Source organism: Salvelinus namaycush, chromosome 5 (assembly GCF_016432855.1).
Source record: "Salvelinus namaycush isolate Seneca chromosome 5, SaNama_1.0, whole genome shotgun sequence".
Classification (NCBI taxonomy): Eukaryota; Metazoa; Chordata; class Actinopteri; order Salmoniformes; family Salmonidae; genus Salvelinus; species Salvelinus namaycush.
In genome coordinates this window covers 3,063,162-3,135,250 of record NC_052311.1, presented here as the reverse complement: position 1 = coordinate 3,135,250, position 72,089 = coordinate 3,063,162, and positions in this window count along the sequence as shown.

Here is a 72,089-nt window from a genome sequence, read left to right as displayed (position 1 = left end):
AACCATGTATACTGTCTATATTAACCATGTTGTCTATATTAACCATGTATACTGTCTATATTAACCATGGTGTCTATATTAACCATGTATACTGTCTATATTAACCATGGTGTCTATATTAACCATGTATACTGTCTATATTAACCATGTTGTCTATATTAACCATGTTGTCTATATTAACCATGTATACTGTCTATATTAACCATGGTGTCTATATTAACCATGTATACTGTCTATATTAACCATGTTGTCTATATTAACCATGTATACTGTCTATATTAACCATGGTGTCTATATTAACCATGTATACTGTCTATATTAACCATGTTGTCTATATTAACCATGTTGTCTATATTAACCATGTATACCGTCTATATTAACCATGTTGTCTATATTAACCATGTTGTCTATATTAACCATGTTGTCTATATTAACCATGTATACTGTCTATATTAACCATGTATACCGTCTATATTAACCATGTATGCTGTCTGTATTAACCACTGTCTGTATTAACCATGTATACCGTCTATATTAACCATGTATACTGTCTATATTAACCATGTTGTCTATATTAACCATGTATACTGTCTATATTAACCATGTATACTGTCTATATTAACCATGTATACTGTCTATATTAACCATGTATACTGTCTATATTAACCATGTTGTCTATATTAACCATGTATACTGTCTATATTAACAATGTATACCGTCTATATTAACCATGTATACTGTCTATATTAACCATGTTGTCTATATTAACCATGTATACTGTCTATATTAACCATGCTGTCTATATTAACCATGTTGTCTATATTAACCATGTATACTGTCTATATTAACCATGCTGTCTATATTAACCATGTATACTGTCTATATTAACCATGTTGTCTATATTAACCATGTATACCGTCTATATTAACCATGTATACCGTCTATATTAACCATGTATGCTGTCTGTATTAACCACTGTCTGTATTAACCATGTATACCGTCTATATTAACCATGTATACTGTCTATATTAACCATGTTGTCTATATTAACCATGTATACTGTCTATATTAACCATGCTGTCTATATTAACCATGTATGCTGTCTATATTAACCATGTATACTGTATGCTGTCTATATTAACCATGTATACGGTCTATATTAACCATGTATGCTGTCTGTATTAACCATGTATACTGTCTATATTAACCATGTATACTGTCTATATTAACCATGTATACTGTCTATATTAACCATGTATACCGTCTATATTAACCATGTATACTGTCTATATTAACCATGCTGTCTGTATTAACCATGTATGCTGTCTGTATTAACCATGTATGCTGTCTGTATTAACCATGTATGCTGTCTGTATTAACCATGTATACCGTCTATATTAACCATGTTGTCTATATTAACCATGTATACTGTCTGTATTAACCATGTATACTGTCTATATTAAGCATGTTGTCTATATTAACCATGTATACCGTCTATATTAACCATGCTGTCTATATTAACCATGTATACTGTCTATATTAACCATGTATACTGTCTATATTAACCATGTATACTGTCTATATTAACCATGTATACCGTCTATATTAACCATGTATGCTGTCTATATTAACCATGTATGCTGTCTATATTAACCATGTATACTGTCTATATTAACCATGTATGCTGTCTGTATTAAACATGTATACTGTCTATATTAACCATGTATGCTGTCTATATTAACCATGTTGTCTATATTAACCACTGTCTGTATTAACCATGTATACCGTCTATATTAACCATGTATACTGTCTATATTAACCATGTTGTCTATATTAACCATGTATACTGTCTATATTAACCATGCTGTCTATATTAACCATGTATGCTGTCTATATTAACCATGTATACTGTATGCTGTCTATATTAACCATGTATACGGTCTATATTAACCATGTATGCTGTCTGTATTAACCATGTATACTGTCTATATTAACCATGTATACTGTCTATATTAACCATGTATACTGTCTATATTAACCATGTATACCGTCTATATTAACCATGTATACTGTCTATATTAACCATGCTGTCTGTATTAACCATGTATGCTGTCTGTATTAACCATGTATGCTGTCTGTATTAACCATGTATGCTGTCTGTATTAACCATGTATACCGTCTATATTAACCATGTTGTCTATATTAACCATGTATACTGTCTGTATTAACCATGTATACTGTCTATATTAAGCATGTTGTCTATATTAACCATGTATACCGTCTATATTAACCATGCTGTCTATATTAACCATGTATACTGTCTATATTAACCATGTATACTGTCTATATTAACCATGTATACTGTCTATATTAACCATGTATACCGTCTATATTAACCATGTATGCTGTCTATATTAACCATGTATGCTGTCTATATTAACCATGTATACTGTCTATATTAACCATGTATGCTGTCTGTATTAAACATGTATACTGTCTATATTAACCATGTATGCTGTCTATATTAACCATGTTGTCTATATTAACCACTGTCTGTATTAACCATGTATACCGTCTATATTAACCATGTATACTGTCTATATTAACCATGTTGTCTATATTAACCATGTTTACTGTCTATATTAACCATGCTGTCTATATTAACCATGTATGCTGTCTATATTAACCATGTTGTCTATATTAACCACTGTCTGTATTAACCATGTATGCTGTCTATATTAACCATGTATACTGTCTATATTAACCATGTTGTCTATATTAACCATGTATACTGTCTATATTAACCATTTATACCGTCTATATTAACCATGTATACCGTCTATATTAACCATGTATACCGTCTATATTAACCATGTATACCGTCTATATTAACCATGTATACCGTCTATATTAACCATGTATACTGTCTATATTAACCATGTATACTGTCTATATTAACTATGTATGCTGTCTATATTAACCATGTATACTGTCTATATTAACCATGTATACTGTCTATATTAACCATGTATGCTGTCTATATTAACCATGTATACTGTCTATATTAACCATGCTGTCTGTATTAACCATGTATGCTGTCTATATTAACCATGTATACTGTCTATATTAACCATGTATACTGTCTATATTAACCATGTATACTGTCTATATTAACCATGTATGCTGTCTATATTAACCATGTATACTGTCTATATTAACCATGCTGTCTGTATTAACCATGTATACCGTCTATATTAACCATGTATACTGTCTATATTAACCATGTATACTGTCTATATTAACCATGTATGCTGTCTATATTAACCATGTATGCTGTCTATATTAACCATGTATACTGTCTATATTAACCATGTATACTGTCTATATTAACCATGTATACTGTCTATATTAACCATGTATGCTGTCTATATTAACCATGTATACTGTCTATATTAACCATGTATACTGTCTATATTAACCATGTATGCTGTCTATATTAACCATGTATACTGTCTATATTAACCATGCTGTCTGTATTAACCATGTATACTGTCTATATTAACCATGTATGCTGTCTATATTAACCATGTATGCTGTCTATATTAACCATGTTGTCTATATTAACCACTGTCTGTATTAACCATGTATACCGTCTATATTAACCATGTATACTGTCTATTTTAACCATGTTGTCTATATTAACCATGTATACTGTCTATATTAACCATGCTGTCTATATTAACCATGTATACTGTCTATATTAACCATGTATACTGTCTATATTAACCATGTTGTCTATATTAACCATGTATACTGTCTATATTAACCATTTATACCGTCTATATTAACCATGTATACCGTCTATATTAACCATGTATACCGTCTATATTAACCATGTATACCGTCTATATTAACCATGTATACCGTCTATATTAACCATGTATACCGTCTATATTAACCATGTATACTGTCTATATTAACCATGTATACTGTCTATATTAACCATGTATACTGTCTGTATTAACCATGTATACTGTCTATATTAACCATGTATGCTGTCTATATTAACCATGTATACTGTCTATATTAACCATCTATACTGTCTATATTAACCATGTATACTGTCTGTATTAACCATGTATACCGTCTATATTAACCATGTATACCGTCTATATTAACCATGTATACCGTCTATATTAACCATGTATACTGTCTATATTAACCATGTATACTGTCTATATTAACCATGTATACTGTCTGTATTAACCATGTATGCTGTCTGTATTAACCATGTATGCTGTCTGTATTAACCATGTATGCTGTCTGTATTAACCATGTATGCTGTCTGTATTAACCATGTATGCTGTCTATATTGCTTGTAATTGATATAAGTCAACATCTAAGTATTAAGTATGTTTACGTAAATTGTTATGGCTGTATTGTTTTAAAAACCCTATAATGTTGTGGGTCCAGCCGACCCGTGAACATTGGGTGATTAACAAGCCCATGAACACCACACCAGGATTAAAGGTCTGTTTTGGAACAGGTACATGTTCCCAGAGGGTTAAACAGATACACAGCACCAATAATCCATTCAGCCAAGTGATATCCAGTTGCAAACAGGAATAGATCAAACTCATGTAGCACACTGTCCCTAGGAGCTCAGTACACCATCATGCAAAGATTTGAGTTCCTGAGGGGAATCAAATGGAGCAAACCATGGACATTTCTTCTGATTATACTATTTCTTACATGAGAGGGGGAGAGAGCGAGGGAGAGAGGGGGAGAGAGAGGGGGAGAGAGAGAGAGAGAGAGAGAAGGTGAGAGAGAGAGAGAGAGAGAGAGAGAGAGAGAAATTGAGAGAGAGAGATTTACATGTACATGGTTTCAATCTCTGCTAGTGGAATTATGTGTAATATTTGCCAGAGAAATTCTATCATCATCCACCAGAAAATAAATCCAGCTCTCTAAAACCAATTTTCACCTGAAAACACAAACTGCCTTTCAAACAGCTGCAAACGACGATGCACTGACAGGCTTGTGTATGTATGTGTGTATGTAATTTGGTTCATAACAAGCATGACATCACTTCAAAATAGAGAGAAAAAGGAGAGAAAGATGAAGGAAAAGCTCTATGGAAGCATATGATTCCTTACTAGTCTCAGAACTGGCTGGAACCAGCATGCTACACTGCTCAGAGGCAAAACAAGATGAGCCATGGTTTGGAACCCAAGGCAAACAAATAGACTCTTCTTTGCATATTCAGTCTTCTCTGCCACACGCACACACACACGCACACACGCACACACACACACACACACACACACACACACACACACACACACACACACACACACACACACACACACACACACACACACACACACACACACTAAAAGAGGGAGAGATAGAAGGCCTTGAGGCCAGGCAGCTACAACCTACATGCCATTCTGAACTGCAACTTGTTTTGTGCTTTGGCTTTGAAATGTAGAACATCCAGGTCAGACGCAGGGAGAAGTAGATCTATCTTCCAGGTGTCAGGGCCCAACATTGATGGATGACCCTTGGTTCCTGAGTTGTGGTGGCTCCTGCGACAGACAGTCATTAATAAACTGATTGTGACAACCCTCTCCTTTGTGTTGTGTGCTGCCTGCCTGTCTGTGTGCAGCAGCCTCCGCTTCTTGATTATTTCCATGCCACTGATAATAAATACTCATAAAGCTAATGATCCCTGATTACTGCTGCAATCTTTGCCTCATTAGTCTGATTAGCTGCAACGGTGTAACTCGGAGGACGCCTGTGCCTGTTTAAAAATACCGCCAAGCTCGTATGTCGTTCTGTTAAGACACCTCTCAGAATTAAAACCTAAACACCTTCTAACCTTATCAAACTAAGCTGCTGTCTCAACAGAAACGGAACGACACAATTTTAATGAATATAATGTAATCATCCTAACACCATTAATGTCTTTAAACCTTAGACGTGTTTATTACTGTCGTGCTTTGCATCAGTGAGGATTCTGTAGTAAAACCCAGTGTTGTCATGGGGTGTGTCACGTTCCTGACCTATTTCTGTTAGTTTGTTATGTGTGTTAGTTGGTCAGGACGTGAGGTTGGGTGGGCATTCTATGTTTTCTGTTTCTATGTTGGTTTATGGGTTGCCTGGTATGGCTCTTAATTAGAGGCAGGTGTTTGGCGTTCCTCTAATTAAGAGTCATATTTAGGTAGGCGTTTTCACAGTGTTCGTTGTGGGTGATTGTCTCCTGTGTCAGTGTTTGTCGCACCATACGGGACTGTTCGGTTTGTTTGTTCATCGTCATTTATGTGTAGGCTATTTTCCCTGTTCGTGCGTTCTCGTGTTTAATGTAAGTTCGTCGTTCAGGTCTGTCTACTCCGTTTGTTGTTTTGTTAGTTTATAGTGAAGTTCGTGTTTTCGTCTTGTCTTTAATAAATATTATGTGTTCACAACCCGCTGCGCCTTGGTTCCCTCAATACTCCTCCTTTTCGATTGAAGAGGAGGAGGACCGCCGTTACAGAACCACCCACCAATCCAGAATCAAGCAGCGAGGAAATCGGAGGAAGGGACAGCGCAATAAGGAGGAATGGACATGGGACGATGTATTGGACGGTAAAGGTTGTTACACATGGGAGGAGATCCTGGCTGGAAGGGATCGCCTCCCATGGGAACAGCTGGAGGCACTGAGGAGAGCAGAGGCAACCGGAGAAGGGAACCGGCGTTATGAGGGGACGCGTCTTGCACGGAAGCCCGAAAAGCCCGTGAGTAACACCCAAAAATGTCTTGGGGGGGGGCTAAGAGGTAGTGGGCCAAGGGCAGGTAGGAGACCTGCGCCCACTTCTCAGGCTAACCGTGGAGAGCGGGAGTACGGGCAGACACCGTGTTACGCAGTAGAGCGCACGGTGTCTCCTGTACGTGTGCATAGCCCGGTGCGGGTTATTCCACCTCCCCGCACTGGTAGGGCTAGATTGGGCATTGAGCCAGGTGTCATGAGGCCGGCTCAACGAGTCTGGTCTCCAGTGCGTCTCCTCGGGCCGGCATACATGGCACCTGCCTTACGCATGGTTTCCCCGGTTCGCCTACATAGCCCGGTGCGGGTTATTCCACCTCCCCGCACTGGTCGGGCGACCGGGAGCATTCAACCAGGTAAGGTTGGGAAGGCTCAATGTTCAAGAGAGCCAGTACGCCTGCACGGTCAGGTATTTCCAGCGCCACCTCCCCGCCCCAGCCTAGTACCTACAGTGCCTACACTACGCACTAGGCTACCAGTGCGTTTCCAGAGCCCTGTTCCTCCTCCACGCACTCTCCCTGTAGTGCGTGTATCCAGTTCGGTGCCTCCAGTTCCGGCACCACGCACTAAGCCACCTGTGCGTCTCCAGAGCCCTGTACACACTGTTTCTTCTCCCCGTACTAATCCTGATGTGCTTGCCCTCAGCCCGGTGCCACCAGTGCCGGTACCACGCACCAGGTGTAGAGTACGCTTTGAGAGTCCAGTGTGCCCTGTCCCTGCTCCCCGCACTAGCATGAAGGTGCGTGTCCTTAGCCCGGTGCCTCCAGTTCCGGCACCACGCACCAGGTCTACAGTGCGCCTTATCCGGCCAGAGCCATCCGTCTCCCCAGCGCCATCTGAGCCATCCGTCTCCCCAGCGCCATCTGAGCCATCCGTCTCCCCAGCGCCATCTGAGCCATCCGTCTCCCCAGCGCCATCTGAGCCATCCGTTTCCCCAGTGCCGTCTGAGCCATCCGTCTGCAATGAGCCTGCAAAGCCGCCCGTCTGCCATGAGCCTGCAAAGCCGCCCGTCTGCCATGAGCCTACAGAGCCGTCCGCCAGACAGGAGCCGCTAGAGCCGTCCGCCAGACAGGAGCCGCTAGAGCCGCCCGCCAGACAGGAGCCGCTAGAGCCGTCCGTCAGACAGGATCTGCCAGAGCCGCCAACCAGACAGGATCTGCCAGAGCCGCCAACCAGACAGGATCTGCCAGAGCCGCCAACCAGACAGGATCTGCCAGAGCCGTCAGTGAGCCATGAGCGTCCAGAGCCTTCAGCCAGCCATGAGCGTCGAGAGCCGTCAGCCAGCCATGAGCGTCGAGAGCCGTCAGCCAGCCATGAGCGTCGAGAGCCGTCAGCCAGCCATGAGCGTCGAGAGCTGTCAGCCAGCCATGAGCGTCGAGAGCCGTCAGTGAGCCATGAGCGTCGAGAGCCGTCAGTGAGCCATGAGCGTCCAGAGCCTTCAGCCAGCCATGAGCGTCGAGAGCCTTCAGCCAGCCATGAGCGTCGAGAGCCGTCAGCCAGCCATGAGCGTCGAGAGCCGTCAGCCTGCCATGAGCGTCCAGATCCGTCAGTCAGCCATGAGCTGCCCTTCAGCCAGAAACGGCTATATACCCAGAACTGCCCCTCAGTCCAGAGCTGTCTCTCTGTCCGGAGCTGCCTTTCAGTCCGGAGTTGCCCCTCTATCCTGATCTCCCTCTCTATCCTAAGCTACCTCTATATTCTGATCTATCCCTCTGTCTTGTGCTATCCCTCTGTCTTGATCTATCCCTCTGTCCTGGTGCTGTCCCTGTCATTTATGTTACCAAGAGGTTTTTGTGGGGGTAAAATGAGGGTGGACATTCTTAGGGGGAGATGGAGGCTGGGATTGATTATGGTGGGGTGGGGACCTCGCCCGGAGCCTGAGCCACCACCGTGGTCAGATGCCCACCCAGACCCTCCCCTAGACTTTGTGCTGGTGCGCCCGGAGTTCGCACCTTATGGGGGGGGTTATGTCACGTTCCTGACCTATTTCTGTTAGTTTGTTATGTGTGTTAGTTGGTCAGGACGTGAGGTTGGGTGGGCATTCTATGTTTTCTGTTTCTATGTTGGTTTATGGGTTGCCTGGTATGGCTCTTAATTAGAGGCAGGTGTTTGGCGTTCCTCTAATTAAGAGTCATATTTAGGTAGGCGTTTTCACAGTGTTCGTTGTGGGTGATTGTCTCCTGTGTCAGTGTTTGTCGCACCATACGGGACTGTTCGGTTTGTTTGTTCATCGTCATTTATGTGTAGGCTATTTTCCCTGTTCGTGCGTTCTCGTGTTTAATGTAAGTTCGTCGTTCAGGTCTGTCTACTCCGTTTGTTGTTTTGTTAGTTTATAGTGAAGTTCGTGTTTTCGTCTTGTCTTTAATAAATATTATGTGTTCACAACCCGCTGCGCCTTGGTTCCCTCAATACTCCTCCTTTTCGATTGAAGAGGAGGAGGACCTCCGTTACAGGGTGCCTCCCAAATGGCACCCTATGCCCTATTTAGTGCCCTAGTTTTGACTAGGGTCCTGGTCAAATGTAATGCACTATGTAGGGAATAGGGTGCCATTTGTGTCGCAATCGTGCAATGCAAGCTGCTCTGGCTCTTGGAGTCGGTTAGATGTTGATAATTTACAGTCCTTGTGCTAGAAAGATGTCCTTCAATGTCAAAGGAACTCTTGTTTGTCCACAGACAAATCAAGCGAGCAGGTGGAGTCAGTGACCCCAATAATTTAGCACATTGCTCTGGACGTTTCCAGACGCTGTTGAAAGTGGGCATTTTTCCCAAATAGTGCCGTGCCCTGTCTGTTTATTACATGTTGGTGACCCACCACCGGGGAAGGCTGATCACAGGGAGCTTTATAGCAGGCAGGGGTCGGACCAATGACACAACCATCATCTCCTCTCTCCCTCACTCCATCTGAAACAACAAGTTGAAAGGCACACAGAGTGAAACAGAGACAAACAGAGACAAACAGAGACAAACAGAGACAAACAGAGACAAACAGAGACAAACAGAGACAAACAGAGACAAACAGAGACAAACAGAGACAAACAGAGACAGAACAGAGACAGAACAGAGACAGAACAGAGACAGAGACAAACAGAGAGAAACTAAGGCACAAGGCTAGTCTGAGTTGTCAGAACCTCAGTTGATTTTTTAATTGGATAATACGAGTTTTGGGAATGCAACTGACTGGTTCATTATCCATATTTACTGTGGCAGTAAAACAGTCTGCCCACATCAGAACAGAGAATGTTCCACACGTGTTCCCATGAGCATGTAATAATAATGTTTCTGGACGATGCTGAGGATGTGAGAGAGATAGATGGTTGTATTGCTGAATAAACTGATAATGCATTAATCAGTTTTCAATCGACATGAAACCATACCGCAATACAACCATACCGCATTGCAACTATACCGCAATGCAATTGGTATGACTGCGACATAGCAACAAAGAGGGGTGCAAGCAAGTCATTATCCATACATGTGATCGTCCACCTCGATTCGGGTCTTACGTTGCAAAATTTGAAATGGTGTTTTTTACATTGGATAAAAGTAGATGGCTGTAATCACCTCCCAGCCACATCTAGCTAAGTGGATGGGTCACTATTGTATAGACATGTTCATGAAATACAATAGATGGCCGTAATCACCCCCAGACACACATGGCTAACTTGATGGGTTATGTAATAATCTGGCAAAGTGGAGTTGTTTGTTTAGACATGTAGCTAGCTAGCTAAACAATGAACCATAATCCCAACCCAAACTACTAGCAATACGAACAGATTGTCATAGCTAAGCACCTTGCATGAAATGCTGTTGTGTGAATCTGCAGGTATCTAAATCAAGCCAACTAGGTTCAATGTTAGCTAGCTAACATTAGGCTGTAACTAGCAATGAAAATGGCTTTCTGAGATACAAATTAAATGAATACACAGATCATACATGTAACATTAGATAACGAGCCAGCAAGCTAATATTCGCTAACTAGTTTGCTTTAACTTGCAATGCAAAGGACTTTCTGACACAATTAGAAACTCATATTGTCTGAAAGTATAGTTAGACTCTTACCCGTATACATGGATGAAAGCTTCACGGCAGACTGGAACCCATTTGATTCCGTTTTGTTTGGACCGATTGTTTGGACCACATTGTGTCAAGTCAATCCAGTTCACACTGACCGTGTACAGAAAATAGTCCATCACAATTTTTCCCCACTCATCTTTGTCGATAGTGCTAAATTCAGGGCAGCCATGTTGTTGGTCACTATAGAAACATTTTTTCAATTCTCCATGGCTAACGTTATATATATATATTTAAAGCAGCGTTAGAAAGGAGTACCTACTCATACTGAGCCGCTCATGTTATATACAGAAGCGTGCTACACGGCAGACCAATCTGATCTCATCTCTCGGCATTTCCAGCTCATCCATTATCTTAGTCAAGGTATCTGTCTTTTTCTGTGGCTAAAACAACTAGGCTCGTAATTAAACATATTTATTTGTATTTACAGATGGCATACACGTTTGTTATTAGGGTATATGAAAGTTCACATGTTCCAGAAGGCATTTCTGCCTGAAAAAAAACGGGTCACACATATGCAGTACTACAAAATATCTCTTACAGTCCCTTACACAAATCAATGATATCACAATTACTCCCCATTGTAATGAAACCATGTTTGGGTTCCAAAAGGTTTCTTTGGCTGTCCCATAGGAAAATCCTTTTTGGTTCAAGGTAGAACCCTTTTTGATTCCAAATAACACATTTTGGTTCCATGTAGAACCCTCTGTGGAAAGGAACCAAAAAGGGTTCTTCAAAGGGTTCTACTATGGGGACAGCTAAAAAAAAAGTGTAAGTTCTTTATTTCTTTATTTCTGAGAGTGTAACAATGATCCCCTTTGTCTTCCATTGTATCTATACTGAACCAAAATAGAAACACAACTTGCGACAATTTTCAAAGGTTTTACTGAGTTACAGTTCATATAAGGAAATCAGACAATTGAAATAAATTCATTAGGCCCTAATCTATGGATTTCACATGACTGGGAATACAAATATGCATCCGTTGGTCACAGATACCTTCAAAGCGGCTTGGATCAGAAAACCAGTCAGTACCTTGTGTGACCACCATTTGCCTAATGCAGCTCGACACGTTTCCTTTGAAAAGAGTTGATCAGGCTGTTGATTGTGGCCTGTGGAATGTTCTCCCACTCCTCTTCAATGGCTGTGCGAAGTTGCTGGATATTGGCGGGAACTGGAACACGCTGTCGTAAACTTCGATTCAGAGCATCCCGAACATGCTCTATGGATGACATGTCTGGTGAGTATGCAGGCCATGGAAGAACTGGGACAATTTCAGCTTCCAGGAATTGTGTACAGATCCTTGCAACATGGGACCACTCAGGCTCAGAGTGGTGCAGTGGTCTAAGACATTGCATCTCAGTGCTAGAGGTGTCACTGCAGTACCTGGTTCGAATCCAGGCTGCATCACATCCAGCCGTGATTGGGTGGCGCACAATTGGCCCAGCGTTGTTGGGGTTTGGCTGGGGTAGGCCGTCATTGTAAATAAGAATTTGTTCTTAACTGATTTGCCTGGTTAAATAAAAAAAAATATATAATGATGAAACATAAGGTGATGTAGCAGATGAATGGCACGACAGTGGGTCTCAGGACATTCCTGCAGTCAGCATGCTAATTGCACACTCTCTCAAAACTTGTGGCATTGTATTGTGTGACAAAACTGCACATTTTAGAGTGGCCTTTGATTGTCCCCAGCACAAGGTGTGTAATGATCATGCTGTTTAATCAGCTTCTTGACATGCCAGACCTGTCCTGTCAGGTGGATGGATTATTTTGACAAAGGATAAAATCTCACTAACAGGGATGTAAACACATAGGTGCACAAAATGTGAGAGAAATAAGCTTTTTGTGAGTGCGGAACATTTCTGGGATCTTTTATATCAGCTCATGAAACGTGCAACATTACATGTTGCATTTATATTTTGTTCAGTATAGCTGTTATTGGCAGAGAGGTTTGGAATTCTCTTTGTTATTGTTCTATTAACCAATCTACTGCCTGGTGATGTCACCAAGCCGAAACTCCCACCCATACAAACCTGCTGATTAGAAGGTCCTGTGTAGATTGTATTTTAAACCAGCAACTTGTATTTTAAACCAGCAACTTGTATTTTAAACCAGAAACTATCAATAAATAACACTGATCAAATTTCTATCACACAATATTAGTTTTAATCAGCTGTTGTACAATACGGTACATTTGGGAAGTATTCGGACCCATTTACTTTTTTTCCCACATTTTGTCACGTTACAACACTTTGCAGGTTGCGTTTCAATTTTTTTTTGTTCAGTGTATCGTTGTATCTTTGATTTCTATGATGGGAGAGGGACGCAGGGAATGAATTAACAAGGCAGTGCAACATTGATCCAGGAAACCCCTAGGCTTCCAATTTCTCCACAGAGACAACATGGCTAATTAGGTTAGCATGTTGCCTGTTCCAGCACAGCTGCATTTAGAGATTATACAGACAGAGAATGCCAGCTGTTAGTCAGCTGAATAATTGAGACCAGCATAAAATTCACAGAGCAAAGCCTCACTAACTATGTACAGCTTAAATGTGGCCTAAATACATGGTCCAGAGAATACGGTTAATCAAGGGGAACCAATGCAGCACAAGAGACAAATGAGAACATGATTCAAATGTAAACATCTATTGACCAAATTTAAGTACTGAAATTCTGATATCCCTGAGAGAGTGGCGGTCTTGTGCAGTATGACGATCACGCCTCATGTCTGCCTCACGTCTGCCTCACGTCACAACCACCATGTTGACTGACAAGTGATTGTTAATGGCTTGGCTGGCTGTGCCTGATGTTATACACTAGGTATATTTACTATAACAACATTAGGGGAGGGCAGATCTGATAGACTAGATTTGATGTAGGGCATAACATAACATTGTCTGCATCCCAAACTGCACTCCATTCCCTATATAGAGTAATACTTTTGACCAGAGCCCTATGATAATATGTCAAGGTGTTAACATATCAAGTTGTTAATATATCAAGGTGTTAATATATCAAGGTGTTAATATATCAAGGTGTTAATATATCAAGGTGTTATTATATCAATGTGTTAATATATCAAGGTGTTAATATATCAAGGTGTTAATCAAGGTGTTAATATATCAAGGTGTTAATATATCAATGTGTTAATATATCAAGGTGTTATTATATCAATGTGTTAATATATCAAGGTGTTAATATATCAAGGTGTTATTATATCAATGTGTTAATATATCAAGGTGTTAATATATCAAGGTGTTAATCAAGGTGTTAATATATCAAGTTGTTAATATATCAAGGTGTTAATATATCAAGGTGTTAATATATCAAGTTGTTAATATATCAAGGTGTTAATATATCAAGGTGTTAATATATCAAGGTGTTAATATATCAAGGTGTTAATATATCAAGGTGTTAATATATCAAGGTGTTAATATATCAAGGTGTTAACATATCAAGGTGTTAATATATCAAGGTGTTAACATATCAAGGTGTTAATATATCAATGTGTTAATATATCAAGGTGTTAATATATCAAGGTGTTAATATATCAAGGTGTTAACATATCAAGTTGTTAATATATCAAGGTGTTAATATATCAAGGTGTTAATATATCAAGGTGTTATTTTATCAAGGTGTTAATATATCAAGGTGTTAATATATCAAGGTGTCAATATATCAAGGTGTTAATATATCAAGGTGTTAATATATCAAGGTGTTATTATATCAATGTGTTAATATATCAAGGTGTTAATATATCAAGGTGTTAATATATCAAGGTGTTATTATATCAAGGTGTTAATATATCAAGGTGTTATTTTATCAATGTGTTAATATATCAAGGTGTTAATATATCAAGGTGTTAACATATCAAGTTGTTAATATATCAAGGTGTTAATATATCAAGGTGTTAATATATCAAGGTGTTAATATATCAAGGTGTTATTATATCAAGGTGTTAATATATCAAGTTGTTAATATATCAAGGTGTTAATATATCAAGGTGTTATTTTATCAAGGTGTTACTTTATCAAGGTGTTATTATATCAAGGTGTTAATATAGCAAGGTGTTAATATTTTCAAGTTGTTAATACCTCTAAGGTTTTAATATATCATTTTGGTAATATATCAAGGTGTTAACCCATAAGATCTGAGCCCAGTCTAAGCCCTGTTTAAGAACGTCATACCAAGGATCATTTTGCTATTTGATTCAGCATTTTAAGACCCCTTGAAGTATCAACAAAAATACAAAAATGTAAATTAATAGTTATTTTGGGCATTACTGCTATTAGCCCACACAAATGCATTGAGTAACAGAATCATTCCATGGAACAACAGATCGTCCCCCCCCCAAATAATCTAAAGTAAGTTTGTTCTATAGTATCTGTTCTATATCTGAGAGATAAAAGAAAGATCAGGAAATATATATATATATATTTTACATGCATTTAAACACTTGTTTTTGGAACTAAACTTAATTTTCATATATACAGTGCATTCGGAAAATATAAAGACCCTTTGACTTTTTCCAAATTGTATTACTTTAGAGCATTATTCTAAAATGGATTAAATCATTTCCCCCCCTCATTAATCTACACACAATACCCCATAATGACAAAGCATAAACAGTACATTTACATATAAAAATAACATAAAACATTTAATTTCAAGTATTCAGACCCTTTACTCAGTACTTTGGCAGCTATTACAGACTCAAGTTATCTTGGGTATGACACTACAAGCTTGGCACACCTGTATTTTGGGAGTTTCTCCCATTCTTCTCTGCAAATCATCTCAAGCTCTGTCAGGTTGGATGGGGAGCGTCGCTGCAGTGCTATTTTCAGGTTCCTCCAGAGATGTTCGATCAGGTTCAAGTCCAGGCTCTGCCTGGGCCACTCAAGGACATTCAGAGACTTGTCCCGAAGCCACTCCTGCGTTGTCTTGGCAGTGTGCTTAGGGTCGTTGTCCTGTTGGAAGGTGAACCTTCGCCTCAGTCTGAGGTCCTGAGTGCTCTGGAGCAGGTTTTCATCAATGATCTCTCTGTACTTTCCTCCGTTCATCTTTTCCTCAATCCTGAATAGTCTCCCAGTCCCTGCCAATGAAAAATATCCCCACACCATGACGCTGTCACCACCATGCGTCACCGTAGGGATGGTGTCAGGTTTCCTCCAGACGTGATGCTTGGCATTCATGCCAAAGAGTTCAATCTTGGTTTCATTAGACCCGAGAATCTTGTTTCTCGTGGTCTGAGAGTCCTTTAGATGCCTTTTGGCAAACTCCAAGCGGGCTGTCTTGTGCCTTTTACTGAGGAGTGGCTTCCGTCTGGCCACTCTACAATAAAGGCCTGATTGTTGGAGTGCTGCAGAGATGGTTGTCCTTCTGGAAGGTTCTCCCATCTCCACAGAGGAACTCTGAACCATAGGGTTCTTGGTCACCTCCTTGACCAAGGCCCTTCTTCCCCGGTTGCTTAGTTTGTCCAGGTGGCCAGCTCTAGGAAGAGTGTTGGTGGTTCCAAACATCTTCCATTTAAGAATGATGGAGGCCACTCTGTTCTTAGGAACCTTCAATGCCGCAGACCTTCTTTGGTATCATTCCCCAGATCTGTGCCTCGACACAATCCTGCCTCGGAGCTCTACGGACAATTCCTTCGACTGTCAACTGTGGGACCTTATATAGACAGGTGTGTGCCTTCATGTCCAATCACTGTAATTTACCACAGCTGGACTCCAATCAAGTTGTAGAAACATCTCAAGAATGCTCAATGGAAACAGGATGCACCTGAGCTCAATTTCGAGTCTCATCGCAAAGGGTCTGATATTTATGTAAATAATGCATTTCTGTTATATTAGGTAAATTCATTTTTTTTGTAAACATTTGTAAAAACTTGTTTTCACTTTGTCATTATGGGGTATTGTGTGTAGATTGAGGAATATTTTTTTTTTATGTAATCAATTTTTTGAATAAGGCTGTAATATAATAACATTATATTACAATAATAACATATAAATCAAAGGGTCTGAATACTGATACTTCCATTCATTTTTTTCTACTGGGGACCTTCAGACGAGTCCTGTGAGGCCCGTGGTTATCCTAGAGCAAACCCGACATGTACGTGTTCGTGAGAGTCTCAGCTTCCCACAGAGGGGTCATAATAGTGTTTAGCCAAAACTATTCGGACGCTTACAGACAGAAGCTGGTAGATCGCCTGTATCGGATTCAGACGAGTATCAACACGGTTGTGAGGGTCGTAGAGCAAAACGGAGAACACCGTAGTGTTCCTTGAGAGTCTCATCTTTCAATAGAGGTCATAGTAGCTTCTTGTCCAAACCGTTCGGACGCTACAGACGATTTTGTGAGAAGACCGATTTTCGGGATTGTCTCATGGTCTGACAAATACCGCTCTAGCTCTGTCACCTTTCTCTACAGATGCGGAAGTGTGACATCGGCGGATGAGGTGGCTTGAGATGCACACAATGCAGAAAAACAGATATCTTTAGCTTAATGATGCTAATTAGATTTTTGTGGGTGGGCAGACATTGACCTTAAGTGGTTTATATCAAGTTGTTAATATACCAACTAAGTGCTTGCTAGCTTCTCTTTTGAACCAAGTGTCTAATTGTAGTGCGAGTATGAGAGTCTGTGGAGATTTCTGTCAGGCGATGTCTGTCCTATCACTGCAAAACGGATTGACAGGATGATTAAGTATACAGCAGTGGTGTGGTTAGTCTCTGTAGGATAGGATGGATGGATCATCCCTACACACTATGTATTCCAGCTACAACAGATAACACTCTCCACAAACCCACCTGTGCTTCACTTTCCTTTCCCTCACTGACAAAACCATCACTACGGCACTGTATATAATGCTGTCAAATGCAGCCAAAATAATCTCTTTTTCCTACAGAATTTAACTCAAAACCTTCTACTAGCACAGGGATGCAATTTAATGCCTCCGCTGATAACTAACAGGAGAAACTCTTAAAACTTCACAGTTTATAATAAGCTTGTCAGCTTTATCATATTATGCTTGTGAGCTTATAATATTAGCATTTAAAGGTTCTTTGCTAGATGAATGTGAAGTCATGGCGCTAGCTGCCATTTTGACTTGGCCATTGAAGGGAAAACAGTTAGTGATGCTCCTGAGCAGGTGTTTATCTAAATTGTTTGTGACACCGGATTTATTGTTAATAGTCAGTCGGACGGGTTTGAAATGATCACATGATTTACCATATGATATTATTTAACCTGTGGTCCCGTTGCTTAGAAGCCTTAGCCTGGTGGAAACAGCCTGATTTCCAAGGAAGCTTGGCCCAAGTGACGTACTGGGACGTACACGCCACCTTCTGTAGCGTCTTATGGTCGGATGCCGAGCAGTTGTCAAACCAGGCGGCGATGCAACCGGGCAGGGTACTCTCGATGGTGCAGCTGTAGAACTTTTTGAGGATTTGGGGACCCATGCCAAATCTTTTCAGTCTCCTGGGGGGGAAAAGGCGTTGTCGTGCCCTCTTCAAGACTGTCTTGGTGTGTTTGGACAAAGAGAGTTTGTTGGTGATGTGGACACCAAGAAACTTGAAACTCTTGACCCGCTGGTAATAACCCGGAATATCTGGTAATAGCTGGATAAGCTCCTCACCAGAGAGGAATGTCTACTTGACCAATGTTAGGTTTTGACCTTATGTTGACCAGTGTTGGTTGTGGTTATGTTAGGTTTTGACCTTATGTTGACCAGTGTTGGTTGTGGTTATGTTAGGTTTTGACCTTATGTTGACCAGTGTTTGTTGTGGTTATGTTAGGTTTTGACCTTATGTTGACCAGTGTTGGTTATGGTTATGTTAGGTTTTGACCTTATGTTGACCAGTGTTGGTTGTGGTTATGTTAGGTTTTGACCTTATGTTGACCAGTGTTGGTTATGGTTATGTTAGGTTTTGACCTTATGTTGACCAGTGTTGGTTGTGGTTATGTTAGGTTTTGACCTTATGTTGACCAGTGTTGGTTGTGGTTTTGTTAGGTTTTGACCTTATGTTGACCAGTGTTGGTTGTGGTTATGTTAGGTTTTGACCTTATGTTGACCAGTGTTGGTTGTGGTTTTGTTAGGTTTTGACCTTATGTTGAGCAGTGCCACTATTAGTGATACAGTAACATACAGGGTTGAACCCCTCATTGACTTCCCCTGTGGCCACAACTGGTTGATCCCTCTATGAAAAGCCTTACAAGTCCTAAGTATGGAGAAATATATGCACGTTAGAATATGTTTGCCGAACTATACAGACACTAGATTCCATGGTAACATAACTTGTCATTTAAATCTACTCGCTATTTCCCCTCACATAACATATGGTACTTTAGTTAACCTTACTTTATTTCATTAAAAACATTTTTTCCCCCTTTTTTACCCAACCAAGATAACAAAGATGTGTAACTAATGAACCTTCTCAGCGAGACACAGCACTAAGCAAGTGAGCATTTTCAGGATTGACAGAGATTATTAAACAGAAGTAATCATAGTCATCGGTATAGAACAATAATTTCCTGGATACTAAAGTATTAATGTGGGAGATTAAAATAGGCCTATCCATTAAAACACTGATCTTTCATTCCATCTTAACAGGGACTATATAATATTCATAAGCCTTTGATTTGGTAGGAAATTGAGATCAACTCCTCATCAGAGAGGAATGTCTGGTAATAACTGGATCAACTCCCTGTCTGAGAGGAATGTCTGGTAATACCTGGATCAACTCCCCTTCAGAGAGGAATGTCTGGTAATAACTGGATCAACTCCCTGTCAGAGAGGAATGTCTGGTAATAACTGGATCAACTCCCTGTCAAAGAGGAATGTCTGGTAATACCTGGATCAACTCCCCATCAGAAAGGAATGTCTGGTAATAACTGGATCAACTCCCTGTCAGAGAGGAATGTCTGGTAAGAACTGGATCAACTCCCCTTCAAAGAGGAATGTCTGGTAATACCTGGATCAACTCCCCATCAGAGAGGAATGTCTGGTAATAACTGGATCAACTCCACATCAGAGAGGAATGTCTGGAAATAACTGGATCAACTCCCCATCAGAGAGGAATGTCTGGTAATAACTGGATCAACTTCCCATCAGAGAGGATTGTCTGGAAATAACTGGATCAACTCCCTGTCAGAAAGGAATGTCTGGTAATAACTGGATCAACTCCTTATCAGAGAGGATTGTCTGGTAATAACTGGATCAACTCCCCATCAGAGAGGATTGTCTGGTAATAACTGGATCAACTCCCCATCAGAGATGAATGTCTGGTAATAACTGGATCAACTCCCCTTCAGAGAGGAATGTCTGGTAATAACTGGATCAACTCCCCATCAGAGAGGAATGTCTGGTAATAACTGGATCAACTCCCTGTCAGAGAGGAATGTCTGGTAATACCTGGATCAACTCCCCTTCAGAGAGGAATGTCTGGTAATAACTGGATCAACTCCCCATCAGAGATGAATGTCTGGTAATACCTGGATCAACTCCCCTTCAGAGAGGAATGTCTGGTAATACCTGGATCAACTCCACATCAGAGAGGAATGTCTGGTAATAACTGGATCAACTCCTCATCAGAGAGGAATGTCTGGTAATAACTGGATCAACTCCCTGTCTGAGAGGAATGTCTGGTAATACCTGGATCAACTCCCCTTCAGAGAGGAATGTCTGGTAATAACTGGATCAACTCCCTGTCAGAGAGGAATGTCTGGTAATAACTGGATCAACTCCCTGTCAAAGAGGAATGTCTGGTAATACCTGGATCAACTCCCCATCAGAAAGGAATGTCTGGTAATAACTGGATCAACTCCCTGTCAGAGAGGAATGTCTGGTAATAACTGGATCAACTCCCCTTCAAAGAGGAATGTCTGGTAATACCTGGATCAACTCCCCATCAGAGAGGAATGTCTGGTAATAACTGGATCAACTCCACATCAGAGAGGAATGTCTGGAAATAACTGGATCAACTCCCCATCAGAGAGGAATGTCTGGTAATAACTGGATCAACTTCCCATCAGAGAGGATTGTCTGGTAATAACTGGATCAACTCCCCATCAGAGAGGAATGTCTGGTAATAACTGGATCAACTCCTTATCAGAGCGGAATGTCTGGTAATAACTGGATCAACTCCTCATCAGAGCGGAATGTCTGGTAATAACTGGATCAACTCCACATCAGAGAGGAATGTCTGGTAATAACTGGATCAACTCCCCATCAGAGATGAATGTCTGGTAATAACTGGATCAACTCCCTGTCAAAGAGGAATGTCTGGTAATAACTGTATCAACTCCTTATCAGAGAGGAATGTCTGGTAATAACTGGATCAACTCCTTATCAGAGAGGAATGTCTGGTAATAACTGGATCAACTCCTTATCAGAGCGGAATGTCTGGTAATAACTGGATCAACTCCTCATCAGAGAGGAATGTCTGGAAATAACTGGATCAACTCCACATCAGAGAGGAATGTCTGGTAATAACTGGATCAACTCCCCATCAGAGAGGAATGTCTGGTAATAACTGGATCAACTCCTTATCAGAGAGGAATGTCTGGTAATAACTGGATCAACTCCTCATCAGAGAGGAATGTCTGGTAATAACTGGATCAACTCCTCATCAGAGAGGAATGTCTGGAAATAACTGGATCAACTCCCCATCAGAGAGGAATGTCTGGTAATAACTGGATCAACTCCCCATCAGAGAGGAATGTCTGGTAATAACTGGATCAACTCAACATCAGATATCTAGCTTTAAACTGCTGTATAGTAACTTAATCTGCTCCATAGGTCATTCATCATGATCATAAAATAACCTTAGTCTGTATAGGTCATTCATCATTATCATAAAATAACTGTAATCTGTATAGGTAATTCATCATAAAAAAAAAATCCCAAGATGGCGTAGCAGTCAGACGTCCTTTGTCCTCGTCTTGTCCCGTGTATATATATTTTATATATTTTTATATTTTTCTTCGCATATCTTTTTATATATTTTTTTCTAAAAACTCAACTTCAAAACACTCTCCTGCAACCCGCCTCACCAAATGTGGCGCGGATCTATTTTTTTTCAAAATAATTATTCACCTTGTATCCGAAATCCACAACAGAAGCTAGCCAGAAGTTAGCCAGCCCACTAGCTAACGTTAGTATTCAGCTAACCACGGCTAGCGGTCGTCAGCTATCCGTTAGCTCGGAAAGCTATCGCCAGTTTTGTACAACGTGACTCAGACCAGAGCATACCTGACCTATTTTCTGTCCATATCCCCGGATTTGTACCGCAAGCTCTGGACATTTACAGCGGGATCTTGCAGCTAACTAGCTGCTATCCGAGTGACTATTGGCTAACGTCGATTCCGGAGCAAACACCAATTATCCCGGAGCTAGCCAGCTGAAGAGTTCCATCAGCCACTCCTGGGCTACAATCACCTGTCCGGAGCCGTTTTACTGCGGATGCAGAGCCCCACCGGGCCTCCTAGACTGGAAAACCGACGTTATCTGCCCGAGGGAGTTATTCAACTGGCCCCTCCATCGCGACGTAACCTGAGCGCCCATCTGCTAACTGCGGCCCGCTAATCGTTAGCTGTCTTGAGCATATCGGCTGCTATCTGAACAGGTCTATCGAACAATCTTTTTGGGCCACTATAACTATAACTATTTTGACAAATGGATTGGACCCCTCTACCACACGGAACCCCACTAATCTACCGACGGAAACGCACGGGGTGGCTAAAAACAGCCCTCCTACTTCTGCTAGCTTGCTACCCATGGCTCGGCTAGCTGTCTGAATCGCCGTGACCCCAACCAACCTCACTACTCACTGGACCCTTATGATCACTTGACTAAGTATGCCTCTCCTTAATGTCAATATGCCTTGTCCATTGCTGTTCTGGTTAGTGTTTATTGGCTTATTTCACTGTAGAGCACAGGTGTCAAACTCATTCCATGGAGGGCCGAGTGTCTGCGGGTTTTCGCTCCTCCCTTGTACTTGATTGATGAATTAACATCACTAATTAGTTAGGAACTCCCCACACCTGGTTGTCTAGGGCTTTATTGAAAGGAAAAACCAAAAACCTGCAGACACTAGGCCCTCCGTGGAATGAGTTTGACACCCCTGCTGTAGAGCCTCTAGCCCTGCTCATTATACCTTATCCAACCCTTCAGTTCGACCACCCACACATGCGATGACATCACCTGGTTTCAATGATGTTTCTAGAGACATTATCTCTTTCATCATCACTCAATGCCTAGGTTTACCTCCACTGTATTCACATCCTACCATACCTTTGTCTGTACATTATACCTTGAATCTATTTTATCGCCCCCAGAAACCTGATCCTTTTACTCTCTGTTCCGGACGTCCTAGACGTCCAATTCCCATGGTTTTTAGCCATACCCTTATCCTACTCCTCCTCTGTTCCTCTGGTGATGTAGAGGTGAATCCAGGCCCTGCAGTGCCTAGCTCCACTCCTATTCCCCAGGCGCTCTCTTTTGATGACTTCTGTAACCGTAAAAGCCTTGGTTTCATGCATGTTAACATTAGAAGATTCCTCCCTAAGTTTGTTTTATTCACTGCTTTAGCACACTCTGCCAACCCGGATGTCTTAGCCGTGTCTGAATCCTGGCTTAGGAAGACCACCAATAACTCTGAAATCTCCATCCCTAACTACAACATTTTCAGACAAGATAGAACGGCCAAAGGGGGCGGTGTTGCAATCTACTGCAGAGATAACCTGCAGAGTTCTGTCCTACTATTCAGGTCTGTACCCAAACAATTTGAACTTCTACTTCTAAAAACAAGTCTCTCACCTTTGCCGCCTGCTATAGACCACCCTCTGCCCCCAGCTGTGCTCTGGATACCATATGTGAACTGATTGCCACCCATCTATCTGCAGAGCTTGTGCTGCTAGGTGACCTAAACTGTGACATGCTTAACACCCCGGCCATCCTACAATCTAAGCTTGATGCCCTCAATCTCACACAAATTATCAATGAACCTACCAGGTACAACCCCAAAGCCGTAAACACGGGCACCCTCATAGATATCATCCTAACCAACTTGCCCTCTAAATTCACCTCTGCTGTTTTCAACCAAGAACCCAGCGATCACTGCCTCACTGCCTGCATCCGTAATGGGTCAGCGGTCAAACGAACTCCACTCATCACTATCAAACGCTCCCTGAAACACTTCAGTGAGCAGGCCTTTCTAATAGACCTGGCCCGGGTAGGATGCCTGGTTATTCTTAAAAAATGCCTTCCTCACCATCTTAAATAAGCATGCCCCATTCAAGAAATTTAGAACCAGGAACAGATACAGCCCTTGGTTCTCTCCAGACCTGACTGCCCTTAACCAACACAAAAACATCCTGTGGCGTTCTGCATTAGCATCGAACAGCCCCGTGAAATGGAACTTTTCAAGGAAGTTAGAAACCAATATACACAGGCAGTTAGAAAAGCCAAGGCTAGCTTTTTCAAGCAGAAATTTGCTTCCTGCAACACAAACTCAAAAAAGTTCTGGGACATTGTAAAGTCCATGGAGAATAAGAGCACCTCCTCCCAGCTGCCCACTGCACTGAGGATAGAAAACTCTGTCACCACCGATAAATCCACTATAATTGATAATTTCAATAAGCATTTTTCTACGGCTGGCCATGCTTTCCACCTGGCTACCCCTACCCTGGTCAACAGCACTGCACCCCCCACAGCAACTCGCCCAAGCCTTCCCCATTTCTCCTTCTCCCAAATCCAGTCAGCTGATGTTCTGAAAGAGCTGCAAAATCTGGACCCCCACAAATCAGCCGGGCTAGACAATCTGGACCCTTTCTTTCTAAAATGATCTGCCCGAAATTGTTGCAACCCCTATTACTAGCCTGTTCAACCTCTCTTTCGTGTCGTCTGAGATTCCCAAAGATTGGAAAGCAGCTGCGGTCATCCCCCTCATCAAAGTGGGGGACACTCTTGACCCAAACTGCTACAGACCTATTTATATCCTACCCTTCCTTTCTAAGGTCTTCGAAAGCCAAGTTAACAAACAGATCACCGACCATTTCGAATCCCACCGTACCTTCTCCGCTATGCAATCTGGTTTCTGAGCTGGTCATGGGTGCACCTCAGCCACGCTCAAGGTCCTAAACGATAGCTTAACCGCCATCGATAAGAAACAATACTGTGCAGCCGTATTCATTGACCTGGCCAAGGCTTTCGACTCTGTCATTCACCACATCCTCATCGGCAGACTCAACAGCCTTGGATTCTCAAATGATTGCCTCGCCTGGTTCACCAACTACTTCTCCGACAGAGTTCAGTGTGTCAAATCTGAGGGCCTGTTGTCCGGGCCTCTGGCAGTCTCTATGGGGGTGCCACAGGGTTCAATTCTTGGGCCGACTCTCTTCTCTGTATACATCAATGATGTCGCTCTTGCTGCTGGTGAGTCTCTGATCCACCTCTACGCAGATGACACCATTCTGTATACTTCTGGCCCTTCTTTGGACTGTGTTAACAACCCTCCAGACGAGCTTCAATGCCATACAACACTCCTTCCGTGGCCTCCAACTGCTCTTAAATACAAGTAAAACTAAATGCATGCTCTTCAACCGATCGCTGCCTGCATCTGCCCGCCCGTCCAGCATCACTACTCCGGACGGTTCTGACTTAGAATATGTGGACAACTACAAATACATAGGTGTCTGGTTAGACTGTAAACTCTCCTTCCAGACTCACATAAAACATCTCCAATCCAAAGTTAAATCTAGAATTGGCTTCCTATTTCGCAACAAAGCATCCTTCAGCCATGCTGCCAAACATACCCTCGTAAAACTGACTATCCTACCGATCCTCGACTTCGGCGATGTCATCTACAAAATAGCTTCCAATACTCTACTCAGCAAACTGGATGCAGTCTATCACAGTGCCATCCGTTTTATTACCAAATCACCTTATACCACCCACCACTGCGACCTGTATGCTCTAGTCGGCTGGCCCTCGCTACATATTCGTCGCCAGATCCACTGGCTCCAGGTCATCTATAAGTCTATGCTAGGTAAAGCTCCGCCTTATCTCAATTCACTGGTCACGATAACAACACCCACCCGTAGCACACGTTCCAGCAGGTAAATCTCACTGATCATCCCCAAAGCCAACACCTCATTTGGCCGCCTTTCCTTCGAGTTCTCTGCTGCCAGTGACTGGAACGAATTGTTTCTGTCCTGCCCTTGACTTTGGTGCAGGGCATGTGATGTCCATAGCCTCTTTGTCACAAAACTCCCTGATCTTTAAAAAAAATTGAGTTTGTCTAGCTGTGTCCAGATGGTGCTTTTACAGGAAGGATGCGCAGAAGCTGAAACCTGGTCCCGACAGTTCAGAGCATCAAAGCTGGAAAACAGGGAATAACAAAATATCTGAAGACATTATAACCCTGCATAACATCAATTCACCTCCCAAGTTTAGATAAGAATAATCTCATACAAGTCAGATGTTGTTGCCAGCCTTAACTTTCCACCAGCACCGTGCCATCCTCCAGTTCAACCAGCTGTGTGATGTTGACCCCTGTCACAGTGCTGTCCTTCACAACACCAGCAATCTCAGACAAAGTGTTCTCTGGTCTTTCTGAAGCGCTGCTTGATGAGGCCGAGGGCACCAGTCAGGGGCAAACTTTGTATGGCCTGCGATCAGGAAGTGAAGGTCCAGATTGTGGTGGAGCTTGTGCATTGTCCACCAGGCACAATACCAGAGCACAGACTTGTTCTTGTTTTAGCCACTGCAGTTATCACATTTCAGGTCCACACGTGTTTTCCCAACTCAGTAGTTGGTGAAGAAATGGTGCATGTAGTTGATGACTGAGGGGCAGCCTTTGCTTGCTTGGGTCAGCTCTCTTTTTGAGGACTATGACTGGTGTATTAGAGTCAGGCGTGTTCTACTGATTGATGCTGAAAGACAAATTCCAGATACAAATATTTTTGCATTATTATACAAAAGTTACAAAATGGCATTCTGAGATATCACTACACAGTTCACACAGGGAATATTAGCTGCTGTGTAGCTAGCCAGCCATCTAACGTCAGCTGGCTAGCTAACAGCAAGCTTTAACTAGCAATACAAACCGATTGTCATAGCATAAGTTAACCAATAGATTCAATGTTAGCTAGCTAGCTAGCTTTCACTGTGGCTTAACCAACTAGGCTCGTAATTTAACAATTGTATTTGTATTTACAGACGACATACAAGTTTGATATTAAGGCAGATGAAAGTTCACATGTTCGAGAAGGCATTTCTGCCCAAAAAAAACACATTCTGATAAAAATAAATGTACGTTCAAACAGCTTTCCTGTGAAGTCGTGACTTGCGACATAGTTTCCTGAATCGGGTCACATATTGTCACAGACAAACTAGACTTGAAATGAGAGGCATGATTATTGTGTGATACAACTTGTCCTAAAGTACGTGACACTAGGCCAGATATATTTAACATTTACGTGCTCTGCTACGTCAATATTTCAGTCACGATTAGCATGATCGATATTATACAATTCCACAGTAAAAAATTACCACTTGTGCTATGATTATAAAATATTTATCAAAAGTATTTTCCTTTTTTATCTAAACAAAGGGAATATTCGCAATAAATATTAATGTATAAATATCTGAGCATTACATACCCGGCACCAAGATAAAGGGACTAAGTGTCACGCCCTGTCCTTAGAGATCCTTTTTATGTCTCTATTTTGGTTGGTCAGGGCGTGAGTTTGGGTGGGCATTCTATGTCTGGTGTTCTATGTTGTCCTTGTTTTGTATTTCTATGTTTTTGGCCTGGTATGGTTCCCAATCAAAGGCAGCTGTCTATCGTTGTCTCTGATTGAGAACCATACATTAGGGAGCCTGTTCCCACCTGTGTTTGTGGGTAGTTGTTTTCTGTTTTGTGTGTATACCTTACAGAACTGTTTCGTTTCGGTCTCTCTCTTTGTTGTTTTTGTCATTTCAGTGTTCAGTTAATTTTTTAACATTAAACTGAACACTTACCACGATGCGTGTTGGTCCGATGACTCCTATTCCTCATCATCAGACGAAGAGGAGCGTTACACTAAGGGGGTAATTTAAATTCTGCTTACATCACGCTATACCACAATAAACATAAAGTTAAAATTCCGAGACTCCGAGATCATTGAGTGCTTTTGAAGTGACAGTCAGGTTGGTGCGAAATCTGTAGCCTACCTCTGCTGCTCTGTATCAGCACAATGGACTTAAGCAAGTCCGTTTTGGTCATGAATATAGGCTACAAGAGACTGTAAATAGGTTAATTCAACTGTTACAAACAGCCTATGTAAATGCAGCCAAACACACAGCTATCTTACTAAAATAATGCAAACTAAATGTTGAAAGTAGTAGCTTAGTTATTCATGCAATGCAAACAAAAATACTGAATAGCAGTTTGGCTTAGAATACCAACACAACTGGGAATGAATGAATGAATGAATGAATGAATGAATGAATAAATGAACGAATGAACTAATTAATTAATGAATGAATGAATGATAACAGAACAAAACGGAGGTACCAAGTAGTAAACAAAATATGAGATCAATAAAGGCATGACACAATCTATATTTAGGCTAGTTACATTAAAAGTAAACAAACACAGTAAACAAAAGGTTGAATGGAAATCCAAATAACCAAAATATAGCCTACAGCCTAATACAGTAGGATGCAGCCATGCACCGCTGTGTTGCCAAACAAATAGGCCTATAGGCTCGCTTCAAACATGGAAAATCATGCCACTTGGTACTCATGAGTTCAGCAACATGATGTGATATGGCACAATATACTTCTGTGGATCAAATTTGACTCACTTAATCAATTAAGCATTGCCAGCCTACTATAAACACGTTTCCAATACGTAATGTTCCAAGTACAACTACGGAAACCAATAGGCTAGCGAGACAACCATAATTCAATGCATCTATTTCTGTGATGAAGCATACTGATATGTAGCTATACCCAGGGGCATCATTTGGGTTATTGCATTGGAATTATATTGAATTACGCTTATTTCACTCTATGCCACAATAAACATAAAAGCTAAAATGCTCTTGAAGAAGTAACAGATTGGTACGAAATCTCCGCTGCGCTCCATTTTGATAAAAACCAACCAGCTAAATTGTTTCTTACCTTTTCAATAGAGTTGCTTTCTCCTTGATGCTCGGTGGAACCTCATGAGTAAACAATCATTCCATTCTCCAGCAAATCTTCTTTTAAGATCCCCCTGAAATGCAAGTTGGATTACAGTGCCTTGCAAAAGTATTCATCCCTCTTGGCGTTTTTCCTTTTTGTTGTATTTTAACCTTTTTTTTTATTGAGATTTTAAATTACTTGTTTCAAAAAATTCAAAAAAAAATGAAACAGAAAAGCGGCGTGTGCATATGTATTATTACACACCATCCTATATAACTACTCCATATGTATTCACCCCCTTTGCAATGGAGCCCCTAAATAAGATCTGGTGCAACCAATTACCTTCAGGAGTCACATCATTAGTTAAATAAAGTCCACCTGTGTGCAATCGAAGTGTCACATGATCTGTCACATGATCTCACCTGTTCTGAAAGGCCCCAGAGTCTGCAACACCACTAAGCAAGGGGCACCACCAAGCAAGCGACACCATGAAGAAATAGGAACTCTCCAAACAGGTCAGGGACAAAGTTGTGGAAAAGTAGAGATCAGGGTTGGGTTATAAAAAAATATCCGAAACTTTGAACATCCCACGGATAACCATCAAATCCATTATTAAAATATTTCAAGAATATGGCACCACAGCAAACCTGTCAAGAGAGGTCTGCCCACCAAAACTCACAGACCAGGCAAAGAGGGCGTAAATCAGAGAGGCAACAAAGAGACCAAAGATAACCCAGAAGGAGCTGCAAAGCTCCACAGCAAAGATTGGAGTATCTGGCCATAGGACCACTTTAAGCCGTACACTCCACAGAGCTGGGCTTTACGGAAGAGTGACCAGAAAAAAGACATTCCTTCAGAAAAAAATAAGCAAACACATTTGGTGTTTGCCAAAAGGCATGTGGGAGACTCCCCAAACATATGGGGAAAAGTACTCTGGTCAGATGAGACTAAAATCTAGCTTTTTGGCAATCAAGGATACGTTATGTCTGGCGCAAACACACCTCCTCTCATCACCCCGAGAAGACCATCCCCACAGTGAAAAATGGTGGTGGCAGCATCATCTGTGGGGATGAATTGAAGGAATGATGGATGGTGCTAAATACAGGGAAATTCTTAAGGGAAACCTGTTTCAGTCTTCAAGAGATTTGAGACTGGGACGGAGGTTCACCTTCCAGCAGGACAATGACCCTAAGCATACTGCTAATGCAACACTCAAGTGGTTTAAGGGGAAACATTTAAATGTCTTGGAATGGCCTAGTCAAAGCCCAGACCTCAATCCAATTGAGAATCTGTGGTATGACTTAAATATTGATACTAGATACTATTGCACTGTTGGAGCTAGGAACACAAGCATTTTCCTACACCCGCAATAACATCTGCTAAATATGTGTATGTGACTCTGCTGGGCTTGACAGAGGCCTTGGTGGTTTGATGCTGCTGCTCCTAGCTCTCCTTCGGCTTTGTTTGGGTACTTTGGTGAAGCCAATTCCTGAGGCTAATAACACTAACACTTTATACAGTAAGCTAAGATGCCAACTGAACTCTGTAGTGGTGAGGGGAGAGAGGCAGAGTTTAGTGAAGCAGTTTCAACTGTAACCTTCTAAATCTATTTCAAATGTTACAAGCGGAGGCACATCACGTTATTCACTTATACATAGTTTACCACAGATGAGAAGCGGTTTTCCCATATTTTTACAGTATGGAAACCCAAAGGAGTCATACCTTACTGCCCCTTTCCATAGACCCCGTACACATCGCGGCAAACTCTGTCCACTGTGCTGACACAGTGCAGCGCCGATGCAGATTTTGTGCCAAACTGTCAACCAATCATTTTGAACTGTTTGCTATTTTTATATAGGGACATGAAACTGAAACTGGCACAAGTTTCAACTGAGCCTCCTTTCGCACCTTTGTGGAGCCGGGTATGGAACATTACTGATTAAAATATATATGGATCAATGAGTTTACTGAAGGTAACATCTATAATTAAGGCCACTAATGTTTTTTTCCTGTCTGTGTCTTCCTAAATAGGTCTACATCACATCTCATAATGAGTTACCGTACCACTGAGGATATATACCTGTTATGTACGTATATCTAATGACCTCTATTGTATGTTAAAAGCAGAGCTCTAAGATCCCACAGCAAACACGAACACAGAGGCAGGAAAAAGTACAATCAAAAGGTTCTTTATTATAAATTCAGCTTTTACAACACTGACAATACACACTACGGCCCAATTAGATCTCCCTCACACGCTGGAAACTTAGAAGTTAAGTAGTGCCATTCATATTTTTTCCCACAGCAGGCGAACAGTGGAGAGGAGCAACGAGTATCGGGCAACGAGTATCGGGCAAGGAGGTGGACTTCAGTCGGTAGAGATGTTTCCGGTCCGAACGGCCTGCTCAAGGTAAGTTCCAGTTTCTTTTGACTCTAGTTCTGTGAGGAGGGTTTAGCAATTTGTTTAAAGAGGGAGGAGGTGATATGCACGATATCAAATAATAAAGCATGCTGATATAGAGAGAATGGCAGTCTCTAGTTTGGTAAGTCAGTTGTCACTTGTGTCATACTCCAGACATAGTCCAGATTGTTATGAATCATAGAGAATCCTTACCAGTTATTGTCAAAAGACTGCACAAGATGTTGGATTATGAATGACATTTTCAGCATTGCTAAAAGCCTTATTTCTCATATGACACCCAAGAATAAATAAACCCCCTAAAGTTGATGTCCATGCCTCCACGAAAATCGAATTAGCATAATACACAAATCTGACAGTTTAAACTAGAGAATTCACCACTTCCACCAGTTGAAAGTTGACAGCGCTAGTGCGATGTTTGGCAGACCATACGATTTCCCGAAAATCGGTCGTCTCACAAAATCGTCTGTAGATTCCGAAAGGTTTGGCCTAGAAAATATTATGACCACTCTATGGGAGTGTTATCCGACTCGTCTGAAGTCGGTACCGTCGATGTGCCAACTTCTGTTTGTAGCTTCCAAACCGTTTGGGCTAATAATGGGACCCCACTCTGGAAAGGGGAGATTGTCACGAACACGATGGTGTTCTCCGTTTTGCTCTACGACCCCCATAAGTGTCACAGGACTGGTCTGAATTTCCACCCGTACCAGTTGAAAGAATTTATAGAGGTAGAGTAGATATGGAGACTGTTTAGTGCACCAAAAAGTGTTAAAATCATTAAAAATAATAATAATAATTGTTTCCTGATCTGATATCTCTCAGATATAGGACAGACACTTCAAAACAAGCTTCCTTTAGATATTTGTGGGGGACTATCTGTTGTTCTGTGTACTGAATCTGTTACTCAATGAGTTTGTATGGGCTAATAGAAATAAGGCCAAATAAAATGTTTAATCAAATCATTTTTACATTACTTTTTTTGACACTTCAAGGTGTTTTGAAATTCAAAATCAAAGAGCAAAATTATCCTTGGCATGACATTCTTAAAACAATTCCATATAGCTTAGTAGAAACCCTTAGACAGAGCTTAGACTCGAGAAGCTGCACTTGATGAATTTAAGAAATTGCTTATTCCAATTATTGATAAATATGCACCTGTTAAGAACGTGACAGTTAGAACTGTTAAGGGCCCATTGATTGATGAGGAATTAAAAAACTGTATGGTTGAAAAAGATTGTAAGAGATGGGGCAAAACAGTAGACAATAAGTCTGGGTGCACATCTGACTGGCTGACTTACTGTAAATTGAGAAATTATGTGACTAAACTCAACAAAAAGAAGAATAAACTGTATTATGAATTCAAGATCAATGATATAAAGAATGATGGAAAAAAAACGTTGTTGTAATTTACATTAAATTATGAGCAGAAAAACAAATGAAACTAATTGAATCAGATGGCTTATTTATTTATTTGGCAAACTAAGGCAGGAAATGCCAACAATGAACAGTCATAACCATGTGTAAAAAAACAAATAATGGAAGAAAATCATTGTAAGTTTTAATTTTGTAAAGTTAGTGTGGGAGAGGTGATAACATGATTGTTATCGATCAATAATGACAAACCTCCTGGCATTGACAACTTAAATGGAAAGCTACTGAGAATGGTAGCTGACTCTATAGCCACTCCTATCTGTCATATCTTTAATCTTAGCCTAGAGGAAGGTGGTTATCCTCAGGCCTGGAGGGAAGCCAAAGTCATTCCGCTACCCAAGAGTGGTAAAGCGGCCTTTACTGGTTCTAACATCAGACCTATCAGTTTGCTGTCAGCTCTTAGCAAACTGTTGGAAGAAATTGTGTTTGACCAAGTACAATGCTATTTCTCTGTAAACAAATTGACAGCAGACTTATAGAGAAGTGCACTCAACGTACTGCAATGACACAAATGACTGATGATTGGTTGAAATAAATTGATAATAAGAAGATTGTGGGAGCTGTATTGTTAGATTTGGACACACCTACTCATTCAAGGGTTTTTCGTTTTTTAAAACTTTTTTTCTACATAATAGTGAAGACATCAAAACTATCAAATAACACATATGGAATCATGTAGTAACCATAAAAGTGTTGAACAAATCAAAACATATTTTAGATTTTAGATTCTTCAAAGAAGTCACAATTTGCACACTCTTGGAACTCTCTCAACCAGCTTCATGAGGAATGCTTTTCCAACAGTCTTGGAACTCTCTCAACCAGCTTCATGAGGATTGCTTTTCCAACAGTCTTGGAACTCTCTCAACCAGCTTCATGAGGAATGCTTTTCCAACAGTCTTGGAACTCTCTCAACCAGCTTCATGAGGATTGCTTTTCCAACAGTCTTGGAACTCTCTCAACCAGCTTCATGAGGAATGCTTTTCCAACAGTCTTGGAACTCTCTCAACCAGCTTCATGAGGAATGCTTTTCCAACAGTTTTGAAGGAGTTCCCACATGACCCGTTCCAGGAAACTAGGAGTATGTCGCAGGTCACTACTTCACACGAGAGCCTTTTGAACGTAAACTTTTTTTTTAAATCAAAATGCGTTTTTTGGGCAGAAATGCCTTCTCGAAAATGTGAACTAGCCTTAATAACAAACTTGTATGCCATCTGTAAATACGAATAAAATTGTTAAATTAGCCTAGTTGGTTTATCCAAAGAAAAAGTCAGTAACCTTCCCGCTAGCCATGATTGGCTGAGATCATTTATTTATTTTATTTTTGGAACCTTTGTTTAACTAGGCAAGTCAGTTAAGAACAAATTCTTATTTACAATGACAGCTGACCAAAAGGCAAAAGGCCTCCTGCAGGGACGGGGGCTGGGATTAAAAATACAAATAAATTAAATCAAAATATAGGACAAACACACATCACGAGAGACAACACAGCACTACATAAAGAGAGACCTAAGACAACAACATAGAAAGGCAGCAACATAACATTTATTTGTATTTATTATTTAACCTTTTCTTTAACTAGGCAAGTCAGTTAAGAACAAATTCTTATCTACAACGACGACCTACACAGGCCAAACCCGAACAATGCTGGGCCAGTTGTGCGCCGCCCTATGGGACTCCCAATCACAGCCGGGTTGTGATACAGCCTGCATTCTAACCAGTGTCTGCAGTGACACCTCTAGCACTGAGATGCAGTGCCTTAGACCGCTGCGCCACCTGGGAGCCCGAGTGATGCAAGACAACAACATGGTAGCAACACAACATGGTAGCATCACAGCATTGCAGCAGCACAACATTGTACCAACACAACATGGCAGCAACACAACATGGTAGCAACACAGCATGTCAGCAGCACAACATGGTAGCAACACAACATGGTAGCATCACAGCATTGCAGCAGCAAAACATGGTACCAACACAACATGGTAGCAACACAGCATGGCAGCACCACAACATGGTAGCAACACAACATGGTAGCATCACAGCATGGCAGCAGCACAACATGGAACCAACACAACATGGTAGCAACACAACATGGCAGCAGCACAACATGGCAACAGCACAAAACAGGGTTCAAACATTATTAGGCACAGACAACAGCACAAAGGGCAAGAAGGGTGAGACCTCAATACATCACGCAAAGCAGCCACAACTGTCAGTAAGTGTCTCCATGATTGAGTCTTTGAATGAAGAGATTGAAATAAAACTGTTCAGTTTGAGTTTTTGTTGCAGCTCATTCCAGTCGCTAGCTGCAGCGAACAGAAAAGAGGACCTTTAGCAGAATGTGACTGGCAGAACAGGTGTTGTATGTGGAGGATAAAGGCTGCAGTAGATATCTCAGATAGGGGGGAGTGATGCCTAAGAGGGTTTTATAAATAAACATCAACCAGTGGGTCTTGTGACAGGTATACAGAGATGACTAGTTTGCAGAAGAGTATAGAGTGCAGTGATGTGTCCTATAAGGTGTTGTGTCCTATAAGGTGATGTGTCCTATAAGGTGATGTGTCCTATAAGGTGTTGTGTGCTATAAGGTGTTGTGTGCTATAAGGTGATGTGTCCTATAAGGTGATGTGTCCTATAAGGTGATGTGTCCTATAAGGTGTTGTGTCCTATAAGGTGATGTGTCCTATAAGGTGATGTTTACATTTTACATTTTAAGTCATTTAGCAGACGCTCTTATCCAGAGCGACTTACAAGTACATACATTCATACTTTTTTGTACTGGCCCCCCGTGGGAATCGGACCCACAACCCTGGCGTTGCAAGCGCCATGCTCTACCAACTGAGCCACACGGGACCACGATGTGATGTGTCATATAAGGTGATGTATCCTATCTAGCGGAACGTCTAGCCCAGAGGTTTTAAAGTTGATGATGTGGGTGTTACTGACAAGAAGCACATGGCTGAGCTTTTTAAATCACCACTTCATTAACCTTTACTTAACCTGTTTGGGCTGCAGGGGCAGTATTGAGTAGCCGGATAAAAGGTGCCCATTTATTTCAAACGGCCTCGTACTCAATTCTTGCTCGTACAATATGCATATTATTATTACTATTGGATAGAAAACACTCTCTAGTTTCTAAAACCGTTTGAATTATATCTGTGAGTAAAACAGAACTCATTTTGCAGCAAACTTCCTGACAGGAAGTGGAAAATCTGAAATCGATGCTCTGTTCTAGGGCCTGCCTATAAATGTCCTTGATATATATCAGTATACATGCACTTCATACGTCTTCCACTAGATGTCGACAGGCAGTGAGAGAAGAAATGAAGTGTATAACTTGATCTGGGGTCGAATAAACGCTCTTTGCATGACGTGTCACCAGTTTCCTGTTTTCTGGAGAGCGCGTAAAGGGACCTGGATTTGCCTTCTGATAAGCTGTCGTTATAGACGACTAATATCTCCGGCTTTGATTTTATTTGATACATGTGACAATATCATCGTAAAGTATGTTTTTTCAATATAGTTTTATTAGATTATTGAAATTTTTTCAGGACGTTAGGCGTGTTGCGTTGTCTGCGTTTGTTCACGAAGGAGAGCTTCGCGCCACTTTGCTAGCTTTCCGTGCTAATTGACTGGAGAAGAGGACATTCTAAATCCAAACAACGATTGTTCTGGACAAAGGACCCCTTGTACAACATTCTGATGGAAGATCAGCAAAAGTAGGACCCATTTTATGATGTTATTTCATATATCTGTCGTACATGTGAACTAGTAGTTTGCGGCCAGGTTTTGGGCACGCTCTCGCCATAACGTAAACTGCATATCGTAATGAAGTTATTTTTAGAATTCTAACACGGCGATTGCATTAAGAACTAGTGTATCTATCATTTCCTATACAACATGTATTTTTTAGTTATGTTTATGAATAGTTATTTGGTCAGAATATGTGTGTCAGAAAAAGTGTCATAAAAATATCCGGACGTTGTGGGAAAAAGATGCTACGTTAGCACAATATATAACCACTTATTTCAGCTCTAAATATGCACATTTTCGAACAAAACATAAGTGTATGTATAACCTGATGTTATAGGACTGTCATCTGATGAAGCTTATCAAGGTTAGTCAAAAATTAGATATCTTTTGCTGGTTTATTCGCTATCGCTAACGTGCCTATTGCTATCGCTAACGTGCCTTGATGAATGAATGCGGTAGTGTGGTAGGCTACTGTAGTAAGCTAATATAATGCTATATTGTGTTTTCGCTGTAAAACACTTAAAAAATCGGAAATATTGGCTGGATTCACAAGATGTTTGTCTTTAATTTGCTGTACACCATCAATTTTTCAGAAATGTTTTATGATGAGTATTTAGGTATTTGACGTTGGTGTCTGTAATTACTCTGGCTGCTTCGGTCCTATTTGTGACGGTAGCTGTGATGGTAGCTGCAATGTAAAACTGATTCATACCTCAAATATGCACATTTTTCGAACAAAACATAGATTTATTGTATAACATGTTATAAGACTGTCATCTGATTAAGTTGTTTCTTGGTTAGTTTGGTTGGTTCTTGGTTAGTTAGGTTGGCTTTGTGCATGCTACCTGTGCTGTGAAAAATGTCTGTCCTTTTTTGTATTTGGTGGTGAGCTAACATAAATATATGTGGTGTTTTCGCTGTAAAACATTTAAAAAATCGGACATGTTGGCTGGATTCACAAGATGTTTATCTTTCAAATGCTGTATTGGACTTGTTAATGTGTGAAAGTTAAATATTTCTAAAAAATATATTTAGAATTTCGCGCCCTGCACTTGAGCTGGCTGTTGTCATAAGTGTACCGACGTCGGGCTTGCAGCCAGAAGAAGTTAATATCCATCCCGGATCCGGGATCCTCCTCATCAAAAAAGCTGACTAGCATAGCCTAGCCTAACGGGACAGGGATATCATATAATATAATTTTCATGAAATCACAAGTCCAATACAGCAAATGAAAGATAAACATCTTGTGAATCCAGCCATCATTTCCGATTTTTAAAATGTTTTATAGGGAAAACACAATATGTATTTCTATTAGCTAACCACAATAGCCAAAGACTCAACCGAATATTTTCACCATGTTTCTACAGAAAGCAGACAGAGTAATTACAGACACCAACGCCAAATACCTAAATACTCATCATAAAACATTTCTGAAAAATACATAGTGTACAGCAAATGAAAGACAGGCATCTTGTGATTCCAGCCAATATTTCCGATTTATTAAGTGTTTTACAGCGAAAACACAATATAGCGTTATATTAGCTTACCACAATAGCCAGAAACACAAGCCATTTCCCAGCAGCAAAAGTTAGCGATCGTAACAAACCAGTAAAAGATATATAATTTTTGGCTAACCTTGATATTCTTCATCAGATGACAGTCCTATAACATCAGGTTATACATACACTTATGTTTTGTTCGAAAATGTGCATATTTAGAGCTGAAATCAGTGGTTATACATTGTGCTAACGTAGCTACTTTTTCCCACAACGTCCGGATTTTTTTCTGACACTTTTTCTGACACACATATTCTGACCAAATAGCTATTCATAAACATAACTAAAAAATACATGTTGTATAGGAAATTATAGATACACTAGTTCTTAATGCAATCGCCGTGTTAGAATTCAAAAAATAACTTCATTACCACATAAGGCTTACGTTATGGCGACCGAGTGCCCAAAACCTTGGCGCAAAACTAATAGTACACAGTTCGACAGATATATGAAATAACATCATAAAATGGGTCCTACTTTTGCTGATCTTCCATCAGAATGTTGTACAAGGTGTCCTTTGTCAAGAACAATCGTTGTTTGGATTTAGAACGTCCTTTTTCCCTCTTGAATTAGCAAGCGCACTAGTCAAGTGGCGCAAAGCTCTCCTTTCTGAACAAAGGCACACAACGCAACACGCCTAACGTCCCGAATAAATTTCAAAAATCTAATAAAACTATATTGAAAAAACATACTTTACGATGATATTGTCACATGTATCAAATAAAATCAAAGCCGGAGATAGTAGTCGCCTATAACGAAAGCTTTTCAGAAGGCAATTCCAGGTCCAACCTCGCGCCTTCCTGAAAACAGGAAATGGGTGACACGTCATTCCAAGAGGATTCATTCCACTTCAGACCAAGATAAACACTCCATTTCTTCTCTCACCGCCTCTTGACATCCAGGGGAAGGTGTATGACGTGCATGTATACTAATACGTATCATGCCCATTTATAGGCAGGACCTAGAAGAGAGCATCGATTTCAGATTTTCCACTTCCTGGTAAGGAAGTTTGTGCCAAATGAGTTCTGTTTTACTCACAGATATAATTCAAACGGTTTTAGAAACTAGAGAGTGTTTTCTATCCAATAGTAATAATAATATGCATATTGTACGAGCAAGAATTGAGTACGAGGCCGTTTGAAATGGGCACCTTTTATCTGGCTACTCAATACTGCCCCTGCAGCCCAAACAGGTTAAACATCTTGTGAATCCAGCCAATATTTCAGATTTTTTAAGTGTTTTACAGCGAAAACACAATATAGCATTATATTAGCTTACCACAATAGCCAAACACACAAACGCATTTATTCACCGCATAGATAGCATTCGCAAAAACCAGCAAAAGATATAAAATGAATCACTAACCTTGAACAACTTCATCAGATGACAGTCTTATAACATCAGGTTATACAATACACTTATGTTTTGTTCGAAAATGTGCATATTTAGAGCTGCAAACCGTGGTTATACATTGTGAAAATGTAGCAACATTTCCCCAGAATGTCAGGAGCTATTGTGGACACTCACCTAATCTGACCAAAGACCTCATCATAAACTTTACAAAAAAATACATGTTGTACAGCAAATGAAAGATACACTGGTTCTTAATGCAACCGCCGTGTTAGATAAAAAAAAAAAATACTTTACCATAACAAACAGCTTGCGTTATTGCGAGACCGCGCCCGCCAAAACGGCGGAGAATAGAAATAACATTTTCCACAGAAATACGAAATAACATCATAAATTGTTCTTACTTTTGCTGAGCTTCCATCAGAATCTTATACAAGGAGTCCTTGGTCCAGAATACATTGTTGTTTGGTTTTAGAATGTCCTTTTCTCCTGTCGAATTAGCAACCTTAGCTAGCCATGTGGCGCGAACATGCCCATCTTCTCTTGACGCAAAAAAACGGAAAATTCCCAAAGTCCCAATAAACGTTGAATAAACTGATAAAACTCGGTTGAAAAAAACTACTTTATGATGTTATTATCACATGTATCAAATACAATCAGAGCCGGAGATATCCGCCGTGTATACCGAACGCTTATCAGAAGACAATGTCGACGTACTTCGTGCGCCAGAGAAGACAAAGAAATTTCCAGACCTGTCACTCCAAAAGCTCTTGTTCGGCCTCAGATCAAGCTAGACACCCCATTCCACCTTCAACTGCCTGTTGACATCTAGTGGAAGGCGTATGAAGTGCATGCATATCGATAAATATAAGGCAATTGAATAGGCAGGCCCTGCAACAGAGCATCGTTTTCAGATTTTTCACTTCCTGTATGGAAGTTTGCTGCAAAATGAGTTCTGTTTTACTCACAGATGTAATTCAAACAGTTTTAGAAACTTGAGAGTGTTTTCTATCCAATAGTAATAATAATATGCATATTGTATGATCTAGAATAGAGTACGAGGCAGTTTAATTTGGGCACGATTTTTTCCAAAGTGAAAACAGCGCCCCCCTATTGACAAGAAGTTTTAAGTCAGGATTCCTATTTGACTCAGCCATGCCTCCTTGCCCGTCCAACATTTCCTCATCTCCCACCCTTTGTAATGCGACTAGCCCCAATGCTCCTCCCTCTTTTTACCTGCCTCGCTACAAAATTTCTCCCTACAGGCGGTCACTGAGTCTGAGGTGCTAAAGGAGCTCCTTATTAAACTTGACCCCCAAAAAACATCTGAGTCAGATGGTTTAGACCCTTTCTTCTTTAAGGATTCTGCCCCTATAATCGCCAAGCCAATCTCTGACCTTTTTAGCCTGTCTCTCCTCTCTGGCGAGGTTCCCATTGCTTGGAAGGCAGCCACGGTCCGTCCTTTATTTAAAGGGGAGATACAGCTGATCCTAACTGTTATAGGACAATTTCTATTTTGCCCAGTTCATCAAAAGTGTTGGAAAAACTTGTCAACAATCAACTGACTGACTTTCTTGATGTCTATAGTATTCTCTCTGGTATTCACATCCGGTGAAATTGCAGAGCGCGAAATTCAAAATACAAAAATCGTTACATTACATCGTTTAAAAGCTTAACTTCTTGTTAATCCAGCCGCTTTGTCATATTTCAAAAAGGCTTTACGGCGAAAGCATACCATGCGATTATCTGAGGACAGCGCCCCGCATACAAAAGCATTTAAAAAAAATCCGAACCAGCAGAGGCGTCACGAAAGTCAGAAGTAGCGATAAAATAAATCACTTACCTTTGATGATCTTCCTCTGTTTGCAATCCCAAGGGTCCCAGCTACATAAAAAAAATGTAGTTTTGTTCGATAAAGTCCTTCTTTATATCCAAAAAAAGTCAGTTTAGTTGGCGCACTTGATTCAGTAATCCACCTGTTCCCCTCGGTCAAAATGCATACAAAGGAATCCCAAAAGTTACCAAGAAACTTTGTCCATACAAGTCAAACAACATTTCTAATCAATCCTGAGGTACCCTAATATGTAAATAAACTATAAAATTTAAGACGGAGTGTGTGTTCAATACCGGAGATAAATAACGAAGTGTGCTATAAGGTGCTATAATCCACGGGCGCCACACTACAGTCAATATGAGAGCCACCTAGAAAAACTACAAATTCTAGCTCATTTTTCAAAAAACAAGCCTGCAACCCTTTCTAAAGACTGTTGACATCTAGTGGAAGCCCTAGGAACTGCAATCTGGGAGGTATTCCTTTGAATCTCCCATAAACAAGGATTTGAATGGGCTGTGACCCATCCCGGATGGATTCTCCTCAGGTTTTTGCCTGCCATATCAGTTCTGTTATACTCACAGAGATTATTTTAACAGTTTTAGAAACTTCAGAGTGTTTTCTATCCAATGATATGCATATCCTAGCTTCTGGGCCTGAGTAACAGGCAGTTTATTTTGGGCACCTCAGTCATCCGAACTTACGAATACTAACCCCTAGCCCGAAGAAGTTAAGGAACATGGGCAGCTGTGAGGAGGAGGGTTTATTCTCCAGTTCTTTAACCGTTTTCCAGAATTTCTTGGGGTTATACCTACAGAGAGAACTGCTCCATAAAGTAACTAACTTTGGCCTTCTGGATAGCCTGAGTGCACTTATTTCTCTTTTGCCTGAACGAGAGCCAGACAGCCTGAGCATGCGTTTGCCGAGCCTTTCGCCAAATGCAATTCTTGAGGTGGAGTAACTCTGCGAGATCAAGGTTGAACCAGGGAATGAAACTGTTTTTATTCTCGTTTTCTTTATGGGGATGTGTTCGACAGAAGGGATCAAGCTAATTCTATACCAATTTACAGAGGCCAGGTCATGAAGGAAGGCTTGCTCATTAACGTTTTTTAGCAAGCGTCTATGACAAATTAGGACAGGTCGTTTCACTGAGCAATCATTACGAACACTAAGATCACTAAGGTCAATACAAACTTATACCTATCAGGATTCTTTGTGAGGATATAACATCGAAGAGAGTAGCCTTTTCTGGGTGTTTGGAGTCATACCTTGTGGGATTAGTAATAATCTGAGAAAGATTTAGGGAGTCCCATTGCTTTAGGACTTGGTCAGGTGGTTTAAGCATGTCCCGGTTTAGGTCACCTAGCAGCATTTTCAGTTGGTCCGTTTTAGGTAATAAGCTTCTAGTGTTAACGTGCAGAAAACCCAGTCTTTTACGAGAGCAGAAATCTGTGAAACAGATATCAGAGCACAAGTCAGAACAGGGGCTAGCAACAGTAGATGGGCCAGGGTGTACATGCACATTTCCAGAAATCATCAACAGTAATACAATCAAGGCACAGCAGAGGACAGGAAGAGCTCTGCAGTGATGATTTATGTCATTTGAATGTGCATTAGATGGCAACAAGATCATATTGTACAGTAATTTCATCAGGTAACATGAATACAAAGCCGGCGAGAGGTGGTTAGAATATGATGGGAGGTCAAAAGTCTGTGTAACCAATTATCAGGTTTGAAGGTAAGATCCAGATGCAGACAACGTCGAATTAACATCAGTTTAATAATCCAACAGGGGCAGGCAAAAGACGGGTCAAGGGTAGGCAGGGGTCAGTAGTCCAAATGTGGGGCAAAGGTACAGGATGGCAGGCAGGCTCAGAGTCAGGACAGGCAAGGGTCAAAACCAGGAGGGCGAGAAAAGAGAGACGGGGGAAAGCAGGAGCTGAGACAAAAACCACTGGTTGACTTGACAAACAAGACGAACTGGCACAGACAGACAGAAAACACAGGTATAAATACACAGGGGATAATTGGGAAGATAGGCGACACCTGGAGGGGGGTGGAGACAAGCACAAGAAAAGGTGAAAAAGATCAGGGTGTGACACCAATAGAGAGTCAAAAGCCTGAGTGTGGGAACAAACATAGTCTGTCCTACGGTTTGGTAAACAAGAAAGTTCATAGTCAACCAAGCATGAAGAGTCATGAGGTAAATAGCAAAATATAAAAATGCACAAGAAAACATTTATACGACTTGGGGCAAGCCATTGTAAGTTCAGAGTCACTAGCCCCAACATTGCCTGTGTGCTGGAGGTGAGCCAAAGCTCAGGAAAGAGGGGGGAGTGTGGTGGGGGTACCTGTACCAGACAGGGGGATACTACCAGGGCAGACGGTGAACAGATCGCCAGGTGGATTCCAAGCAGCAATGCAGCAGGCAACGGGAATAGGTGTCACATCCACTTGGGATGACCTTTAATTTTTGGAGACTGATTTATTGTAGAAAATGCCAGTGGATGGTCTCTGAACAGCAGGAGGGGGTTTCAAGGCCTCTGGATTTGGGTGGTGTAGCCTTCCATTTATTGGGCTCAGACGCTTCGACGCCTCTCACGTCACACCTCAGAGCTAATTGAAGTTGTATTTGGTCTGTCTTGTCTTTCTCAGTTCCAGGTTGGATGGTGTATTAATTCTTCCAGGTAATTTTGTCCAAAATTAGGTGGTAGGTTTGGAGTTTTGATCTGGAGTGAAGGTTATACTGTGGAGGGTATCATCCTGTATATGTCCCTGACAAAAAAAGACAAGTTTATCTAAATCGAAATCTATATTTTTAGTAAAAACATGCTGAAAAATGCAGGAGCTCATCTGCTCATGACCTCTCTCTCCAGCCAGTATTGAGTGGGCTGGACATGCCAAGAGATTAGTTTGTATTGGTCTGCCATTGAGCACGCTTCTGTAAATTTAAGCTGGTCAGTATGACTAGGTAATCCTGTCTAACGTAGCTTTAAAAAAAAATGTGTCTTGTATTATAACAGCATAAGTGTTGCTCTACTTTCTAGAGGACTGAGTTTTGAAATCAGTGGAATTTGAGGATGATAGCTTCCGGATTACATCTTCAAACTAAAAGCAACCATGGCATGCAACAGGAGATGCGTCCGACCATGAATGATGTATAAATTAAGGGTAAGATAGTCTGGCTAGCTTTAGTGGCTTGCGAAAGAATTCACCCCCCTTGGCATTTTTCCTATTTTGTTGCCTTACAACCTGGAATTAAAATAGTTTTTAGGGGGCTTTGTATCATTTGATTTACAAACCATGCCTACCACTTCGTAGGTACAAAATATTTTTTAATTGTGAAGCAAAAGAGAAATAAGACAAAAAAACTGAAAACTTGAGAGTGCATAACTATTCAACCCCCCAAAGTCAGTGCAACCTTTTGAAGCAATTACAGCTGGAAGCCTCTTGGGGTATGTCTCTATAAGCTTGGCACATAGCTTAGCAGTATGCTTAGGGTCATTGTCCTGCTGGAAGGTGAACCTCTGTCCCAGTCTCAAATCTCTGGATGACTGAAACAGGTTTCACTCAAGAATTTCCCTGTATTTAGCGACATCCATCATTCCTTCAATTCTAACCAGTTTCCCAGTCCCTACCGATGAAAAACATCCCCACAGCAAGATGCTGCCACATCGTCATGGGGATGGGGTTCTCGGGGTGATGAGAGGTGTTGGGTTTACGCCAGACATAGCGTTTTCCTTGATGGTCAAAAAGCAACATTTTTGTCTCATCTGACCAGAGTACCTTCTTCCATATGTTTGGGGACTCTCCCACATGCCTTTTGGCGAACACCAATCGTCTTTAAGCAATGGAATTTCTGGCCACTCTTCTGCAAAGGCCAGCTCTGTGAATTGTACGGCTTAAAGTGGTCCTATGGTCAGATACTCCAATCTCCGCTGTGGAGCTTTGCTGCTTTGCAGCTCCTTCAGGGTTATCTTTGTTCTCTTTGTGGCCTCTGATTAATGCCCTCCTTGCCTGGTCTGTGAGTTTTGGTGGGAGGCCCTCTCCTGGCAGGTTTGTTATGGTGCCATATTCTATACATTGTTTGGAATAATGGATGTAATGGTTCTCCGTGGGATGTTCAAAGTTTCTGATATTTTTTTATAACCCAATCCTGATCTGTACTTCACCGCAACGTTGTCCTTGACAAGGTTTTGAGAGCTCCTTGGTCTTTATGGTGCCGCTGCTTGGTGGTGCCCCTTGCATAGTGGTGTTGTAGACTCTGAGGCCTTTCAGAACAGGTGTATATATATTGAGATCATGTGACAGATCACGTGACACTTAAATAGAGTCCACCTGTGTGCAATCTAACTAATTATGTGACTTCTGAAGGTAATAGGTTGCACCAAATCTTATTTAGGGGCTTCATAGCAAAGGGGGTGAATACATATGCACGCACTACTTTTCCATTTTTTATTTGTTAAAAAAAATTTTTTAACAAGTATTTTTTTCATTTCACTTCAACAATTTTGACTATTTTGTATATGTCCATTACATGAAATCCAAATTATATGTTGTAATGCAACAAAGTAGGAAAAATGCCAAGGGGAAGAATACTTTTGCAAGGCACTGCACATTAGCAGATATTACATGTTTCTAATTTTGACAGAAAGAGTAATTTACTTGGCTAGCAATAGCCTAATGTTAGCTAGCTAACATTGAACCTGGTTGGTTAGCTACCTGCATATTGTGATTATTGTTAATTGTTTACCTAGCTAGATAGCTAACGTTAGCTGCCTGGCTCACTAGCTAATGTTACGTGTATGACCTTATTATTTGTATCTCAGAGCTATTTTCTTAGCTAGCTATAGCCTAAGCTAGTTAAAATTGAACCTGATTGGTCAGCTACCTGCAGATTCATGCAGGGTTGTAACGTCATGAGTTGGATTATGGTTCATTGTTTACCTACCTAGCTAGCTACATGTCTTAACAAAATACTCCACTATACAAGTAACCATTTCGGGTGCGTTCATAAATTCAGTCTGGCCATCTTCTCCAATTTCAGAGCATTCTTGTCTAAGTGTGCCAAAGAGCACAGAATAACTGATGAATTTACATACGCTCAACACCCATTGAATATGGCCGGTGTGTGTAAACGTCACTCATCGGCCAAAGCGTCTGCTGTGCGCTCTGAATGCGAAGCACTCTGGACAATCTGACAGCACAGTTGCAGTCACCAACACTCTGGATAACATAACAGCCTAACCAGCTCTGCTAGGGCGAGTAATGTTCAATGAGTGTTCTCTCTCACTTAGGTGTCTGGAAGTAGCTGACCAATTTGAGCCAGTCGGTCACATATGCTGAGCACTTGTTGGCTGTTTGCCTTCACTCTTGCGGTCCAACACATCCCAAACCATCTCAATTGGTTTGAGGTCAGGTGATTGTGGAGGACAGGTCCTCTGATGCAGTACTCCAAATAGCACTTACACAGCCTGCAGGTGCGTTTAGGGTCATTGTGCTGTTGAAAAACAAATTATAGTCCTGCAAACCAGATGGGAATGGTGAATCCCTGCAGAATGCTGTGGTAGCCATGCTGGTTAAGTGTGCCTTGAATCCTAAATAAATCACAGACAGTGTCACCAGCAAATCACCACCTCACCATCACACCTCCTCCACGCTTCACTTACTCTGCATCTCACGAAGACACGGCGGCTGCAACCAAAAATCTCAAATTTAGACTCATCAGACCAAAGGACAGATTTCCACCGGTCTAATGTCCATTGCTCGTGTTTCTTGGCCCAAGCAAGTATCTTATTCTTATTGTTGTCCTTTAATAGTTGTTTCATTGCAGCAATTCGACCATTGCCTGATTCACGCAGTTTCCTCTAAACAGTTGATGATGAGATATGCCTGTTACTTGAACTCTGTGAAGCATTTATCTGGGCTGAAATTTCTGAGGATGGTAACTCTAATGAACTTATCCTCTGCAGCGAAGGTAACTCTGGGTCTTCCTTTCCTGTGGCGGTCCTCATGAGAGCCAGTTTTATCATAGCACTTAATGATTTTTGCGACTACAGTTGAAGACACTTTCAATGTTCTTGAAATGTTCCTTATTGACTGACCTTCATGTCTTAAAACCTCTTAAGGATCGGACCCTTTTTCTTTTAAAATTTTGCTTAAAATGACATTCCCAAATCTGACTGCCTGTAGCTCAGGACGTAAAGCAAGGATATGCATTTTTTTGATACCATTTAAATGGACAAACTTAGAATTTTGTGGAAATGTGAAATTAATGTAGGATAATATAACACATTAGATCTTGTAAAAGATAATACAAAGAAAAATACAACCATTTTTTTCCCCATCATCTTTGAAATGCAAAAGAAGGCCATAATGTACTATTCCAGGTTAGGCACAATTTAGATTTTGGCAAATAGATGGCAGCAGTGTATGTGCAAAGTTTTAGACTGATTCAATGAACCGTTGCATTTCTCTTGAAAATGTTGTATCAAGACTGCCCAAATGTGTCTAATTGGTTTATTAATACATTTTCAAGTTCATAACTGTGCACTCTCCTCATACAATAGCATGTTATTATTTCACTGTAATAGCTACCGTAAATTGGACAGTGTAGTTAGATTAACAAGAATTTAAGCTTTCTGACAATATCAGATATGTCTATCTCCTTGGAAATGTCTTGTTACTCACAACCTCATGCTAATCACATTAGCCTAGGTTAGCTCAACCGTCCCGTGGGGGGGACACCGATCCCGTAGAGGATGCAGTCAGTTTTAAAATGGGTAGCCAGTAATAAACTGGTCCTGAACATCTCTGAAACTAAGCGCATTGTATTTGGTAAAAATCATTCCCTAAGATCTAGACCTCAGCTGAATCTTGTAATGAATTATGTGGCTTTTGAACAAGTTGATGAGACTAAATTACTTGCCATTTCCTTACTGTCATGGTCAAAACATACAGACTCAATGGTTGTAAAGACGGTGAGAGATATGTCCATAATAAAGAGATGCTCTGTTTTTTTGACACCACGCTCCAAAAAGCAAGTCTTGCAGGCTCTAGTTTTGTTTTATCTTAATTACTGTCCAGCCATGTGGTCAAGTGCTACAATGATAGACCTATTTAAGCCGCAGCTGGACCAGAACAGAGCGGCACGTATTGCTCTTTATTGTAACTAAGAGTCTATGGGGAAGTCTTGTCAACTTCCTTCCAACTTCAATTCTCATGTTGTTTGGAACTGGCCTTTGAGCAAGACCCTTAAACCTGATTGCCTCTGTAAGTCGCTCTGGAGAAGAGCGTCTGCTAAACGACTAAAACAATTCTTATGAAAAACAACAAATACTTAGATCTGCCTCCTAAACGCACTGTAGGTCTGCCCCCTATTCCGTATGTAGTGCACTGCTTTTGTCCAGGCCCCTTTACGGAAGAGGTTGGAGGAGAAGATGCTTCCCTGGTTCCTGAACGGATGCAGCGTGTGACATAAGCATGATTGATTATAGTTGGAGCACTGGATTTTCTTGGACACTTGCTCACTTGATAGGATGTTAGTTAGATGAATAGCAACATCACTCAACCGGCCTGCATGGGGTAGGCTTATAGCCACATCACCTAACCAGCCTGCATGGGGGCGGCAGGTAGCCTAGTGGTTAGAGAGTTGGACTACTTACCGAAAGTGTTGCAAGATCAAATCCCTGAGCTGACAAGGTTAAAATCCGTCGTTCTGCCCCCTGAACAAGGCAGTTAACCCACTGTTCCTAGGCCGTCATTATAAATAAGAATTTGTTCTTAACTGACTTGCCTAGTTAAATAAAGATATAAAATGGGGGTAGGCCTAGGTTTACACCTGGAAATACAGAACCAGCAACAATGGAGACCGCTTCATAGCATCCTTTAGGATGAAGAGATGGATCAAAGACACACCACGGTGTCGATAGATATAGCAAAATACATTTAGCATTCAACTCAAGAGATATCTGTTCAAGTCCCGTGATTTGCTATGTGGATACACAACACTTTCATCTCCCACAAAAGCTGACATGAATGGCTAGGCTCTATTAACTGAGACGGAGAGGCCTAAGGCTGGGCTGGAACTTCTGCTGTTAATCCGTACAGCTGCTCTATCAAGTTCTATGAAAGAACCAAAATGTCGGTCCTTTCTAAGAATAAAACATAATCAAACCATCAGTTATTGTTATTGTTTTTCTGTAATGAACTCGATGTTAGACTCACATTCAATGTTTGATGTTTGTGAAATTAGTGCTGATATTATGAAGAAGTGTCATTTCTAACGTGGTCTGTATAGCCATTCACCTCTATGATTATAGCTGATGGTGTTGTAACCTGATAGTGATTATAGCTGATGGTGTTGTAACCTGACTGATTATAGCTGATGGTGTTGTAACCTGATAGTGATTATAGCTGATGGTGTTGTAACCTGACTGATTATAGCTGATGGTGTTGTAACCTGATAGTGATTATAGTTGATGGTGTTGTAACCTGACTGATTATAGCTGATGGTGTTGTAACCTGATAGTGATTATAGCTGATGGTGTTGTAACCTGATAGTGATTATAGTTGATGGTGTTGTAACCTGATAGTGATTATAGCTGATGGTGGTGTAACCTGATAGTGATTATAGCTGATGGTGGTGTAACCTGATAGTGATTATAGTTGATGGTGTTGTAACCTGATAGTGATTATAGCTGATGGTGTTGTAACCTGATAGTGATTATAGCTGATGGTGGTGTAACCTGATAGTGATTATAGTTGATGGTGTTGTAACCTGATAGTGATTATAGTTGATGGTGTTGTAACCTGATAGTGATTATAGTTGATGGTGTTGTAACCTGATAGTGATTATAGCTGATGGTGTTGTAACCTGATAGTGATTATAGCTGATGGTGTTGTAACCTGATAGTGATTATAGTTGATGGTGTTGTAACCTGATAGTGATTATAGCTGATGGTGTTGTAACCTGATAGTGATTATAGTTGATGGTGTTGTAACCTGATAGTGATTATAGTTGATGGTGCTGTAACCTGATAGTGATTATAGTTGATGGTGTTGTAACCTGACTGATTATAGCTGATGGTGTTGTAACCTGATAGTGATTATAGCTGATGGTGTTGTAACCTGATAGTGATTATAGTTGATGGTGTTGTAACCTGATAGTGATTATAGCTGATGGTGTTGTAACCTGATAGTGATTATAGCTGATGGTGTTGTAACCTGATAGTGATTATAGTTGATGGTGTTGTAACCTGATAGTGATTATAGTTGATGGTGTTGTAACCTGATAGTGATTATAGCTGATGGTGTTGTAACCTGATAGTGATTATAGCTGATGGTGTTGTAACCTGATAGTGATTATAGTTGATGGTGTTGTAACCTGATAGTGATTATAGCTGATGGTGGTGTAACCTGATAGTGATTATAGTTGATGGTGTTGTAACCTGATAGTGATTATAGCTGATGGTGTTGTAACCTGATAGTGATTATAGTTGATGGTGTTGTAACCTGATAGTGATTATAGCTGATGGTGTTGTAACCTGATAGTGATTATAGTTGATGGTGTTGTAACCTGATAGTGATTATAGCTGATGGTGTTGTAACCTGATAGTGATTATAGTTGATGGTGTTGTAACCTGATAGTGATTATAGCTGATGGTGTTGTAACCTGATAGTGATTATAGTTGATGGTGTTGTAACCTGATAGTGATTATAGCTGATGGTGGTGTAACCTGATAGTGATTATAGCTGATGGTGTTGTAACCTGATAGTGATTATAGCTGATGGTGTTGTAACCTGATAGTGATTATAGCTGATGGTGTTGTAACCTGATAGTGATTATAGCTGATGGTGTTGTAACCTGATAGTGGTTAATGACAGTAGAATTTACTACTCATTATGTTACACCGTGTTATTTGTTTCGTTTTGAATGTGTGCAGTAACATGCCATAGTATAGAGCCTCTGCCGTCAGGTCCACCCTTGAAAGCGACACGCTCTGCTTGCCACGCAGTCAGCATTAAGTTAACTTGAGATGCAGTAATTAACTTTTACAACTTGTGAAGCAGTAGGTACCTTTTATAACGTGTGATGCAGTAGGTAGCTTTTATAACTTGTGATGCAGTAGGTAGCTTTTACAACTTGTGATGCAGTAGGTAGCTTTTATAACTTATGATGCAGTAGGTAGCTTTTACAACTTGTGATGCAGTAGGTAGCTTTTATAACTTGTGATGCAGTAGGTACCTTTTACAACTTGTGATGCAGTAGGTAGCTTTTATAACTTGTGATGCAGTATGTACCTTTTACAACTTGTGATGCAGTAGGTACCTTTTACAACTTGTGATGCAGTAGGTAGCTTTTATAACTTGTGATGCAGTAGGTACCTTTTATAACTTGTGATGCAGTAGGTACCTTTTACAACTTGTGATGCAGTAGGTACCTTTTACAACTTGTGATGCAGTAGGTACCTTTTACAACTTGAGATGCAGTAGGTACCTTTTACAACTTGAGATGCAGTAGGTACCTTTTACAACTTGTGATGTAGTAGGTAGCTTTTACAACTTGTGATGTAGTAGGTAGCTTTTACAACTTGTGATGCAGTAGGTAGCTTTTATAACTTTTGATGCAGTAGGTAGCTTTTATAACTTTTGATGCAGTAGGTAGCTTTTATAACTTGTGATGCAGTAGGTACCTTTCATGACTTTAATTGCAGTAGGTGTTACATGTGCTCCCTCTCAGGCCTCTAGGTCACCAGGCTGCTCGTTATGGCGCACACCTGTCACCAGCATGACGCACAGAATGACGAGTCAGCAAATGGAAGCATCAGGGAGTCTTTTTTGTTTTTGTGTGTGTTAGGGGTGATGTCGAGTCCGGGTGTTGGAGCCGGTGAACAGGTTCCTGTGCCTCCACGGAGGCAACCGGGGAGGTCTCAGCTGACTCATCAGGCTCTCACGCCTTTGCCGGTTCGTCAGGTTTCTGCGCCTCAGCGGAGGCGACCGGTTCGGATCCCCGGGATCGTCCCTTTGGTTGGCGTCCTGAGGCAGGAGCCGAACGCGCCGGGGAGTGGGTACTGTCATGTATGCTCTCTCTCCGGTGCTCTAGGTCGTAATGCTTCCGTGCCTCTGTAACGTAAGTCATCGGGAGAAGGAGAGGAGGACCAAAGTGCAGCGTGGTACGTATCCATAATACTTTTAATCAAGATGAATACACAAACAAAAACAACAAAACGACCAACGAACAGTTCTGACAGGTGCAACAAACAGTAACCAGAAAATAACCACCCACAAACACAAGTTGGAAAACAGGCTACCTAAGTATGGCTCTCAATCAGAGACAACGATAGACAGCTGCCTCTGATTGAGAACCATACCAGGCCAAACACATAGAAACAGAAAACCTAGACCTACAACATAGAATACCCACCCACATCACACCCTGACCAAACTAAAAATAGAAACATACAAAGCAATCTACGGTCCGGGCGTGACAGCCTCACCCGGATCGACAGGTTCCCGCGCCTTAGCAGAGGTGACCGGTCCGCTGCTGATCCCCGGGATTCGTCATCTCGGTCAGTGTTCTGCGGCTGAAGACACGTGCCGGGGAGGGGGTACTGTCACGTGTGCAACCCTCTCCTACCTCTAGGTCACCAGGCTGCTCGTTATGGCACACACCTGTCACCAGCATTACACGCATAATGACAGTCACCTGGACTCCATCACCTCCTTGATTACCAGCCCTTTATATGTCACTCCCTTTGGTTGTGACATATAACAAGTCGTCATTGTTCCTGTTTGATGTCGGTGCACTGTTCGTGTTTCTTGTTTTGTTCATTTATTAATTAAATGTATTCACTTCTTGAACTTGCTTCCTCACTCTCAGCGTACATGGCTACAGTAGGTTTGCAGTAGATACCTTGTATTACTTGTATGTGCAGGAGAGCTGTGAGAGAACATATTTCCACAATTGTATAAAAATATATATATAAAAAATTTGAATTACAGCTATTGTTGAGTGAATGTGTGGTGGCACCCTTTGGTATTAATTTATTAAAAAGGCGCAGTGCAATTCTCATTGATGTATAACAAAGGGATGGTAATGTCATTTTCGTTTCACTGGTGCTGCGTTTGAATATGAATTCATTAACTCTCTGTTAGTGGAGAAAATGAATGGCTATAGTGCCACTGAAGCTTTATTTTGAACAATCCCTAATACTTGTCCTGATGTCCTTCATCTTTAACAGAATACATGTTCCTGCTATGTGTGGAATTTCACAAATTCTTCTATCTCAATAAAATGTCCCCCAATAAAATGTGTACGGCGCTACCATAAGTTATATTGATTGGTCTAAATGTTAATGTCTTTAGAGCCGAGAAATCTGATATTTCAGCATTAAACCAGCGATAAAGCATTTAACATTGTAATGATATTTACCAACAGCTGTTATTCAGATGTTCCCCTGGGGGCAACCAGTCTACTGTATTTTGCCCCAGTTGTTGTCTTTATTGATTTTGATGTTGTCTTTATTGATCAACAACAACAAAAATCGAAAAAAATTGAATTCAGTAGAGATGTTCCTTAATGATATTTTCATCTTTAAAGGGCAAACATTAGATGCATTATATTACATACATAGGAACAATGGCCATCTAAAACCCTTTGCTACTAAAAATTCCCCTCGTTAACAGATTCATTTATAAGAATCTAATCATCCAAAATGTGCACACAAAAAAATTTCCCAACTACATTTAGGTCATATAGTTGTGATACATAACTGTAAACCGATGGGGCCTAACCATTGATGAAGAATTATGGGTTTATTCTTGTTGATTATAACATGAAAGCCTTAATAACTTCTTTCCCAAAAATCACCAGTGTTTCATCAAGGAGGGACGTATTTATGTACGTTAGCTTTGCGTGGTACTATGTTAGCGGCTGTTCCCATAATTGTTTCATTAAAACCAGTTGCTTTGTGTTTCCTAGAGTAATTAAGCAGTTGGAATTTTACATTACACTAGTGAAAATTAACAAAGAGCACATCTGGGTGTCCCATAGGTTTAGTCATTAAAAAGCCCATTATTTTTCAAATTACTTTCTCAATCTTTCTGCCCCTCTAATCCCAAGGTATTTCCCCATGGATACTTGCTGTTCCTGTTTTCTGAATGTGTCCTTTAGGGAAGTTAACATTTAGAGACCGTATGGCCTATTCTGGCTGCTCCTCTGTGCAGTGAACCCTATTTTCACTGGCAACCATGATGGTTAGGGAACTGACAATCGCCAGGCTTGCAGGTGTCAGTGCCAAATCATTTGGGGCCCATTTAAAGTAGGCTACTCAGTCCTTGCCATTATCTACCTCTGTCTGGTGTAGTTAATTACATCTCATTCATTCTGACTTCAGAAGTTTAATACAAGTATTTGTAACCACTTATTTGTACTGTCTTATGGCTGAAAATCTGCTTCAGGGAATCACCTGCTGTCAATACATTGGAAGTTTCCTGTCAGTTCTGACGCTGTAACGCCTGCTTGTGTATTCCTATAGAGTCGAAGCCTTACACACTAAAACATGCGGGTTCCTCAAGGGCTCTTTAGGAAGGGAGATGTTTTTAATGTGGAACCATACTGACCGAAAAACCCTTTGAGCCCTCCAATGTTTTTTAGCAGTTAAAAAAAAGGGTTCTTTCCACTTTTAGTGATAATGAAAATGTAGAGACGGTGGATAGTTAGAATTTATCCTGGGGGCGTGGTTTGCTCACAGCTCTTTTTTTGTGCAACCTTGAGTGATATTGTCATTCCAGTTGATGTGTCAGCTATAATCAGTTGTGTTATGCAGTTACATGTTATATAAGACTATAGCCGGTGATGGTGTCTTGTGAAAGACTCAGCTATGGCCTTGTGTCAATTGAGAACGGTTGAGTAAGTCAGTAGTTTTCAATTCTCTCCTCAGGGACCACCCAGCCGTTCCAGACCTAGAACACCTGATTCAATTAGTTAATAAACACAATAATAACACCTATGGAAATGTAACAATATATTATGGCTATTAAACCAGAATAAATTAAATAACTTGATGGTTCTACAAATAGACTTTTAGATTGAGAAAGGTTCTTTATAGAACCAACCCCCAAAAAAGTCTGTAACCATAGCGGAACCTTTTTTTGGTGCTGTATAGAAACTTTTATTAACGGTTCTTTGTAGAACCTTAGGAAAGGGTTCTTTATAGCATTGTGCAGGTTCCATTTAGAACGTTATGAGAATGGTTCTTTATAAAACATTCCCCCAAAAAGTTCAGTGAAAAAAGGGTTCCGCTATGGTTACAAGCCAACAAACCCTTATTTGGCACTATATAGAACAATTTGCTTTTAGTGTGTTGACCGCTGGGGTTCATGACCATATGACGCTTGTGGAGACAGTGAGTACCCGGCATTGAGGGATATAACTAGACGTTCAGGTCTTATTCTGTACAGTCTTATTCTGTACACCATTTCCATCCTAAGAAGAAAAATAACATGAATGCATTCCTGACTGACTATCTACAAGGTCTATGCTATCAATACAAGAGTAGCCCGTTGTTGCTGTGTGGAAAAGCACTTGTTTTCCGTCTGTGCCTCTGAGACGGAAATTCTTATGAACACGACAGTTGCTGATGAAATTACTTTTTAAAGCTGCTTTCATTCATTCATTCACTCACACACACACACGCACACACACACACTCACACACACACACACACACACGCGCACACACACACACTCTCACACACACACGCACGCACACGCGCACACGCACACACACACACACACACACACACACACACACACACACACACACACACACACACACACACACACACACACACACACACACACACACACACACACACACACACACCATGCTGGAACACAGCTATTTCACTTTAACTTTTTCACATGCTTTTTCCCTGGCCACATGGGGTGTTAACCTCAAACAAAATAAACATCTCTTTGTACTGCCGCCTATACATTGTTGAATGTTCGTGTATTGTTTTGGCTTATTATGACTAGAACAAGATGTGACTGTTTTAAATAGCCTCGTACACGGATACAAAGCGTAGGCCCATCTTTTAGGACAATTTACTTTGAAAGGAAAAATGAGTTAAACTGTCAATCAATTTAGCAAATAAAAGGATCATGAATGTTCGGCTTATAGACTGCATGTTAAGAGTTATGTACAAGCTGTATAGCATATTGTAAAGAAAAAATAATATGTATAAAATACAGCATGTAGATGTATAGAAGAATAGTAGGACTAATAGTAAAGAGTAACATGTTTATGATGCTTATTGTGACGTTGGATCAGCTGCAGTTTAATAAGGTCATGTATGTATAAAACTTACCTGCAGACAGTTTACACCTCCCGGGCCAAGTACCACAATTTCCTCCAAATACCCTTCCCCTCCAAAGTATTGCACGAAATTTGGCAATCATGTCATCTTAAGTGGTTTCCAATCTCACATATTTCACCTCTTCAGAGTAGCTCCTCAAAGTGTAGAATAACGTAGCAGCGTATGTCTCTTAAAAATGCTCAAAGAGTACAAAATATATTGGATAAATTATTTACTGACACTACCAGCAGGAATATTCGTGAGTCTTTGCAACAGTGGTGGTGGTGGAGGAGAGGGGGTGGGGGGTGGGGGTATCTTTCATCCATCCAGGGACCCTTGACAGTGGTTGCTTTTATAAGAGCAGAGCCATAGGAGATAACAGAGTGAGTGGTTCAGACCATCCTGCCCAGCCTGTCTCCCCATGATACTTCTTTATCCTTTTAGGTGATGGGCTGACCTCTAAGAGTTGTGCCGGTGAGGGGGTCCCTCATTAATACAACTTTAAACCCTCCTGGCTGATTCCTCCTATTTTCTTGATGCCTGTGACCTTTCTACGGATGCAGCCTAGAATGGGTGTTATCAAACAGAGGCCTCCATGGCAGATCTTTGAGTTGGGAGAATAGAGGAGTGTGAAGATTAGCAATGGATCCTGTTTGGTTTAGTAATAAAATAACACGTCATGGTGTGTGTTTCATTATTTTCACGGTACCAGTCTGAAAAGAAAGTAGGGGGGGGAAACTAGAATAAATGTCAGATAGATTTTATCTTGTGGCTAGCTTGTGTGAGCATGGCTATTGTGTTATAGTTTCCACTTTGAATTAGGAAATTGTTGTTATATTGTTTTCTGAACAAATTAAATTACAATTTTCGCCCTGTGAAAAAATGAAGAGGATTGAAAAATTGATTTTATTCACCAGGTTTTTTTCACAAAATCTCCAAGGGCCCAATGACTTCATATTGTATATGGGGAAAACTAACTCCAACGTGTACAGTAGCTTCATATTGTATATGGGGAAAACTAACCCCAATGTCTACAGTTGCTTCATATTGTATGGGGGAAACGAACCCCAACGTGTACAGTAGCTTCATATTGTATGGGGGAAACCAACCCCAATGTGGACAATAGCTTCATATTGTATGGGGGAAACTAACCCCAATGTGCACAGTAGCTTCATATTGTATGGGGGAAACCAACCCCAATGTCTACAGTAGCTTCATATTGTATGGGGGAAAACTAACCCTAATGTGGACAGTAGCTTCATATTGTATGGGCGAAACCAACCCCAATGTCTACAGTAGCTTCATATTGTATGGGGGAAACCAACCCCAATGTGGACAGTAGCTTCATATTGTATGGGGAAAACTAACTCCAACGTGTACAGTAGCTTCATATTGTATGGGGGAAACCAACCCCAATGTGGACAGTAGCTTCATATTGTATGGGCGAAACCAACCCCAATGTCTACAGTAGCTTCATATTGTATGGGGGAAAACTAACCCTAATGTGGACAGTAGCTTCATATTGTATGGGCGAAACCAACCCCAATGTCTACAGTAGCTTCATATTGTATGGGGGAAACCAACCCAAATGTGTACAGTAGCTTCATATTGTATGGGGGAAACCAACCCCAATGTCTACAGTAGCTTCATATTGTATGGGGGAAACCAACCCCAATGTCTACAGTAGCTTCATATTGTATGGGGGAAACCAACCCCAATGTGGACAGTAGCTTCATATTGTATGGGGAAAACTAACTCCAACGTGTACATTAGCTTCATATTGTATGGGGGAAACCAACCCCAATGTGGACAGTAGCTTCATATTGTATGGGGGAAACCAACCCCAATGTGCACAGTAGCTTCATATTGTATGGGGGAAACCAACTCCAATGTGTACAGTAGCTTCATATTGTATGGGGGAAACCAACTCCAATGTGTACAGTAGCTTCATATTGTATGGGGGAAACCAACCCCAATGTGGACAGTAGCTTCATATTGTATGGGGGAAACCAACCCCAATGTCTACAGTAGCTTCATATTGTATGGGGGAAACCAACCCCAATGTCTACAGTAGCTTCATATTGTATGGGGGAAACCAACTCCAATGTGTACAGTAGCTTCATATTGTATGGGGGAAACCAACTCCAATGTGTACAGTAGCTTCATATTGTATGGGGGAAACCAACACCAATGTGGACAGTAGCTTCATATTGTATGGGGGAAACCAACCCCAATGTCTACAGTAGCTTCATATTGTATGGGGGAAACCAACCCCAATGTGGACAGTAGCTTCATATTGTATGGGGGAAACCAACCCCAATGTGTACAGTAGCTTCATATTGTATGGGGGAAACCAACCCCAATGTCTACAGTAGCTTCATATTGTACGGGGGAAACCAACCCCAATGTGTACAGTAGCTTCATATTGTATGGGGGAAACCAACCCCAATGTGGACAGTAGCTTCATATTGTATGGAGGAAAACTAACCCCAATGTGGACAGTAGCTTCATATTGTATGGGGGAAACCAACCCCAATGTGGACAGTAGCTTCATATTGTATGGGGGGAACCAACCCCAATGTGGACAGTAGCTTCATATTGTATGGGGGAAAACTAACCCCAATGTGGACAGTAGCTTCATATTGTATGGGGGAAAACTAACCCCAATGTGGACAGTAGCTTCATATTGTATGGGGGAAACCAACCCCAATGTGGACAGTAGCTTCATATTGTATGGGGGAAAACTAACCCCAATGTGGACAGTAGCTTCATATTGTATGGGGGAAACCAACCCCAATGTGGACAGTAGCTTCATATTGTATGGGGGAAACCAACCCCAATGTGGACAGTAGCTTCATATTGTATGGGGGAAACCAACCCCAATGTGGACAGTAGCTTCATATTGTATGGGGGAAACCAACCCCAATGTCTACAGTAGCTTCATATTGTATGGGGGAAACCAACCCCAATGTGGACAGTAGCTTCATATTGTATGGGGGAAACCAACCCCAATGTGGACAGTAGCTTCATATTGTATGGGGGAAACCAACCCCAATGTGGACAGTAGCTTCATATTGTATGGGGGAAACCAACCCCAATGTGGACAGTAGCTTCATATTGTATGGGGGAAACCAACCCCAATGTCTACAGTAGCTTCATATTGTATGGGGGAAACCAACCCCAATGTGGACAGTAGCTTCATATTGTATGGGGGAAACCAACCCCAATGTCTACAGTAGCTTCATATTGTATGGGGGAAACCAACCCCAATGTGGACAGTAGCTTCATATTGTATGGGGGAAACCAACCCCAATGTGTACAGTAGCTTCATATTGTATGGGGGAAACCAACCCCAATGTGGACAGTAGCTTCATATTGTATGGGGGAAAACTAACCCAAATGTGTACAGTAGCTTCATATTGTATGGGGGAAAACTAACCCCAATGTGTACAGTAGCTTCATATTGTATGGGGGAAAACTAACCCCAATGTGGACAGTAGCTTCATATTGTATGGGGGAAAACAAACCCCAATGTGGACAGTAGCTTCATATTGTATGGGGGGAAAACTAACCCCAATGTGGACAGTAGCTTCATATTGTATGGGGAAAACTAACCCAAATGTGTACAGTAGCTTCATATTGTATGGGGGAAAACTAACCCCAATGTGTACAGTAGCTTCATATTGTATGGGAGAAAACTAACCCCAATGTGTACAGTAGCTTCATATTGTATGGGGGAAAACTAACCCCAATGTGGACAGTAGCTTCATATTGTATGGGGGAAAACTAACCCTAATGTGGACAGTAGCTTCATATTGTATGGGGGAAAACTAACCCCAATGTGGACAGTAGCTTCATATTGTGTGGGGGAAAACTAACCCCAATGTGGACAGTAGCTTCATATTGTATGGGGGAAACCAACCCCAATGTCTACAGTAGCTTCATATTGTATGGGGGAAAACTAACCCAAATGTGGACAGTAGCTTCATATTGTATGGGGGAAACCAACCCCAATGTCTACAGTAGCTTCATATTGTATGGGGGAAACCAACCCCAATGTGGACAGTAGCTTCATATTGTATGGGGGAAACCAACCCCAATGTCTACAGTAGCTTCATATTGTATGGGGGAAACCAACCCCAATGTGGACAGTAGCTTCATATTGTATGGGGGAAACCAACCCCAATGTGGACAGTAGCTTCATATTGTATGGGGGAAACCAACCCCAATGTCTACAGTAGCTTCATATTGTATGGGGGAAACCAACCCCAATGTGGACAGTAGCTTCATATTGTATGGGGGAAACCAACCCCAATGTCTACAGTAGCTTCATATTGTATGGGGGAAACCAACCCCAATGTGGACAGTAGCTTCATATTGTATGGGGGAAACCAACCCCAATGTCTACAGTAGCTTCATATTGTATGGGGGAAACCAACCCCAATGTGGACAGTAGCTTCATATTGTATGGGGGAAAACTAACCCAAATGTGTACAGTAGCTTCATATTGTATGGGGGAAAACTAACCCCAATGTGTACAGTAGCTTCATATTGTATGGGGGAAAACTAACCCCAATGTGGACAGTAGCTTCATATTGTATGGGGGAAACCAACCCCAATGTGTACAGTAGCTTCATATTGTATGGGGAAAACTAACCCAAATGTGTACAGTAGCTTCATATTGTATGGGGGAAAACTAACCCCAATGTGTACAGTAGCTTCATATTGTATGGGGGAAAACTAACCCCAATGTGTACAGTAGCTTCATATTGTATGGGGGAAAACTAACCCCATTGTGGACAGTAGCTTCATATTGTATGGGGGAAAACTAACCCCAATGTGGACAGTAGCTTCATATTGTATGGGGGAAACCAACCCCAATGTCTACAGTAGCTTCATATTGTATGGGGGAAAACTAACCCAAATGTGGACAGTAGCTTCATATTGTATGGGGGAAACCAACCCCAATGTGGACAGTAGCTTCATATTGTATGGGGGAAACCAACCCCAATGTCTACAGTAGCTTCATATTGTATGGGGGAAACCAACCCCAATGTGGACAGTAGCTTCATATTGTATGGGGGAAACCAACCCCAATGTGGACAGTAGCTTCATATTGTATGGGGGAAACCAACCCCAATGTGGACAGTAGCTTCATATTGTATGGGGGAAACCAACCCCAATGTGGACAGTAGCTTCATATTGTATGGGGGAAACCAACCCCAATGTCTACAGTAGCTTCATATTGTATGGGGGAAACCAACCCCAATGTGGACAGTAGCTTCATATTGTATGGGGGAAAACTAACCCCAATGTGGACAGTAGCTTCATATTGTATGGGGGAAAACTAACCCTAATGTGGACAGTAGCTTCATATTGTATGGGGGAAACCAACCCTAATGTGGACAGTAGCTTCATATTGTATGGGGGGAAACTAACCCCAATGTGGACAGTAGCTTCATATTGTATGGGGGAAAACTAACCCAAATGTGTACAGTAGCATTCACCTGGGTTATGCACTGTGGCCATATTTCCCCAGAACACACTTACAGCTACACATTGGCTATCACAGTGGAGAGGTGAGGAGAGATGGAGAGACGCAATGGAAAAATACCCATTGGACTCAAATAACAGGCCATTGTCAACGATTATAGGGGTCATCATCGGGTTATCCATCGCTACGATAGAATTTCATGACTATTGGGTATGTATAGGGAAAAGACAACAATCCGGCAATCCTTAACCTAAATTTCCTTCCAAATTCAACAGCAAAAAATGATTCTGTAGGTAGTTTTAAAAGATGAAAGGTAAATCAAAGTCATTACCTTCTCCAACATTTCAATTCATATTTCACTCTCACATTTGATGTGCACCTTGTAGAAGCCTCGTTCTTTTTATTCTAGGGCATCATTTACCGTTATTTTCATCCACTATCAATATCGAAGCCCTCCCGGTTCAAATACCTCTAAACTGCCCTTGATAAACAGTATCGAGCAATGCTTCCCAGCAGTTTGATCAGACCAATTATATTAACTACAAATTAGTTTTTATTATGAACCAATTGATTGAAGTGTATCCTGGTCCATAGGTAAGATATGAGGTAAAACTACCACTTACGTAAGGCCATGAGTGTGTCAAACTATTTCACCTATTTTCTGACTCTCAGATATCCAACTCAAATCTCTTGGCACGGCACTGTTCAGTTTTCGCCTCAGTAATCATAATAACAGATGCCCTCGTTAACGGGATGATATGACAACAGCCAGTGAAAGTGCAGGGCGTCAAATTCAAACAGAAATCTCATAATTAAAATTCCTCAAACATACATGTATCTTATACCATTTTAAAGGTAATCTTGTTGTTAATCCCACCAAAGTGTCCGATTTCAAATAGGCTTTACAGCGAAAGCACCACAAACGATTATGTTAGGTCACCGCAAAATCACAGAAAAACACAGTCATTTTTCTAGCCAAAGACAGGAGTCACAAAAAGCAGAAATAGAGATAAAATTAATCACTAACCTTTGATGATCTTCATCAGATGACACTCATATGACTTCATGTTACACAATACATATATGTTTTGTTCGATTAAGTTCATATTTATATCCAAAAACCTCAGTTTACATTGGCACCATGTTCAGAAATGCCTCCAAAATATCCGGAGAAATTGCAGAGCCACGTCAAATAACGTAAATACTCATCATAAACTTTGATGAAAGATACATGTTTTACATAGAATTAAAGATACACTTGTTCTTAATGTGTCAGATTTCAAAAATCTTTACAGCAAAAGCACAATATTCAATAATCTGAGAACAGCGGTCAGCCACAAAAGGAAGCCATACAGTCACCCGCCAAATTGTGCAGTCAACAAAACTCATTAAAAGCATTATAAATCTTCACTTACCTTTGCTGATCTTCGTCGGAATGCACTCCCAGGACTCCCACTTCCACAAAAAAAGGTTTGTTTTGTTCGGTAATGTCCATCATTTATGTCCAAGTAGCTACTTTTGTTAGCGCGTTTAGTACACAAATCCGAACGCTCGTGCAGGTCCAGGTGAACGTCGGACGAAAACTTCAAAAAGTTATATTACAGGTCGAAGAAACTTGTCAAACTAAGTATAGAATCAATCTTTAGGATGTTGTTATCATAAATATTCAATGACGTTCCAACTGGAGAATTCCTTTGTGTCTATAGAAGTAATGGAATGCAAGTGTATATCATGTGGAATGCACATGACCAGGACCTGGCTTTCTGCCAGACCACTGACTCATTCCCCTCTCATTCAGCCTCACATCACAGTAGAAGCTTCATTCAAGGTTCTACAGACTGTTGACATCTAGTGGAAGCCGTAGGATGTGCAAACAGATCAATATCCTACTGTGTTTTCAATAGGCGATGAGTTGAAAATCGACCAACGTCAGATTTCTCACTTCCTGGTTGGATTTCTTCTCAGGTTTTTCCCTGCCATATGAGTTCTGTTATACTCACAGACATTATTCAAACAGTTTTAGAAACTTCAGAGTGTTTTCTATCCAATACTAATAATAATATGCATATATTAGCAACTATGACTGAGGAGCAGGCCGTTTACTCTGGGCACCTCTGTGCACCTTTCATCCAAGCTTCTCAATACTGCCCCTGCAGCCATAAGAAGTTAACAGATGCTATCCACAGTCACGTATAGTCAGTCCATACATCCTTATTAAAGGATCCGTCAGTGTAGAGATCCCACGAAATACTAGACATTCGACTTAATACATTAATGACAACTTATTTGATTAATTCCTTAAGGAAATGGAAGCTTTAAGCCACAATTGAATCATTGACTCTAATTATGGTGTGATTAACGCTATGGTAATTGCCAACCCAGCCGAACATAATTCAGAAACAATAAATCATATGGAGCGGGGGAGAAAGTGCTATTAAATGAATGTAGCTAATTGAAATCCCACTTCAGAACTTAATATAAACCAAAATATAACCTTTTTGGAAGCCATACCAAAAATGACGTTTTAAGCAATTCCTTGAAAGGGATGGATACAAAAACCATGAAAATTATCTTCAACTTTGCTTACATATTGCTCTTGGTGATTTAGGAAACGACGGTAGGAGGAATACACAGGGAAGACAAAAATAATAGCACGCCAAGTAAGTAGAGCACAACATTAAAGCTGACGATCAGTAAAAAGAGAAGGATTTTATTCTCATACATATCTAAATAACAAGGCTGAAGAGAGAAAAGCAGGCAGGACAAATTGGACAGGCAGGACAAATTGGACAGGCAGGACAAATTGGCCTTAGAAGACATCAGTAGACTGGCCCCTGAAGCTCTCTTGTTTAGGAGTGCTGTTTATCCCATCAACATTCCACCTGTAATTTCTCCCTTATGGTGAATAACTGATATGGATTAAACAATTAAGACAATTTTCTCCCCATGACTCCTGGCAGAACCCTCCATCTTGAAGGACTTGCATTTCAATTTAAATTGCCCCAAAAGATGAATCCGTTTTACTTCCCTGTACAATTAAAAGTGGCATAGCTTGTAAGATTATCTATAATTAAAAATGACTGCTGGGGTGTCTGGTGCCTAATGCAGCTTGTTCTTTGTTGTTGTGTTTTACTTCAGAAACTATAGTGAGTTTTCTATGTGTCCCCCATATTCTGGTTAAAATAATACATCACGCACTTCCCTGTAGTATTTTAGGGATTTCTAATAACACATTAAAGTAGTAACCTTGGATGGTTGCATATGACATTGAGATGTTTTTTACATTTTAACAATCATGAGACGGATTTATCAAGGGTCTCTGTGTAGCAGTGCTGATTGAGGATCAGGTCCCCTTCTGTCCATGTAATCTTATTCATTGTGTTCTAAAATGCAAAACTGATCCTAGATCAGAACTCATACCCTGAGACGCTTGATACATACAGCCCCTGGTGTACATTTATTCACTGTTCAACCATGGATCACCTATGGCACAGCTCTGCTCTGTTCTTTGTTAGAGGCACGGCTCAACTCCATTAAGATGTATAGCGTGTACTAGTTCTGTAGTGATTTAAAGATCCCAGACAATAGCCAAAAGCATGACTGCTTCAGCAATTTCAGCTGAAAAGAAGGAAGGAACGAAGGCATGGAAGGAGGAAGGGAGGAAGGACACCCATGTGTGTTAAGGTTAAGTGGATGACCCTATCCATCTCAATTAAAGATTTAATGACATGCTTTACCCCAAGTAGGGGCAAAAATTGAAATGCGTTACAGATGGTCCTTCCCGAGGGATTGTAAGGTTTGTTTTAACATGTTTTTCCAATAACAGACAGTTAAATGGTTAAAACTAGAATGAACGGAAATTTACAGTGATTCTAATACATTTGGATAATGTTAAAAAAAACAAAATGGTGTACATTATGCAGCCAATCCAAAGCATGAATATGGATCGTTATAAATATGGGTGTGAAGCATCCCCATCGGTACAGAGTGACAAAGATCAATAACATAATTGCTGTGTTATTTGACTGTCACGATCCGGAGCGAGCGTGTAATTTATTAGAACGCTATTTGGAGCCCATAGCAATTATTGTCTCTTTCGTTGTAATCAATTAGTTTAATTACCATTATTGATGTGATTCTAATCCATCATAAAGTTTTGTGATTTAATTTATATTCTAAAATGATCACTTTCATTGCTGATTTCCCTTAGTCAAAAGCCATTGAGACAGTATTAGTATAGGCTGTGATATTCAATTAATCCTGTTCATTTAACACACTCTGTTTCTAGATGAGATTACAGCTGTGAAAGCATCTGGCATTGATGGCTTAATTGTTATGTCTTGTATCTTTTATCCAAGAATCTGGTCTGGCTAAGAGGGTCTTATGAAAATTGTCTAATTGTTTGAAATCATTTATGCTACTCACTACTAGCGACTAATTATCCCAATAGGAATTAAAAGCTTTTGTTTAGATCACAGTGTGTGTGACCAGTAGTGGCCTTGCCATTTCCAAGAACCAGTGCTGAAATTAAACTGTAACTCTCATTCCATGAGTGCATCCCAAATGACAGCCTGTTCCCTATATAGTGCACAACTTATGAACAAAGCCCTATGTGGTAATAGTGCCCTGTGTGTCCAGATCAAAGAAGTGCACTTTAAAGGGAATATTGTGCCATTTGGGACACAGGCTGGGTCAGAAGCAGAAGGGATGTTTCTGTTTCATTCCGGATGGATTTCAGTGACATTACACCAAACCAATGCCCCATGATATGACCAAATCCTAATAAATAAAAAAAATCTCTCTTTCGCGACATCTTCTTATGCCATCAAAATAGTCTGAGTTTTAGTTTCTAGGCACCCACACAATGCCAAGCACCATCTCCCAGTCCCATCACCCTAATCCCATCTCCCCAGCCCCATCACCCCAGTCCCATCACCCCAGCACCATCACCCCAGCCCCATCACCCCAGCCCCTTCACCCCAGTCCCATTACCCCAGTCACACCACCCCAGCACCATCACCCAAGCCCCATCACCCCAGCCCCTTAACCCCAGTCCCATCACCCCAGTCCCATCACCCCAGCACCATCACCCCAGCCCCATCACCCCAGCCCCTTAACCCCAGCCCCATCACCCCAGTCCCATCACCCCAGCACCATCACCCCAGCCCCTTAACCTCAGTCCCATCACCCCAGTCACATCTCCCCAGCCCCATCACCCCAGTCACATCTCCCCAGCCCCATCACCCCAGCCCCATCACCCCAGCCTCATCACCCCAGTCACATCTCCCCAGCCCCATCACCCCAGTCACATCTCCCCAGCCCCATCTCCCCAGCCCCATCACCCCAGTCACATATCCCCAGCCACATCACCCCAACCCCATCACCCCAGCCCCATCACCCCAGCCCCATCACCCCAGCCCCATCTCCCCAGCCCCATCACCCCAGTCCCATCATCCCAGTCCCATCACTGTTTCCCCATCACTGTTGCCCCATCTCCCCAGCCCATCACCCCAGCCCCATCACACCAGCCCCATCTCCCCAGCCCCATCACCCCAGCCCCATCACCCCAGTCACATCACCCCAGTCCCATCACCCCAGTCACATCACCCCGGCCCCATCACCCCGGCCCCATCACCCCAGCCCCATCACCCCAGCCCCATCACCCCGGCCCCATCACACCAGCCCCATCTCCCCAGCCCCATCACACCAGCCCCATCACCCCAGCTCCATCACCCCATCCCCATCACCCCAGCCCTATCTCTCCATCCCCATCACCCCAGCCCCATCACCCCAACCCCATCACCAGTCTCTCTCCATCCCCTGCCCTCATCCAGCACCAACTATACGGGAATTCATTTCCCTCGGCAGTCTGGCTCATCTATTGCCACAAACATTGTCAGGACTGCAGTCACATCATGTTGACACAGAGCAGAATCAGTTCCCCTTGTCTGCATTGTTCCAGTGGCACAAAGAAAATGAAAAGGACAGGGGGAGGTCCATTGGGAAATGGCACATTATTTCAGAATCCGCTGTTAACCTCATGTTGTCGTTAGCCGGAGACATTCTCCTCCAGTAAAAGGGTCTCGGGGATGATGCTTTAATCAAAGGCATTTGTTCTCTGTACATGCTCCACTCTCTGTAAACAGAAATCGAAACGGATGTAAGAACTAACTCGTTCCATTCCCTCAGAGACACCTTTAAAGACATAAGTTGCACTGGGCGGCCTCTCTGCACCTACAGTAGATCTCTCAGATGTCCAGAACAGTAAATTCAATGGACACATAGCTATCCCATCCCATCTAGCCCATCTGTTCAATGGTTTTGCAATGATACATTTGCATGAGTGTAACCTTAATCCTCCATTTTTATTTATTCTAGTGTAATTCCAGATGATGACGCCATCATCAGGAGGGGAAAGGTTAGCGTTGTTGAGTACTGACATGGAGATGACGATGGAGGAAAAAAACGCCCCAGGGAATATGCAGTGGCACGAAATCAATTGAATTCGCTGGCAGGTTCGAAATTATTTTCAAAGGGGGACTTATTAATGATAGTCAATCCCCATAATTCTAATTGTCTCTCTATGCAAATATCAAACGGTATGTATGCACTAGGCTAGTGTCGTGTCTTTGGCTATGCCGGATTAATTGCTATGACATGCTATTCTATAAAATACTTTCTCCGTAATTAATATCACCTGATTGAGCTAATCTGGTACATGTAATTAACTAGAGAGTCGGGCACCACGAAATAATATTTATAGAGCCGTTATCTTCCGAATAAACTCTTTCTTGATTATCTGCAAGAATCCTGGCTAACAAGTTGAATCAGCAATACAAAATTGGGTTTAATTATTTATTTACTAAATACCTAACTAATCACACAGAATCACACATACACAATTAAATCATAACTTGATTACAAATTGCCGTCATAAAGGAAAACGTCCCTAGCGGGCGGAATAGATATGACAGCTTGTTACACAAAGGAAAGGGGCTGGGTTTTAGTGAAAGAGCGGGAGACGGGAGACTGGCGAAGCTGTGCTATCGTAAATACAGTATCTTATGCATTCTAAATTACCGCCCATTTGGAAAAGGAAAATGCAATAAATATTTACTCTGAGCTGCGCTTCAGTAGGTTGGTGGTAGATGGAAGACCGTGTTGCCAAACCGAGTCCTCTGTCCTTTGAAGAATGTCTCTGGTGGTCACTGGATACGTTGTAGTAATGTCGTTGTGTAGTAGACGGGATACTCTGACTGTCCTTCCTAACCTGCGTTTGTAGCAGCTGTTGCTAACTCAACGGCTAGGAGGTATCACTTCTGTAGTGAATACGAGTTCAAAGTTCATACCATTCACAACCAAAGATCATGCTGATGTTGGCTTAGTTCTGTAGTTATTATCTGAACCATTCTGACATGGGATCGTCACCCTCATCTCCTCGGAACAGAAAGTTATATTTTTGTCAATGGCTTTATATAGTGGAGGGAGAGGGGTGTGTCTGAAAAGTTTATTACCCATGTCTCTTCACAGGGGCGGGCCACTGGTTGAGCAGAGGCCCAAACTTATGAAAACCCAAATCTCTCATTTGGAATCTAAAATTACATTTCATCTCTTCACAAATAATTTCATATTCAAGCATTTGAATTAAACAACAATTCCATGTGAATCCGATACCTCTGATGTTTAGACTTTCCACAGTAGAGTTTATGTCATTCTATCATTGATGAGAATGTGTCAGAGGGCAACCGAACGGACATAATATACCTTAAGTACCACCGCATATGTTCAGTTGGTCGGATTACCAGAATATAGTTCATTTCCCCCCAACTTCTGATGTTCCCAGAATCTCTATGTTAACCAAGGGGTTTTCTTATGTCACATCAGTATGGTAGGGAGAGGGAAAAAGGGGGAAAGAGGTATTTATGACTGTCATAAACCTACCCCCAGGCCAACGTCATGACACTAGTCAATGAGTGTTGCTGTTGGACAATCCCTTTTATCAGGGGTGATGCAGGAAAAATAATCAAGGTTTAATCAGGTAGCACTTGGGCATTTTTATTTACATGTTGAGTTCAGTTGTGTTGTTATGAGATGAGGAGGAGCAATCATATTTACATGTTGAGTTCAGTTGTGTTGTTATGAGATGAGGAAGAGCAATCATATTTACATGTTGGGTTCAGTTGTGTTGTTATGAGATGAGGAAGAGGAAGATAAATCATATTTACATGTTGTATTCAGTTGTGTTGTTATGAGATGAGGAAGAGAAATCATATTTACATGTTGTATTCAGTTGTGTTGTTATGAGATGAGGAAGATAAATCCTATTTACATGTTGAGTTCAGTTGTGTTGTTATGAGATGAGGAAGATAAATCTAGCAAGTGGTGTCAGTCCAGCTTAACCTAGGGTACGGCAAAGTGTTGTGTGTGTGGGGGGGGGCTCATGTTCTGCATTTCTACACAATTAGAAAAATGTATACAGTACCATTTAAACGTTTGGACACACCTTCTCATTCAAGGGTTTTTCTTTATTTCTACTATTTTCTACATTGCAGAATAATAGTGAAGACATCAAAACTATGAAATAACAAATGTGGAATCATATAGTAACCAAAAAACAGTGAAACAAATCAAAATATATTTTAGATTTCCGATTCTTCAAAGAAGCCAACCTTTGCCTTGATGACAGTCCTATATCGACATAACCTGAAAGGCCACTCAGCAAGGAAGAAGCCACTGCTCCAAATCCACCCAGACTGCGGTTTGCAACTGCACATGGGGACAAAGATCATATTTTTGGAGAAATGTCCCCGGGTCTGATGAAACAAAAATAGAACTGTTTGGCCATAATGACCATCTTTATGTCTGGAGGAAAAATGCTTGCAGGCTGAAGAACACCATCCCAACCGTGAAACACGGGGGTGGCAGCATCATGTTGTGGGGGTGCTTTGCTGCAGGAGGGACTGGTGCACTTCACAAAATAGATGGCATCATGAGGATGGAAAATTATGTGGATATATTGAAGCAACATCTCAAAACGTCAGTTAGAAAGTTAAAGCTTGGTCGCAAATGGGTCTTCCAAATGGACAATGACCCAAAGCATACTTCCAGAGTTGTGGAAAAATGGTTTAAGAACAACAAAGTCAAGGTATTGGAGTGGCCATCATAAAGCCCTGACCTCAATCCTATAGAAAATTTGTGGGCAGAACTGAAAAAGCGTGTGCGAGCAAGGAGGCCTACAAACCTGACTACAAACCTTACACCAGCTCTGTCTGGAGGAATGGGCCAAAATTCAGCCAATTTATTGTGGGAAGCTTGTGGAAGGCTACCCGAAATGTTTGACCCAAGTTAAACAATTTAAAGGCAATGCTACCAAATACTAATTGAGTGTATGTAAACTTATGACCCACTGTGAATGTGATGAAAGAAATTTAAGCTGAAATAAATCATTCTCTCTACTATTATTCTGACCTTTCACATTCTTAAAATAAAGTGGTGATCCTAACTGACCTAAGACAGGGGATTTTTACTAGGATTAAATGTCAGGAATTGTGAAAAACTGAGTTTATATCTATTTGGCATGTATGTATGTAAACTTCCGACTTCAACTGTATATTCCATATCTAATATATAATGTATACACAGTATAATATATGCTTTATATATGTATTATTATTATTATTATTATGTTTATTTATTTTTTAAATTGCTACCTCTTGGGCCCTCCACAGGCCTGGGCCCAGGGGCTTCGGCCCCGGTAAGCCCCTGTATTAATCCGGCCCTGCACACATGTTTTTTATTTATTTAATTGAACCTTTATTTAACTAGGCAAGTCAGTTAATAAGAACAA